This window comes from Diabrotica virgifera, chromosome 3 (assembly GCF_917563875.1).
Source record: "Diabrotica virgifera virgifera chromosome 3, PGI_DIABVI_V3a".
Lineage (NCBI taxonomy): Eukaryota > Metazoa > Arthropoda > Insecta > Coleoptera > Chrysomelidae > Diabrotica > Diabrotica virgifera.
The window spans coordinates 59,035,241-59,107,329 of NC_065445.1; the positions used below are offsets into that span (position 1 = coordinate 59,035,241).

Here is a 72,089-nt window from a genome sequence, read left to right on the forward strand (position 1 = left end):
GTCATTAACAACTAAAAAACAATGTTTTAAAATGAAGCCCAAATTATTTATAGAAGACTGATAAAATAATCGATAAAATCCTTTATAAAAGGTATATTTGTTAAAATCCCTATATAGGGCTACATCAAAGACAGAACTAGTTTTCGATCGGTTGACCGATCATCATCAGTGCAATCCTAAAATGTGTACAACCAGATAAAATGATGCAAAGTATTTAAAATGTTGACTAAGGTTATAAAAAGTTATAGGTTATACTCACCTAGAATCTACATGCTAACCACCAAAGTAAAAATATATGGGTAAAAACCCTTTACAATTGATCCGTCATCGGAACATATGACAAAGATGTGAATTATAACATGGATGAATAAAATATCCAATGTTTTTCGCCCGAGGTACCAATGAGCTCTATCTGACAAGTTCACATCATGACTGTACGGAAGCAAGTGATTTTGATAACGGAAATTCTGAATGGTGACATGACAGGAATGACAGTTCCACAGGAAGTTATAATTTCCCTGTTGTTTTGTGGTATTTATTGTAAAATTTGTTAAATTAATAACAATAAAAACAGTCGTTCCCACTGTGGTAAATAGTCTGTAAAAATGGAAATAGACTTGATGTAAATGTTAAAATATTTTAATGGAGGAAGTAGGCAAACCACATTACACATATTACAGAAAACTTAATAAACATTATCAAACCCTTTATATGTGATATCTAGGGCTTAGAAAAGCAGTTGTGTGTTTATTTAAATTTATCAATTATATTAGAATAATTGGAAATTGTTATAGTATGTGGAAGTACCGTAAAAAATCACTGTGTGGGTGACAAAGGTGTAGAACTGTTTTCTGATCTGGGAGGGATATATAATACAAGCTAAGATACATGCCACCATTGTGGCAACAGGGAAATTATAACTTCCTGTGGTACTGTCGTTCCTGTCATGTCACCATTCAGAATTTCCGTTATCAAAATCACTTGCTTCCGTACAGTCATGATGTGAACTTGTCAGATAGAGCTCATTGGTACCTCGGGCGAAAAACATTGGATATTTTATTCATCCATGTTATAATTCACATCTTTGTCATATGTTCCGATGACGGATCAATTGTAAAGGGTTTTTACTCATATATTTTTACTTTGGTGGTTAGCATGTACCTAGATTCTAAGTGAGTATAACTTATAACTTTTTATAAACTTAGTCAACATTTTAAATACTTTGCATCATTTTATCTGGTTGTACACATTTTAGGATTGCACTGATGATGATCGGTCAACCGATCGAAAACTAGTTCTGTCTTTGATGTAGCTCTGTATAGGGATTTTAACAAATATACCTTTTATAATGGATTTTATGTTTTTGTAATGGTATACAGCCAACTACAGGAAATTTTTCCTCGTGGATTTGATAAAATAATGTTTGAGCTTGAAATTAGATACTTCTTAAATTCAAAATTAATATCTTGTGTTTTTATTAATGTCTTGTGTAATAATACTTCTGTTTTTGAGCCTTGAAAATCGTCGATTTTCGTTTTTTTAGTTTTAAATTATTTATATATAACTCAAAAACGATCAAACAAAGAGAAAAATTAATGAAAACCATTTTTGTTCCCAATTATCCAAAGAATCTAAAATAGTATCTGCCCGAACCGAAATTTTTTTTTTAGAATTTGCTTTATATTTCTTCATAAAGAAATGTAATAATAACTCCGAAATTACGGCATTTAGGTATAGAAAATATTACATGAAAAATAATTAGCATATGTCTTATGGAGTTCAAAACCCAAAAATATACAGGGTGCCCCATTTGAAAGAAGAAAGTTCATTGGATTTCAAGAAAAACGGAAGATCTGACAATAATGTGAATATCACTGTCATATCGGCCGCGTTATAAGACCCACAATCTAATACTCAATATACCACAATATACTCACCACAATCGAAAAAAATCGTGCAAGGCGTTTCCGAGATAATTGAGGCGTTCCATACATAAAACTCACTCTGTACTCTGTATACTATCAATAATATATATAAAATAAAATAAAATAAATTGGATCGAATAGATTGAATCGAATTGAAGCGAACCGAATATAATAGAATATCTAGGAATTATTCACTTATGTCGGCACGCTCTTTTTTCCTTCTAAATTATTATGAACATCTTGAGAGTGTAAAACGTAAATGTTTATTAAAAAATTTAATTAGAATTAAAAAAACTAAATGTTTATTAAATTGAAGACAAATTGAAAAGTCTCAGATGCAGAATCCTCCAATTTAATAAAAATTAAAATAGTCCAAGTAATGAAGCTTAAAATAAGACAAAACCTCGCAATTTTTACAGAATGGATCGATTTGCTTGAAAAATTGAGAATAAGTAGTGGATAGTCCAAGGATTAAAATCTATATCATGCCGAAAGGCGCTTTTACCAGGGGTGGAAATTTTTTATTATATTTTAATCATAAAAGTTGGTAAAAACGTTCATTCTTAGCAAAAAACTTTCTATACATTTTTTTTAATAAAATTGATACTTTTCGATTATTCGCTATCGAAAGTGTTGGTTTTATATCGAAAAAATCAATGTTTTTAATAACTTTTCTGCTAATAACTCCAAAAGTATTCGTTTTATCAAAACAACTTTACTTAACAAAACTGTACCTTTTGAAAAAATAAACAAAAATATGTTTTTATATTTTCTTTTTAAGACCAATAGTAATCGAGCTATACTTTATTATATGTTGGCTCTTCTTCGTCAAATGCTAAATTTTGTAGTTTCAAAGTCAAAGACGAGAAAATAATGCATTTTTCGACGACAACTTGTTCAAACTAATTTAAAGTATTAAAAATATCTATCTCCAGAAATAAAAAAATCTCTAGCTCAAAAATTAAGTAACTTATAATGAAAAGAATGTCAGTCCCTATTTGTTTCAGCAAAAAAGTGATTCGAAGCAACCCCCTAATCACCACCCTAATTAAAATTAGTCATTGACCTTATTTAGTCTTTTTTTATTTATGTATTATTAATAGGTTCTAGGAGTTTCACCGGCTTAGAATGAATAGTTTTTAAAAAAATTGAGTTAAAAGCAAATAACGAAAAAATGTTTAAATACGAAATTGCAGCAGATTTAATTTCCAAAAAACTGGTTTGTAAAAATTTTTCCTACGGCAAAAATTGAGTGAGCTATCGACAATTAAAACTTGTAATAACATGCAAAAACCACCTTTACCAACCCCTTCAAAGTCACCTCTTTCTGCGACTGAGGATTTTGACAAGAACTAATGTTAATAACCTTATAGACCTTATAAAAACCTACAAAATTATTTTTTACCAAACTCCTAGGATCAAAATTAAAAATGTTAGGGTTAAAAAATCAATTTATTTTTTTGAAACAAAAAGGAGAAATCCAATTGGAAGCATGATAATGTAAGTTAGGGGTGTTTTTAGTCATTGGCCTTATTCATTCTTATTTATTTATGTATTATTAATAGATTCTAGATGCTTGACTGGCTTAGAATGATTAGTTTTTGAAAACAGGAGTTAAAAGCGAATAACGAATTTTTGTAGCTTGGTAGAAATGCCATTTTCTTCAGAATATAAAGATTAGCATCAGAGATACGAAAAAATGTTTTAATATAAAATTGTAGGTTATTCAATTCTCAAGAACTTGGTTTAAAAAATTTTTTCTACGGCAAAAATTGAGTGAATCGTAAATGAGTATACCTATCAAAACATTGATTTTTTCGATATAAAACTAACATTTTCGATGGCAAATAAATCGAAAACTGTTAATTTTATCAAAAAAATATATAGAACATTTTTTGCTTAGAATTAATGTTTTTATCAATGTTTGCAGTCAAAATATAATAAAAAATTTCCACCCCGGAGATGGGGTGACAACCACCCCCAAGGTAAAAGCGCCTTTCCGCATCATATAGATTTTGATCCTTGGTCTATCTACTACTTAGTTTCAAATTTTTAAGCAAATCTATCCATTCTGTAAAAATTGCGAGGTGAAAAGCTTCGGTTCCTGGCCTAAAATGGTAAATAGTAATTTAAAACTGAGACTTTCCTATTACTATTTACCATTTTAATTTTTATTAAATTGGTGGATTCTGCATCTGAGACTCTCCAATTTGTTAAAAGATGTCACTGTATCGCGTCCTAATGGGGAATTTGAATTATCTTTCAGATTCCCTTTAAATTGATGGTCCAGCTATTTTTCGATTCAGAGGAGTTCACGCTAACGAACGCTGCTGAGGACGCCTGAAATAGTACAAACAGCCTGTCCAGCTGGTGTGCAACCCTCTGAATCGAAAACAAGCAAAACCATCATTTATTATTTTTCTATCTTTACTCGGATTTGAGTACTGAAAGTTCCTCTTCTGTCCTTTTTTCCTAGACGAATGAGAACGGAATGTGATGGTTTCCTTTTCGTTTTCTATATTCGTCGTCTGCCGTCTTATTAATTGAAAAAGTCGCAGATTAAGGATGTACCAGAAATAACTTTCAACACGAAAAGTCTCAGTTTTAAATTACTATTTACCATTTTAATTTTTATTAAATTGGTCGATTCTGCATCTGAGACTCTTCAATTTGTTATGAGATGTCGCTGTATCGCGTCCTAATTTGGAATTTGAATTATCTTTCAGATTCCCTTTAAATTGATGGTCCAGCTATTTGTCGATTCAGAGGAGTGCACGCTAACGAACGCCAAAAGGGGGTATCTCAAAATTTTTCGATTTCTATATTATGGTTCTTAAGGACCTCAAATACAATGTTTAACCTATTTCCTAAGCGAAAAAGATGCATTGCAACTCCGTAGTGCCTAAAAATTGGTAATAAAATGAGCCGCATCTATACGAGTGCTTGTAATAAAAAACCGATAACATAAATCACAATAACTCAACAACTTAAAATATTGAGATGTGTCTTTTTGGCTTAGGACGGCAGTATAATATTATATAAAATCAAATTGAAATTGATAATAAACCCCAAAAAATTTGGCTCAAATAAACATTTTTTCAGTAAAGAATATAAAAGTATATTCTCCGTAAGTCTAGTCTAAAGTCATATCTTTCAAATGAAGTTTGCACAGGGCAACATTTCTGCCAAACATTTCCACAGGGAACTGTGACACGACAAACTATTCTGCAAAACATGTGCAGTTGACAAGTGATAGATGCTGTCAACAAGTGATAGGTGCTGTTGCAGCACAATAGCACATAACTGTCTCGTTATGTGCTATTTTCTGAAACCGCTTGATTTGTTGGGAACTTGGGATGCACGTATTTCCAGTGAGAATGGTACATACTATGGTAGTAAAAGATTGAGGACATCGAAATTATTAGATAAGACAACCAAAATGATTATCTATACAGAACATCGATTATACCCGTAGAGATCAATGTTTGTGCAACATGGGTAATGACGAAAAAAGATGAAACCCAACTCATACCATTCGAGACAAAGATACTGTGAAAATTATATGGCCCGGTGAAAGAGAAAGACGGCACATGGAGAATCAGGAGACACGACGAGGTTAACAAATAATTACATGAAGGGTAGGATATTCTAAGATTTGTGAAAGTCAAAGATTGTCATGACTGGGACATATCCAGTCCAGAGACAAGCAGATGAAAAAACAACAAAGAAAATATTACAATGGAAGCCGACAGGAAGGCAAAAAAGGAAAGAACAGAACAAGGTGGTTGGATGACTCGGAGGACGACCTGAAAACCATGAATATAAGGCAATGAAGGACACAAGGCCACAAGAGAAATCTGCATGTAAGGACACAGTCAGACAGGGAAAGACCCATCCAGGGTTGTTATGATGCTAAAAGAAGAAGAAAATATTAGTTGTTATTATTAGTAACAATAAAAACCACAAATAAAGAACATGGTCATAAATAGTTCTCAAATAATTTTTCTTCTAAATTATTACGAATATTCTGACAGTGTAGAACGTATTTAAAACTAAATTTTTATTTTTTAAAATGTGTTTGAGCCAAATTTATCAAATTTATAATATAATATCAAATTGAAATTGATAATAAACCCCAAAAAATTGGCCTCAAATAAACATTTTTCAAGTAAAGAATATAAAACTATAATCTCCATAAAGTTTACTCTAATGTCATATCTTTCAAATGGAGTTTGCACAGGGCAACATTCCTGCCAAACATTTCCACAGTGAACTGTGACACGACAAAACTTTTCTGCAAAACATTTGCAGTTGACAAGTGATAGATTCTACCTGTCTCGTTATGTGCGGTTTTCTGAAATCGCTTGATTTGTTGGCAAGTTGCGACGCATCATTAATGTAAATTATAAGATGAATAGGAATGAATAGCATGCCATTTGATGGTATATGGCGTACAGGACTGCGCCTTTCATGAAAAATCACAGTCGTATATCAGTTGATCTGAAATCAATGCCATAAATTTTGCTTTATGCCCCTTTGGAAAGCACAGCCAACTGCAGAAAATAGTTTATTATAGATTATTCCTGGTTTAAAATCAATTTTGTAAGTAGTGCAGTATTTTAAATCACTCAGACAATATAATTCATTTTTGAGCATATGTGCAATTTATAAAATGTTTAAGAATGAATAAAAGCAAACTTTGGAAATGACTTAGTTATATAAACAATGTAAAAATTATAGTTCTGATTTATTCAATATACTATTAGAAACAACTTTAATTAGCTTAGTAAAAAACTTGATTAATAGTAGTTATTTAATGCTTTTTCTTCTATTTAGACTCCTTTTCCAGTGCTAAAAGTTGGCGGAATTTTCGGTAAATTTCCCTCTTATCTCTGCTATCCCTAATATTGATTAAATGTTCATACAGTAGTGATGTTGAAAAAGTAACTATTCGTTAAAAAGTACTTGTTACATCGTTACTTTGATTACTCTGATTACTTCGTTACTTCGTACCAATCGTATTAGAGCTAGTAACGACTATTGTATCTACTTTGATTACTTTGATTACTCTAATTACTTCGTTACTTTATACCAATCGTATTAGAGCGAGTAACGACTATTGTATCTACTTTAATTACTTTTATTACTCTGGTTACTTCGTACCAATCGTATCAGAGCTAGTAACGACTATGGTATCTACTTTGATTACTTTGATTACTCTAATTACTTCGTTACTTTATACCAATCGTATTAGAGGAAGTAACGACTATTGTATCTACTTTAATTACTTTTATTACTCTGGTTACTTCGTACCAATCGTATCAGAGCGAGTAACGGATATTATATCTACTTTGATTACTTTGATTACTCCAATTACTTCGTACCAATCGCAACAAAGCCAGTAACGACTATTGTATCTACTTTGATTACTTTGATTACTCTGACTACTTCATACCAATCGGAACAGAGCGAGTAACGACTATTGTATCTACTCTGATTACTTTGATTACTCTGATTACTTCGTACTTCGTGAAGGTCGTTTTTATACCGGAATACCTATACAAAATATCTATCTACTGAGAAATACGATTCTCGATATGATTACCGGTACTCAAATGCAAAAGTAACAAAAGTAATCATAGTAATCAAATCATTTTTATCCCTTAAAGAGATTGGTGAAAGTCGTTGTTATATAGAAATACCTATACAAACCTACCTATTGAGAAATACGGTTCTCGATAAGATTACCGGTACTCAAATACAAAAGTAACAAAAGTAATCATAGTAATCAAAGTAACAAATACTGTAACTGATTACTTTATACAAAATACCTACCTACTGAGAAATACACCCGTGTTGAGCTGGCCCCCCCCCCCACTTGCAAAAATTAAAAAACCAATAGCCCTGATTTATGAGCTATTTATGAGCTCTCATATTCCGCAAACTAAAAATTTTGAGCTCGTTCCACTGAGCAGGAATTTAATACCCTAGTGGGGGGGGCTGAGTCAGCCCCCCCACTACTTAAAAATAGGAATATTGAATCAGTTTTTGCGGCAGAATTACGAGCTATTTATGAGCTCTTGAAATTATATAGCTTCGATTTTTGAGCTCATCCCCTTCACCCCCAAACAACCCTTTAATTGATTTAACTTAAGAGAAAGATGCTGAGAAAACTTAAAATATATCGTATTGCGGATATAATTCCTATAGCTTATATACTCTAAGAATAAACTATTAAATCAAGGGCATTTCGATTATTGAGCTACAACCCCTTCGCAAGAAAACCACCCTATCTTCCCGGCTTAAGAGAAAGTTGTACTTAAAATGCGTTAAACTAATTATTTGGCGACTACATATCATTTAATAATTTATAAGCTTCCAAATTACGGGCATTTAGATCAGTAAATTGCAATTTATTTTGTATAGTGCAGTCATTGAAGGTAAAAATCAACGATTACCTTCAAGTTCGGTGAACCTTCATCGATTTTCACGAAAATTGGTCAGTGGTTAGAGGATACGTCAAGAAACAAAGGTGACATGGTACCACCTTGCGCCTTTACCCTGAGGGTGGATACCGCCCCTTCTCGGGGGTGAAAATTATTTTATAAAAAATAAATGCACAAATCAATAAAAGAACAAATTAAAAGCAAAAATTATTATATAAAGTTAATAAAATAAGTCAATACTTTTTAAGTTATTAAAGATTAAATATTTTAATTATTTGTGAAAAAAATGCATGTTTTGAAGAGGTTTTTTGTAAATCACTGAAAAACTGTAAGTTTTTACAAAAAAGTTAATAGTAGTTTAATTCGTATAGCTTATATTCTAAGAATAAACTCTTAAATCACGCACCTTTCGATTATATAGCTACAACCCCTTCGCAAGAAAACGACCCCATTTTCCCGGCTTAAGAGAGAGTTGTTCTTAAAATAATTTAAATTGATTATTTGGCGACTACATATCGTTTAATAATTTATTAGCTTGCAAAATATACGCATCTCAATTATTGAATTGCCATTTTCTTTCTATAGTGCAGTCACTGAAGGTAAAAATCAACTATTACCTTCGATTTCGGTAAATCTCCATTTATTTTCACGAATTGACAATAACAACTTGGGGTTTTAGCCTGGGGTATATGTCACCCCTTCTCGGGAGTGAAAATTACTTTATTAAAAATAACCCCACAAATCGAGAGAGGGCAAATTGTAAGCAAAATTTGTTATATAATGTGATTAAAATAAATCAATACTTTTTGAGTTATTAAAGATCAAATATTTTAATTTTTGGAAAGAAAATGCATGCTTTAGAGCGATTTTTCATAAATGACTCAAAAACTTTAAGTTTTTACAAAAAAGTTTTCATCACTAAAATTGAAGCTAATAAAAAATATAATAAATTGCTTACTTGAAAAACCTTTAATGTTAATTTAAAGTAAGTTATTGGTAATTAAATGTATATTTTTTTCCGCGACTGTTCAAATCTAAGGGTTCAAGCTTAAATAACGGGGAAAAGATGCATTTTATAACACTTAGGTACTAAATACTTGTCAAAGTACTTAGAAATACCCATCAAAAATAAGATCCAGAAAAAGTTGATAGTATCAAAATCCGCTCACCAATTTTCGTGAAAATGAATGGAGATTTACCGAAATAGAAGGTCATAGTTGATTTTTACCTTCAGTGACTGCACTATAGAAAGAAAATGGCAATTCAATAATTGAGATGCGTATATTTTGGGAGCTCATAAATTATTAAACAATATATAGTCGACAAATAATTAATTTAAATTATTTTAAGTACAACCCTCTCTTAAGCCGGGAATATGGGATGGTTTTCTTGCGAAGGGGTTGTAGTTCAATAATCGAAAGGCGCGTGATTTTAGAGTTTATTCTTAGAATATAAGCTATACGAATTAAACTACTATTAACTTTTTTGTAAAAACTTACAGTTTTTCAGTGATTTACAAAAAACCTCTTCAAAACATGCATTTTTTTCACAAATAATTAAAATCTTTGATTTTTAATAACTTAAAAAGTATTGACTTATTTTATTAACTTTATATAATAAATTTTGCTTTTAATTTGTTCTTTTATTGATTTGTGCAGTTATTTTTTATAAAATAATTTTCACTCCCGAGAAGGGGCGGTATCCACCCTCAGGATAAAGGCGCAAGGTGGTACCATGTCACCTTTGTTTCTTGACGTATCCTCTAACCACTGACCAATTTTCGTGAAAATCGATGAAGGTTCACCGAAATTGAAGGTAATCGTTGATTTTTACCTTTAGTGACTGCACTATACAAAATAAATTGCAATTTACTGATCTAAATGCGCGTAATTTGGAAGCTTATAAATTATTAAATGATATGTAGTCGCCAAACAATTAGTTTAACGCATTTTAAGTACAACTTTCTCTTAAGCTGGGAAGATAGGGTGGTTTTCTTGCGAAGGGGTTGCAGCTCAATAATCGAAATGCCCTTGATTTAATAGTTTATTCTTAGAGTATATAAGCTATAGGAATTATATCCGCAATACGATATATCTTAAGTTTTCTCAGCATCTTTCTCTTAAGTTAAATCAATTAAAGGGTTGTTTGGGGGTGAAGGGGATGAGCTCAAAAATCGAAACTATATAATTTCAAGAGCTCATAAATAGCTCGTAATTCTGCCGCAAAAACCGATTCAATATTCCTATTTTTAAGTAGTATACTTAAGTAGTATATAATAGTAGTAGTATAGAAACTAGGGTATTAAATTCCTGCTCAGTGGAACGAGCTCAAAATTTTTAGTTTGCGGAATATGAGAGCTCATAAATAGCTCATAAATCAGGGCTATTTGTTTTTTAATTTTTGCAAGTGGGGGGGGCCAGCTCAACACGGGTGAGAAATACGATTCTCGATATTATTACTGGTACTCAAATACAAAAGTAATCATAGTAATCAAAGTAACGAATACTGTAAATGATTACTTTAACAAAAGTAACGATTTTTAACGAATACTCGAAAGTAACTATAATCAATATCACTATCATACAGTTGGCTTTTGTAGTCTACACTATGTTAAATTAGATAGTAAGTGGTTTAAAAGGCGCTAGGATACGATGGGGTTTATATTTTTTAGCAAATGACGAATATGAGGAAAAAAGGATTTCCAATGCATGGAGAGAGAATGTGTGATGGTATCATTGTATAAAGATAAAGAGGAGATTCAAGACTGTCAGAACTATAAAGCGATAAGCTTAATGGGCACACAATGAAAATTTGGGAGATAACTGTACGGCGAAGTTATGAAGACCGTCATCTATAGGAGAAGAATAATTAGGGTTTATGCCAGAAAGGAGGAAAACAGATGCCATGTTTGCTTTAAGATCGTTGACAGACAAATACGGCGAGAAGAAACGATAGCTACATGTGGCTACATTTTGTATTTACAGATCTTAAGAAGGAATATGACATCTTATCTTGGACACATATTTAGGTATAACTTCCTTCAGCTTATTATAGAAGGGAAAATAGAAGGCAGACGCGGCCCTGGTAGACGACAAATGAACTGTCAAATGCCCCAAATAGAAAAGACTTTAGAGAAGTCATCGCCAACCTTCGCTAAGAAGAAGGCACCTAAAGAAGAAGATCAATTTTAAATTCAGATGACTTTTTTAAGACATGTTGTTCTGAAGCTATTTTCTTGTGGCATTTTTACAATTTTAACTATTTATAATGGGAAATAAGCCACAATATAATTAAAAAATGATTTTTATTAACGTTTCGACGCCCAAATCGAGTGCCGTTGTCAAAATACAAAATACTATTAACATAAACAAAAATGTTGTTGCTTAGTAGAAAAATTCTTCTAATAATTTATTTAATTTGACTCATTTATATCGGCAATTCAGTTACATAATATGATACATTTTAAAGTAGAAGACTTTAAAATGATATTGCCAATATTTATGAGTTGCGTTCCTGGGATGATTTTACTGAAAGATAGTTCATTTGATTACATGAAATCAACCCCAACTCAAGAATATCCGTCACAAAATATATGAGATCTCTAACGCGAGAGTTTTAATGTCACCGTTGCATGTGGTTGTCTTTTTAACCCTCCGTTAGTCGCTATTGGTGTCACACACCGACGACAGAATTATTCATTCGGGATTTACAAAATAACTGGTTTTTTCTATCGCCACTTTCTGTACCTCTTCCTATCAACTAACCTCGTGTTAGTATACATTCTTACCTACTTGGGTACAGTTGTGCGAGTTTTATAGCTATTTTCGGAGCAAGACTCCGTAGCGACTAACCAACGGTGTGGTTATTACTTTATTGGCATAACTTGCAGTTCATGTAAAGATTTAGCATCTTATTATTGCATTTTATCGGTAAAGTTTAGGTCAAATTTTATTTATAGATGTCCTTTGAAGCCGAACAAAAACGTTTTGTTGGAATTATGGGAAATGGTTCCTAGCGAGTATTTTTACATTATGAATAACAATATGTAAATTGTTATACTATATATCTGTTGTTTTTCAATAAAACATTTTCAAAAATATTTTTCAGTCATTCCTATACACAATATAAAATATTTGTATGAATTCTATAGGAATTACTATTTTTTTTTAAATTGTCGATCTCTGACACCGTAGCGACTCTTGATGCTCCGTTTATCCTAGCGACTAACGGAGGGTTAAAGACAGATCACATGCTATGATTTTTTGTGACGGGTATTCTTGAGTTGTGGTTGATTTCATGTAATCGAATGAACTATCTTTCAGTAAAGTCGTCCCAGGAATGCAACTCATAAATATTGGCAATATCATTTTAAAGTCTTCTACTTTAAAATGTATCATATTATGTATCTGAATTGCCGATATAAATGAGTCAAATTAAATAAATTATTAGAAGAATTTTTTTACTAAGCAACAACATTTTTGTTTATGTTAATAGTATTTTGTATTTTGACAACGGCACCCGATTTGGGCTTCGAAACGTTAATAAAAATCATTTTGTAATAATATTGTGGCTTATCTCCCATTATAAATAGTTAAAATTTTTTAACACAGATTTTAAATAAAATACCTGTACTTTTATTTTTTTAAATCGCCAATATTTTTAATATCTGCACTTTGTGACATAATATAATTATTAGTTATAATATAATAAGTACAATAGATTTGCAGTTGCTATGAAAATATTAATTTTTATATTGAGTTACTCCTAGGATAGGTAGAATTTTAATTTCTGTGATAAAATTCTTTGCATAGATAAGATATAGTTTTGCTTTTTTACTACCTGCTATAGCCGAATACTCTCTTGATCAGATTTGACAAAGTGAGTACTAAGGTAAGTTATAGATAATTTTTGTTTTTCTCTCATGAAAAACATTTTTTGTTCTTTTTATTATTTCTAATTTACGGAAAATCAATATTTGAAGATAAACTTAGTAATCATCATAATAGCGGTCATGTAGTAATACCTATGTTATAAAACCTTTAACAAATTTATTTTATATGTCGCATTATTATTTGGTATACCTATCTCTCATTATTCAGTTATTCCCAACAAAATGAGAACATAAACATTTTCTCACACATTAAAATTTTTACCTTTCACCACTTTTATAGAACTATTTACCATTTATACAATGTGTTTCATTAAGAATTGTCCATATCGTAAGTGGAGAAACCTTAGCAAAAAATACGAGGATTTAACCTAAAACACTTAAATAAAATATTCCTCGTTACTGAGATACAGAGTGTTTTATTACAAATATTCTAAAATGATTTTAGCCCATTGTTTTAAGACCTTCCAATATTTTTTTGATCAAACTTGACAAACTGTTTACACATGTTAGGATACTGAAACAAGCAGGGGATCAACAAAGCATCCAGAACAGAAACTATAAACAGGGGATCAGCAAGGCATCCACAGCAGAAACCACAACCAGAGGAGAGATACAACGTCCAGAAATGGAAACAAACCAAAGTCCAAAAACCAAAAACAAGTTTTTGAACAAATTGCATTTTCTCCAACATTTAACGTATTGCAAATTGAATAATAAAATCAAAGTATAAAAAGTCCACTCTATACAATCGTCTATATTTAAATCTAAATTATGTTACGTATACATAAATTACCGAACTATTAATAATAAAAGGTATTTCACTCTGAAAACATTTAATCATTCAACATTGCAATCTAAACTTATCATTATAGGTATTTTTATTTAAAAAAAGTGGTTAATAAATACGTACGTTTTCATAATTTTACTTAAACATTGTTACTAAGAATTTTAATTTATATTTAACGTAGCTATATACATTTACCAAACATTTTAAATAATTAGACTGAATTTAATTTAAATAGCCGCTTGAATTAAAATCAAAATCCTTATATAAGTAACTGAAAAACAGTGCAAAATTATTTAAATACCTACATGTAAAATAAAAATAGTTTCTGTTGCAATAATATTTCACATAATTAAGTTAATGTCACAAAACATAACCCGTTAGCAGGAGTTGCATTACATCAGCTACTAACAGCAGACAATATTACAACGAGGTCAGTGTCATAGGTTATAAATACAAAAATTGCAATTTCGTCATCGTCGAGAATTTGTTTAATTAAATAATAAAAAAATTAGAAATGTGCGAAATGCAATAACTTTATAAACAGGAAGTATTATAACGAAAACAGAGGCGCTAGTACTACCAAAGAATGTAGTTACATATTGATGGATTGTATCGACCATTAAGTAACGGCTTACTCATTCAAAACACAAAACTGGGATGGATAGTGTCAGGAACGACACAAAGAAAGGAATTCAGCCCTCAACAAACAGATCATAATACCTACTATGACTATTGTACAATACAGTACAATTCAGCTCCTTATCAAGGGCAATTACATGGGCAAAGGGTGACGAAACACTCGTCCAAACACAAAACAAAAGACTCCCGCAGATACCGAATTACAGTAGGTATAAAAGAGCAGAAGAGGTGTACCAAATGGACACAAATACATTACAAAACAAAAGACACCCGCGGATACCGAATGACAGTAGGTATAAAGGAACAGAAGAGGTGTACCAAACGAACACAAATACATTACAAAACAAAACACTCCCGCAGATACCGAATGACAGTGGGTATAAAGGAGCAGAAGAGGTGTACCAAACGGACACAAATATATTACAAAACAAAACACTCCCGCAGATACCGAATGACAGTGGGTATAAAGGAGCAGAAGAGGTGTACCAAATGGACACAAATACATTACAAAACAAAAGGCACCCGCAGATACCGAATAACAGTAGGTATAAAAGAGCAGAAGAGGTGTACCAAACGGACACAAATACATTACAAAACAAAACACTCCCGCAGATACCGAATGACAGTGGGTATAAAGGAGCAGAAGAGGTGTACCAAACGGACACAAATATATTACAAAACAAAGACTCCAGCAGATGCCGAAGGACAGTAGGTATAAAGGAGCAGAAGAGGTGTACCAAACGGACACAAATGCATTACAAAACAAAAGTCTCCAGCAAATGCCGAAGGACAGTAGGTATAAAGGAGCAGAAGAGGTGTACCAAGCGGACACAAATACAATACAGTAAAAAACCGTCGATCGACGGAACAAAGGTAAACATAGAATACCTGAGGATTACAAAAATAACTCTGAAGGAAGAGGGAAATACAGAAACAGAAACTGCAACAGTACTAACGCCAAAGAAAAACGTGACACGAAGATGTACCGGGATAAAAGGTACAGAAATGCAAAAGAAAATAGAAGACGTGACACGAGGACGTATCGTGATCACATAAATTCAAAGCAATACGGACCACAGGAGTCGAAGATGTACCGTGACAAAACCTAGAGAAATACAAAAGAAAATAGACGTCATGAGACGAAGATGTATCGAGATTAAACTTACTGGAAAACAAACGAAAACAAAAAAAATATTACAAAAATACTAATAAATACGAAAGAGGCAATTATACGAGGAGCAATCATTATATAAACTATACAAATACGAATAAACATGAAACATATGAAAGAAGAACTTATCGGAATAAAATTAGAATACAAAATAATAGAGGAGCATGGCAGGCTCAACAAAGAAGAAATACTAACAGTGGGAGAAACAGGCAATGGACTCGGGTGACTTACAACCACCGTGAGCAACAGAAGAATTCGGTGCCTGATGCAAGTTTTTTCAGCAATGTATGCAAACTAGATAGGGATTGACCTTAAGGGTTGAAAACTAAGTCGTGTGGGAGGATGCTAAGAGGAATGCCTAGGGTGGTAGTTCGGATCCCACTCGGTTGAGTTCTGCAGATCTAGCACGACAATGGATTGTTTACATGATGGATAAAATAAGCAAAAGGAACTTGGAATTATGGAGTTAGGATATATTTTTTTGAAAGCAGCTATAACGCTGCAAATGGAGGGATTTTTTTTGCCCCGTCCCAAGGAATCTACTAACTATAGTAGATTTTATTTACACTTTATTTTACACTTTTCAACAAAACTTATACAACTCTTGTTCACAACTACAGGGTTGATAACCTAATACTTCAATTATGGTCAGCAAAAAAGACAATACAAAGGTGACCTCAATAGTTAATACATAATAATACAACCGTCTAATAATAAAAATAATTAATAACCTTTATGTATTTCGAGACTGGTTTGAATTAATAAATTAAATGCATCAGCGCTTAGGAGACATTACTTTACAAAAACATAAATATCGAGATTCTGCAAGAACAACAAACACTAGCCGAGTTGTTTGGATAAAATAAAATACAATTAAATATTACGTATATAATTATAGAACGAGAGCTCGTCGTAAAATTCGTTAATATTATTAATAAAATAACTAATACTACAATTCAATACTACGATTATAATAATAAGAGAATACAATAATAATATAATACTTAACACACATTGAAACATATATCCCATTCAATACCTTTTAATTTACCTTTACCTAATCGGAACTTTGACTTGAATGTTGTTGATTTAAATTCTGATTCAGATTTAATTTTGATATTATTATCTAAGGTATTGCAGTTGGAGTATTGATAATTTGTTCAAAGACTGGTGTCTTTACATTACACATTACATTAATCTATTATGTTATAAATAATTTATCATTATCATTGTAAGCGTTGTTGTATGACGTCTCGTTATGATTTATTTCGCCCGGGCAGTATGTCAAATATCAAACGTTCATTATTCATATCCGATATTTAACAGTATAATTGTATCACCCCGTATATCACATGAACCAATTTGTTATTGTATAATTACATGTGCGGGTCTCTAATTTAGTTCACGAATTGCAATTTGTAAACAATAATTCGGGTAACTGCATATTTAATTTGATGATCGAATATATTTCTTTGTTCTCAATATTTTTTGTAAACATACTCAGCGCGTGGCCTGACACCAATAGTGGTGCCACTGCTGAGAAAGAATATACATTTTAGAATCATTCATTAGAATCAACTCAACCAGGCCAGATGTGCCTCTAAATTCATTCATTACATTCAACATGTAGCTTCATTATAGAGTCTTCAACTAATTCGTGTACAAGCCACATATCAGTACCACAACGTTCTCTCAGGGTAACTACCCTGGTATCTACCGCTAACAATAAACTATCTAAGTGCTATTGGTGTTTCAATAAATGAAGATCATCCTCCACTGAGCCCGAAGAATTATACAGAAGGTGTTAAAATAATGAGCTAAAATAATTTTAGAATATTTGTAATAAAACACTCTGCATCTCGGTAAGGAAGAATATTTTATTTAAGTGTTTTGGGTTAAATCTTCATATTTTGTGCTAAGGTTTCTCCAGTTATGATATGGACAATCATTAATGAAACACTTTGTATAATATGTTAATACCTCGATTTCTGTATATTACGCATCAAATATTGCGTACGTGCGTTAAAAATAATGTTAAAAATATTATACAATTTCTCATCAACTTTCTTTTCCATACAAACAGAAATACCTGCAGACAGACGCTAAGGAATGTAAACTAAATAGGGTTGTGGCACAGTATAAATAGGGGAGTGCAATTAGAACGAAAAGATACAATGTTTCGGAAAAAATCAAACAAGGTTATATTTTTCTAAAACTTTTTTTGTTAGTTTATAAATATGTTAAAGTAAAAAGTTCTACTCACAAATTTCGCCGCTAATTGTTTATTAATTTTTTTAAACAATAACAATTTTTTTGTATAAATTATGTTAAGAATATGGGTGAATTCAACATTTTATTTTGATAAAAAATGTTTTTATTTTAGTTTTGATTATGCTGAACCCGAATCTGACATTACAATTAGCAAATTCAAAATGGCGGATTCAAAATGGCGGATTTTTTCCTAAAATTCCTTAAAAAGCAGTTGTAAAATCCGAATTTTTTTTATAAAACGTGTTTGTTTACATATATGTGGATATTTTTGGGAGGTTGCTGAACCTGAATCAAATTTTGATAATTTCAATTATAAAATGGCAGATCCAAAATGGCGGATAACTTAAAAAATAGAATTAGAAATAAAAAATTTCTTTACAAAATGTATTTATTTCTACATATATTTATTTTTGAGAGCTTTGATAAACCTAACTTAAATGTTAACATTATAAACTACAAAATGGCGGATCCAAAATGCGGATTTTCTAAAAAGAACATAAAAAAAAACATTTTTCTAAAACATTTATTGTCTTTATTTTAAACAGGTTGTTGAATATGAATGAAAGATTAAAAATTTAAATTTCAAAATGGCGGATCCAAAATGGCGGATATTTAAATGAAAGACAAGTAGAATCCAATCAAACAAATATGGAATTTCATTCTTAAAAAAAAGATAAACAAATAATTTTCACAATAATATTAAAAATTAAAATGTATTAGAAAGAAAGAACAAATTATTCAAAATCTATCTCTTCAATATTCAAAAAATTGTTGCAATGGGATCATAAATAAAACGTTATTCTTAGTAAAAAGCTCTGCATATTCTAAAACTTTAAATGCAATCATAAAATATCAATTTTTATGAATTTTGTACAAGATATGTCAATAAATAAAAATTTCAGTTAGGAGTAAAATACCTATATAGTCTAAGAGCTGGGAGCGGATTTTGTGCGTGATAAGTAATATGGAAAAACTATACGGGGATATATTGAATTAGTTGTGTACATGACTTTCACCAACGGCCGGAAACCAGAGTTGGGGCCGAGGGTAGTTATAAGGGGTCAAAGTCGCGGAATTTATTATTTTTTTTATGACGCTCATGATCGAGATAGTGCACCAACATTTGGGAATAAGTAGGTCATGACGTACCTAAGTAAAATCTCTAGGGGCTCAACGCTGCGTGGCCGACAAAGTGGTGGGGGTAGGGGTGAATATAAAAAATATAAGGGGTTTTTTGCGTCGTTCATGATTGAGATAGTGCACCAAAATTTGGGTATAAGTAGACCATGACATACATAATTAAAATCCCAAGAGCCGGAAACCAGAGTGGCGAAGGAAGGTAGATATAAGGGGTCAAAATTCCGTTTTTTATTATATTTTTTGTAACTCTCATGATAGAGAAAGCGCGCCAAAATTTGGAAATAAGTATGTCATGACGTAACTAAGTAAAATCTCCAGGAGTGGAACGCTGCGTGGCCGACAAAGGGGTGGGGCAGGGGTGAATATAAAAAAAATTAAGGAGTTTTTTGCGACGTTCGTGATTGAGATAGTGCACCAAAATTTGGGAATAAGTAGACCATGACATGACCAAGTAATATCCTCAGAGGCGGAAACCAGAGTAGCGGACGAGGGTAGTTATAAGGGGTAAAATTCGCGCTTTTTATTATTTTTTTGTGGCGTTCATGATGGAGATAGTGCACCTAAATTTGGGAGTAAGTAGGTTATGACGTAACTAAGTAAAATCTTCAGGGGCGGAACGCTGCTTGTGGTACAAAGGGGTGGTAGGCAGGGGTGAGTATAAAAATATATCGGGGTTTTTTTGCCGTTCGTGATCGAGATAGTGCACCAAAATTTGGGAATGGGAATAAGTAGATCATGATATTACTAAGTAAAATCTCTAGGGGCGGAACGCTGCGTGGGGGACAAATGTTGTGCCGGGTCACAAAAAAATAATATACACTGCTACTTTGACCCCTTAAAACTACCCTCATCCCCAACTCTGGTTTCCGGCTCTGGGGATTTTACTTAGCTAAGTCATGGTCTACTTATTCCCAAATTTTGGGGCACTATCTCAATCTAGCACGTCGCAAAAAACCCCTTATATTTTTTATATATATTTACACCTACCCCCACCCCTTTATCGGCCACGCAGCGTTCCACCCCTGGAGATTGTACTTAGCTACCTCATGACCTATTTATTCCCAAATTTTGGTGCAATATCTCGATCATGAGCGTCACAAAAAAATAATAAAAACGGTGATTTTGACCACTTATAACTACCCTCATGCCCAACTCTGGTTTCCGGCTCTGAGGATTTTACTTAGTTATATCATGGTCTACTTATTCCCAAATCTTGGTGCACTCTCTCAATCACGAACGTCGCAAAAAAACCCCTTATATATTTTGTATTCACCCCTGCCCCACCCCTTTGTCGGCCACGCAGCGTACCACCCCTGGAGATTTTACTTAGTTACGTCATGACCTACTTATTCCCAAATTTTGGTGCACTCTCTCGATCATGAGCGTCACAAAAGAAAATAATAAAAACAGCGATTTTGACCCCTTATAACTACCCTCATCTCCAACTCTGGTTTCCGGCTCTGGGGATTTTACTTAGTAATGTCATGATCTACTTATTCCCAAATTTTGGTCCGCTATCTCAATCACAAACGTCGCAAAAAAACCTTTATCTTTTTTATATTCACCCCTACCCCCACCCCTTTGTCAACCACGCAGCGTTCCGCCCCTAGAGATTTTACTTAGTTACGTCATGACCTACTTATTCCCAAATTTTGGTGCACTATCTCGATCATGAGCGTCATAAAAAAAATAATAAAATCCGCGAATTTGACCCCTTATAATTACCCTCGGCCCCAACTCTGGTTTCCGGTCGTTGGTGAAAGTCATGTACACAACTAATTCAACATATCCCAGTATAGTTTTTCCATATTACTTATCACTAAAGACCGGATTATATGTTTTTTGCATATCGATAACCATCAAAGATACAATCAAACGCTTCAGGATGTGGACGAATTATGATAATTAAAGGCGTTTGACACTAATTTAATTTTACATATTTAGAATATTTTCGTTTTTTTAACATATTTTGATGGTTTGAACATATCTTCGACCGTTTGACATATTTTGGCATATTTTGACATATTTTTGGCTGTAAACAGCTTAACACAGTTAACCATGTAACAATGGTTAGGTTTATAAAGGATGCTTTCATGAACATTTTCCTTCCCGACATTGTTCCAACTAACAAAATCTTGCTTATGGTTTCCCATGCTGCGTCATACGTGGCCAAAGCTGGCCAACAACTAAAAGTTTTATATCCCAATTTAATTCATGTGACGTGTTTGGCGCATGGTCTAAACAGAGGGGCGGAAGAAATTCGAAATTCATTGCCTACAGTTAATAGTTTAATTAGCAAGGTAAAGAAAATATTTTTAAAATCGCCTTTAAGGATTCAGATATATAAAGAAAAATTACCAAATACTCCTTTGCCACCGGAGCCTATAATCACAAGTTGGGGAACATATTTAAAAGCTGCCTGTTTTTATGCGGAACATTTTCTCCCTATAAAAGAACTAATTTTATGTTTTGAAGAAACAAATATTGGTGCGATTTCAAAATGCAAATCAATTTTAGAAAACAGATCACTGCACAATGAACTTTGTTTTATTAAAACAAATTATAAATTTGTTTATAAAACCATCTTCAATCTTAATACTGAATCGTTTCCACTACAAGAGTCTCTTAATTTAATTTAGAAATTTAAGGAAAACGCTGAAGAAGTTTCTGGAAAAATTGGACAATCAATAAATAAAAAATGTATTGAAACTTTACAAAAAAATAGTGATTTGAAATTATTATTACAGGAAGCAAACTAAATTATTTGTGGCGATTTTGATGTTAATACCAATTTAAATGCGGGGATTGTTAATGTTTTAAAATTTGCACCAATCAAATCAGTTGATGTTGAACAAAGCTTTTCAACATACAATGACTACTAACGGATAGGCGACATAATTGTACCATTGAACATATTGAAAAACATTTGATTGTGAATTGTTTTTATAAGAAGGAATAAAATGTAGAAACGTAAATAATAGTAATAGGTACGAGATAGGTATACATTGGTATATTTAGGTTAATTTTGTCAATATATGTACTTACCGTTATTTAATAAAACGTTTATACATTTTTTAATGCATATTTTTTTGTTACTTTAAAATGTTTTTCACATATTCCACATATTTGTAACATATTTTAAACTTTTAGGGAATATTTTCAACATATTTTACTCATATTTCAGACATATATATGCACATATTTCAGTCAAAACAGGAACATATAATCCGGTCTTTACTTATCACGCACAAAATCCGCTTCTATCTCTCCGACTAATATTTTTCATAATACTGAAAATTGTTATTATGGAAAGTTGTTCAGAATTAAAAACGATGTGTCAATTTGCAATTACACTTTTATGCAATTTTTTTACATAATACCTCGTATAATATTGATAAAATATAATATTCTATATTTGCATATTAAGTGATAAACCATGCACAGCTATTTATGACGAATAACTTTCTTCATAAAATTAATAATACATCAGTTATCATAAATAATAAGTAAAAATTTAATGATGTTTGGTATAATTAATTTGAAACAATATTTAAAAAAAAAACAAATTTTCGATTAGAAGGATATAATTACATATTGGAACATAGTTTTTAATTCCAAACAACTTTTCTTTATAAAAATTTGCCATATTGTGAAATATAAAGGTACTTTACTCTTGAGTGAAATTCATATTTTTTGACATACCTCGTACAAAATTAATAAAATTTGATATTTGATGGTTGCATCTTATGTTATATATGATGCAGATTATTTTATAAGGAATAACTTTTTTTCGTAAAACTAATATTAAAAAAGTTATCAATAGGTTCCAAGTTACGCAGACATACTGTATAAGAGCTAAAAAAAATTTTTTTGTTGAACGTTTATTATTGTTCAAGCTTATTATTAAATTAATTTTAGGTAAGTTTTACAGAAAAACGTTTTGATCACTCTGTATATACATTTTTTCAGCTGGTAATTTTCGGTTTTTGTATTACATTTTTGTTATCTTTCTTAGTTTTCTCAAAAAGAAATTGTTTATTTCATTTTTAAACTAAAATAGTTCAGTTTTTTTTAAATATTAGATCCTAGGCTTTAAAAAAATATCAAAAAAATTGTATTAGATTTATTCAAACTTGAGTAATACCGTCTTAAATTGGTGGGAATTCTGTAAAACTACGAAGTTTTCAAAAATTACATTTTTTGAGACAGCGTATTATTTGAATTAAATTTTTGAAATTTTTTTTTGAATGAAACATCGTTTAGTAAGATGATTGAGAGGTAAGTTGTGCAAATTAGAGAGCTTTATAAGTAAAATTGTATTAGTTACACATTTTTAAATCATTTTTAAACAAAATTCATGTAAGTCTCACTTTCCGCCCACACCGTACTTATGTCCATATATTTTATTTCTTTTTATTACAACCATAAGATAGCTTATTTCGTCTTCTTTCATGTCCAATTTGTAAAATTTCTTTTGATCCATTAGTTAAAGAATTACATTAAAAAAACTCAACCGTGCACTTCTTCCAACGCTAGTTTGCAGTGCGCCAATGTGTGTGAGAAGGGTGACTTTAGCTTTATAAATAAAAAATTACAGAAGCTAGAGATTTAATTTTAGAAAAATCTTTATATAAGTTTTTTTTTGTAAAATTTTCTGAATTTTACAATGGTCAAGTCAGTTTTTTGCTAAAATTTATATTTTCGGAGTTATTTAAAAAAACATCAAATTTCGTAGTTCATTTGTTTAATAAAAAATGAAGCACCCACTTCTCGAGTAGAACTTTTTGATACGTTGTTTATTAAACATTTCTTAATGAAATTACAAAAAGTTTCATCTTGTTTGATTTTTTCCGAAGTAAAAATCTAAATGCACTCCCCCAAAAGAGGGACAGTAGAACCACACTCCGAAAAATTGGAATTAAAATCTTTAGTCGCGCATAGCGACCGCACAATATTCCCAGTCGCTTTTGCCCCACTCAGGTACGTACGGGTTTTAACAGGGAAAACCCGCATCCACCACTGGTGAATTACCAATTGCGTACTGCCGGTATTACTTCTTAAGATCAAAGTGCCGACATGGAAGAGGTTTTACTGTCCCTCTTTATATTGTGGTTGTGTTGTCACTGATGATATCTAAAGCAAGCTCAGCGTATCTATGTAGTTAAAAAAAACTCAAAGCTCTGATAATAACGGGACGGAAAAAGATTTTAGGATACCTAAAGAAAAGTTACCGTTAAATTTCAATAGTTTGGTTAATTATTTTTGTCTTACAGAGACACCAGAATGAAATCAATAATATTAGTCACGTTGTTGATTGTTATGCAGAGTCTTGCTAATGAAAGGCAATGGCAGCAGTTTAAAGTAAGTTGATTTTATATAATAAGTTTATAAACAATAGTTATACTTTAACTCGACAGTAGTCAAACCAGTAGTTGTTCTGCTACCCTGAAAACAAGTGTCTGTAGACTTTTCAGACTGTCTGCAAAAATGCCAGTCTCATCATCGTATCTTTTGTTGTTTAGTCGTTCATTTACCAGTATTCCCAAGTCTATATCAGGTAGCGCTAGGTTCATAATCTTTTCTGAATATTTATATTTGATAATATTGGAGACACACTATACACCTCTATCGCATACCTCTTTTTTGTTTATGCCGTCTGTTAAGTAATTCTTAACTATAACAGTTGCAGTTTGTTCATAATAGATATTGTTGATTGTACGGCGGTCCTGGCTGTCTAGACCAAGTGAGTTTAATCCATTAGTTCTTCATGTTTTATTCTATCAAACACTTTCTGATAATATGCCACATGTTGCAGACGGTAAACAACAAAACACAATGTATCTATACACTATAAACTATAAACAATAGAATTCTTAATTATTAGTCCAAATTACATTAATTTTTCATCCAGAATTTCTAACAACTATAGCTGCTTTTATTTTAGCATATAGCGAACAAGTAGTATATTATGAATGAATTTTAAATCTATATTAAGTTAAATCGCGGATAAAAGAAAGCGAGTTTTACTAACAAAATTGTTTAATATTTTTTGAAGACGTAAAATCTTTTTGTATTGGTAATATCCCTCCATATTATTATTTAAGGAAATATACAAGAAAAATTACGATATCACAAATGAAAAATACCGATTTAACATATTCATTAATAATCTGAAAAGAATTGAGAAACATAAAAATCGCTACCAGAATGGTGAAGTAGAATATTACATAGGCGTCAATCAATTCGCTGATCTTACTTCAGAAGAGTTTATTTCCAGAGTTACGAGCCCAATTTCAGATTCGTTTCCTGCAAATATAAATAATGTTGTAGAGGTCACAGATGACGTTCCAGATGAAATAGATTGGCGCGAAAAAGGAGCAGTACTAGGAGTTAAAAACCAACTGGCAGGTTGCAAAGCGAGCTGGGCTTTTACTGCGGTAAGACTCTATTAGATTAATATTATTTTTTATAAAAAAATCCACGAGAAGCATGAATTCTTGTATATTTTATTTAAAATTTGTTAAGGGGCACCATCACAAAGGTTTCGAATTAAAAATTTCATCATCATTGCTTTTTACCTGAAATAAATATAACCATTTTAATGAAGACAAACCTTAGGTTTTTGACTAAGGTTAAAAAAATTACACGGTGCTTATACTTACAGGTTTTTGACATGCGTGAGCCACCAAGACAAGTGGGCGAGAACCCTTTTTTTTCACATTTTTGGCTAGAGTAACACTACTTACGCATACATACTTCCTAGGGCATTGACGGTTTAGTTCTGACATCCTTCAAAATACCATTAAATTTAGTTACTGGCCGTAATGTCAGGATATTATAACCTCCGAACAAAGCAACCCACGTATCTTGGGGAGTCCTGTGGTGAGTGATGTTATATCCAGGAATATTTTAAACATCACTCTTAAACACTATAATTACATGCTTACTGCGTAATATGGCTACTTTGCAACCAAAAATATACCTTAAAAGATCAAAAGGAACCTTAAAAGGAACAAAAAATTTTTTCCTGTAGTTGGCTGTATACCATGCAATACAAAAAACAATAAAATCCTTTATAAAAGGTATATATTTAAAATCCCTAAAAAGGGCTACATCACAGAACTAGTTTTCGATTGGTTGACCAATCATCATCAGTGCTTACCTAAAATGAATATAACCTGCTAAAATATTGCAAAGATTTTGAAATTTTGATTACGATTAAGAAAAGTTGTAGGTTACACTCACGTGAAATTTACATGCCACCCACGAAGATATAGTTTTACAAAAATATGTGGGTCGAAGCCCTTTACAAGTAATTCGTCAAGGAAACGTCGGTTAAATTGCTAACTTAAGCATGGATGTTAGAAATATTTCATTAATACGCCCCATGTAACTTATGAGTTATGGTTTGACTTGTTGACATAGTGACAGTAAGGCAGCAAGTGACAATGAAATAAATGGAGACTCCTGAACGATGACATGACAGAAGTGACAGTTCCACAGGAAGTTGAAAAATTAACCTGTCATATTTAAAGACTATGGTGTACAGCTAGTTAAAATAAGAAATGATGTAACAACACTCACTCCATTGTGAAAAATAATCATTTAAAATACAGTATTCTAGATGTTGTAGTTAACAATGTATTCACGTATATTGTCAGTGGAGGTGGTTAGGCAAACCATATTATACAAATGTTTATATTCGACAACTAAAGTCAGTAAACAAATATTGTTGTCAAAGACCCAACATTTAAAAAAGCAATTTTGTGTTGATTTAAAGTTATCGAATTTATTTAACTTATTGGTGGCTGTTGGAATTTGTGTAAGTTTAAAAAGAGGTCAAAATGGGGGTGACTGAGTTGTAAAAAAGTTTTAAATAATCTAGGGGGATGTATCATTAAGAAAGCACAAGCTCAAACTTAGGCGACTAATTCCTAAAGCCCCCGCAGGCTGCCCGGATCCCTAAGGGTTTAAAAACCAAACCGTCGAGGGGTGGGTATGAAACGTCTATGAGGAAATTAATGAGAATGGAACATGAACGGGACCCAGAAAGAAAATTAGACATTTGATTTGGTTTTACTATAGATGAGTGTTATGTTGGTAATGACAGATTGAATAGATAGGGTGAGAATAGTCATATGTAGAATGGTGGTGGGTTGTATATAGATGAAAATTTATATAACGTGGATGTGTGTGGATGATGATATCAGTAATTTATATGTATGTTATGGATGTTGTTTCATCTTCACCCATCAAACCACTTTCATCTATCCATAACATACATATAAATTACTGATATCGTCATTCACACAACTCCACAATTTATAAATTTTCATCTATATACAACCCACCACCATATGTTTATAAGTAAATCACACAGTTGTAAAAATATAACACACCCAATAAATTTAACATATATATTTTCACAAATTAATAATACAGAATTAAGGCTATGGGTACATAATTCGCAAATATTTTACGTGTATCCCTACTTTTTCTGTCTTTACACGGCAAATTACGTGTAGTAAAATTCACACTGGTGTGGATATGTAAACATTACTAGAATGTCATTCTACTTGAAAATGTCATAATTAATTTAAAGAGATGGCTTTTGAATGTTCTTGGATAACTGTTATTTTTATAATTGCAAATTATTAATTCAGTTAATAAATGTGTTATTTTATCACTAACTATGTTTTCAGTGATTGTAATAATTTATTTGTACAACAAAAACTAATAATCAATCGAGAAAAGAGGAAAAGTGTTAAAGTGATTTTTTAATAATATGTTGTTATTTTGGAACGCTTACAATTTTGAACATCTCTAACAACAAACTACTTGAATCACAGGATATATCTGATGTATTCTCTGCTTGGATCTTCCACAAATAATACACAATAAATAACTTTTTATTAAGTTCACGTCTTAAATCAATTATTTATCAAATACACTATATATCAATAATATTTAATCAATTTCTCAAAATATTCCCGATGCAATGTCAAATATTTAAAATTGTCACTGATTGTCAGTGTCTGACTGACAATATATGCTGACAATATTATATTCGGTTGAGTGCGTTGTAAGACAAAGACAGATTTGGAAAATATTACCACGGCATTGTGTTCATTTTTTTCAAATCCTGAAAAAACCAATAAATATTTTTGAAAAATTTAAACGCAGAATGAAAGACTAAATTATTACCGAGGGCCGAAAGTCCCTTAGAATAAATAAAAAGTTTATTTTGAATGAGATATTTGAAATTAAAAATCACACTAAATTTTCTCTTAGTTTTTTCACCCCTGTAACTTATTAAAATAAACATTACAGAAGTTCTCAGGGACTTTCGGCCCTCGCTAATAACGTAATCTTTCATTCTGCGTTTAAATTTTTTAAAAATACTTATTAGTTTTCTCAGGATTCGAAAAAAATGAATCCCCATTTGAATAGCATTGCAGCCGAAAATACGTACCGATCCTCTTAATGCAATTATTTATGGAACATATTGAAAATATAAAAATTAAATTATAAACTAACTAACGTAAAGACCGAAATTAAAATCTATGATAATATATAAGTAAACCTGTGTTTGTGCCTGATGTGATATTCCCACTGACCAGTGGTCATTCCTTATAAAGTATGTAGAATAAGTAGGATAGGAAATGTTAAGTAGATAGGTATAGGAAAATATATTGTAAAATAAATGAGCAAAATTAGTGAGTCGGCGAATGAGCCTTGAAGGGCCCGTAGTCATACAACTCCAAAGAAAAAAAAGAATCCACCACCATTCTACATATGACCTTTCTATTCAATCTATCATTACCAACATAACACTCATCTATACTAAAACCAAATCAAAAGTCTAATTTTCTTTCTGGGTCCCGTTCATGTTCCATTCTCATTAATTTCCTCATAGACATTGCATACCAATCCCCTCCTCCCCCTACTGTCACCTTCATCTTATGACGGTTTGGTTAGGGATCCGGGCAGCCTGCGGGGGCTTTAGGAATTAGTCGCCTAAGTTTGAGCTTGTGCTTTCTTAATGATATATCCCCCTAGATTATTTAAGACTTTTTTACACCTCAGTCGCCCCCATTGTGACCTCTTTTTAAACTTACAGAAATTCCAACAGCCACCAATAAGTTAAATAAATTCGATAACTTTAAATCAACACAAAATTGCTTTTTAAAATCTTAGGTCTGTTGACAACAATATTTGTTTACTGACTTTAGTTTTCGAATACAAACATTTGTGTAATGTGGTTTACCTAACCACCTCCACTGACAATATACGTGAATACATTTTTAACTACAACATCCAGTTTATTGCATTTTAAATGATTATTTTTCACAATGGAGTGAGTGTTGTTACAACATTTCTTATTTTAACTAGCTGTACATCATAGTCTTTAAATATGACAGGTTAATTTTTCAACTTCCTGTGGAACTGTCACTTCTGTCATGTCATCGTTCAGGAGTCTCCATCTATTTCATTGTCATTTGCTGCCATAATGTCACTATGTGAACAAGTCAAACCATAGGTCAGATGTTACCTGGGGCGTATTAATGAAATATTTCCAACATCCATGCTTAAGTTAGCCTTTTTAACCGATGTTTCTTTGACGGATTACTTGTAAAGGGCTTTGACCCACATATTTTTGTAAAACTGTATCTTGGTGGTTAGTATGTAAATTTCACGTGAGTATAACCTACAGCTTTTCTTAATCGTAGTCAAAATTTCCAAATCTTTGCATTATTTTACCAGGTTATATTCATTTTAGGTAAGGACTGATGATGATTGGTCAACCAATCGAAAAACTAGTTCTGTGATGTAGCCCTTTTTAGGGATTTTAAATATATACCTTTTATAAAGGATTTTATTGTCTTTTATATCATAAAATAATCACAGTCTTAAAATAGAATATCACAGGTAAAAGTCTTAAGCCCAACACAATTAGGCTGCTACAACTCTTCATTTATGTTTTATTTGCATTCACTTTTTTTTCTTTAATATTATCATGTATACACATTATATTATGTGTATTGATATTGACTTTTGAATTAATTCAGACTGGGGTTATTGAAGGGCAATTAGCCATTCAGAAGAAACAAAACATTTCTCTAAGTGAGCAGCACCTAATAGACTGTTCTACCGAATACCATTATAACCGTGGATGTAGAGACGGAAATTCAGATTATGCTCTCTTGTTTATTCATGACCATGGAATATGTTCTGAGGGTGACTATCCATATACCGCTAAGGAAGGTCCGTGCCAAAACTGTTCTCTAGTACTGGAATCAGTAGCATACCCTACACGTGTGCTGGTAAACGAAATTTCACTGAAGCAGATTGTAGGTATGTAGTCATAAAATATATTAAAATATGTATTTTAAAAATCCTGTTTATAAATAGGTATGTATACAGGGTGTTTCATTAAGAATTGTCCATATCGTAACTGGAAAAACCTTAGCCCAAAATACATTTAAACCAAATAAAATATTCTTCCTTACTGAGATATAGACTGTTTTATTACAAATATTCTAAAATTATTTTATTCCATTGCTTTAACACTTTCCAATATTTTTTATTCAATAGTGATGACACACAGTTTGACTTGACAAACAGTTTACACATGTTAGGATGCTCTAACTAGTTTAAATGATAGTTATCCGCTGTTACCAGAGACGTGTTGTAGGGATATATACTTCATTTTTGCCCCTTTTCCCCCCTCACAATCTACGCTACTGTCGTAATAATCATTTCAGCATGTTTTTTGATTCCTTATTATCTTTACAAAAATCAATATCACCCTTTTGTCTCATAGCGATAGAGTAAGTAGTTTTCAAGTTATTTGCGTTTAAAAATAATGGATTCCATAAAACTATGTATTTTAAATTACACTCAATAAAATTATGTGTTTAATACACTAAGCATCAAAATTAACGCACCATCTTAAAAATGGGACATTTTTGATATCTCGTATTTCCTAAACCTGTTGTCCGATTTGAGTGATTTTTTTGTATGTTAGAGCATTATTCTTCAAGAATATCGATGTAATAACATTATTGCTAAAGAGATAAGTTTCATTGTATACCGGGAGTAACAATGATAGAGTGTTTTTTTTTTCTCAAAGTTTGGAACAACCTCTGGAATATTCTAGCGTATATAAATTATTGAAATTAAAACCCAACTGTAGCCTTAGGCTTTCTTAACATTTTGCGTTTTAATTAATTTGCTCATGTTGGATAATAAAAAGTTAGGTACTTTAACAACTAGATATGTTATTTATCAATACACGGTGTTTCTAAATAAGTGCGACAAATGAATTTTTTCTTGCAAACTAACGATTCATTTATTGCACTAAAACTGGTTGAGATATGCAAAGGAAATTTGGGAGGTTTCAAGAGGTAGTTATTGCGCATTTTTAAACGCTTTTATCTAGTTCAATAGATTGCGTCAAATCTTTGGATGTTAATTTGACTACCTTTTCTTCCATGCAAATGAATGAAAATTTGCAGACATATGCATTCGCGGTGACAATATACGAATAGACAACAAAAAATTTTTGTTTATGTTTATGAATTGTTTAAATAAAAAAAAAAGATTTTAATGAAAAAAGGCCTAAATTCTCTTGTTTTTTACAATTTAGAAACTTGAAACTTTTACGGATGGTAGCTAATGATATAACCTATACATAATTTCACTTTTTACGTTAATTGTTTACGTTATGCGTCATAAATAAACAATAAAATTTTAAATTTTGAACACTCATATATTTATTTATACAGTACGATGCAAGTGAAAGTAATAAATTCGTTATTTCGTAAAAAGGCGACTTGAACCCTGGAATGCTACCTGGGGTACACTTGTACCCCAACCTTGTTTGTAAGTTACACCAATTTGCAGTAGTGGGTGTAGAAAATATGAAAATAAACTTGTGAATAATAATATAATAAAGTATTTTTGTATACAAAATAAATTCTTAGCATGTTATCTTAAGATTGTTTTTGTCATAAGTTCTTAAAACATACATATATAAATATTTTAGGTCGATTTTATTTGGGGTACCACTGTACCTCGGTGTAGCAGATTGAGTTTAGAAAATAAGTGTAGCAATCCAGGGTTAAGGAAAAATACCGAAAGAGGTCGATTTTATTTTTAAATTACGATATTTTGGCATGTATGTCATACTAGTGACGTCATCCTTCTGGGCGCGATGACGTAATCGATGATTTTTTTAAATGAGAATAGGGGACATGCGATAGCTCATTTGAAAGGTCATTCAATTCTTTATTCAGTAATATAAAAATTTATATAATTATTTGTACAGGGTGTCCAAAAACAATTTTTTAATTAAATTATTTGACAAAAAAGAAGAATGTATGTAATTCCTTTAACTCAGAATATATTTTACAGTTGCCCGTAAACAGAAAAAAATGTGTATTTCAGAAATAAACATTGCTTTTCGATTAAATTAAATATTCAATCCAGCTTCCGCCAGCCACCTTCCTCTTGGAAATTTTAACATGTAATTTACGCGAAAAGCAATGATTATTTGTGATATAAACATTTTTGTCTGGTTTCTGACAGCAGTAAAATGTATTTTAATTTAAATTTAATAAGTTACACGCATTCTTCTTTTTTTTTGCCAAATTTAATTTAAAAGAATATTTCTGACACCCTGTATAAATAAGTATGTAAATGTTTATATTACTGAATAGTACAATGTATCAAATGTTGAAATAAATGCAAAAAATGTGTCTATCTTATACATCCTTTTTTTAAACATGACGATATATTCTAATGTTTGAAAAATGTGAGACTAAAAAGTAAAAAATAAAAAATATGAAAAAAAAATTTTTAGGAAACGCTTTTCTTTAGTTACTAGTGACTAAAATTAAAAATGTAAAAAAATCAACTAAAAAGCAAAAAAATAAAAAAAAATCAAACTCGAAGGGTTATTTGAAACAAACTGTTAGACAGATTAAATATACAAAAATCTCACACATTCGTTAAAAAATTGAAAAACTCTAACACATTCGTTAAAGAAAAGCGTGGGGCGCGAAAAGTGAAAAAGTATCTATCCTCAAACCGTTTATTCGATGAAGACCAATAGACCAGTTGAAACTCAACCAGCAATAAGTAATAAGTAGCAATAAGTAAATCGTCAGTTTGTAAGAAAATAATTCAACATCCAGTATCTCGGAAACGAAGCATTTGTGGGCATATGTTTATAAAACAAACGGTTATTATTTCTTCATCCAAAATTACCCCTTAAAATTTGTCGCACTTATTTAGAAGCACCATGTACTGATGATTAACATGACTAGTTGTTAAAGTACCTAACTTTTTTATTATCCCACATAAGCGAATACACCAAAAGGCAAAATGTTAAAAAAGCCTAAGGCAACAGTCGAGTTTTAATTTCAATTTTCTTTATACACTAGAATATTCCACAGGATGTTACAAACATTGAGGAAAAAACACACTATCATTGTTACACCAGGTATACAATGACACTTACCTGCTTAGCAACAATATTACTACACCGACATTCTTGAAGAATAAAGCTATAACACACTAACAAATCACTGAAATTGGACAACAGGTTTAGGAAATACGAGACATCAAAAATGTCCCATTTTTAAGGTGGTGCGTTAATTTTGATGCTTAGTGTACATAATATTATTGAATCCATTACATTAACCCTTAAACGCCCAACCTTTTTTAGGTTTCATGTACGCCCAAGGGTGGCTAAAAAATGTCCACCTCGAAAATAGCTAATATATTTATTGAGAGTTGTTGGAAATGGATTAAACTTATGGATCTTATGCTTAATAAACACAGCATCTTGAAAAATAATAATATAAACAATTAACAAACCTACAACAAAATTACAATGTACATCAAAATTATCATACCAGTAAAAGCCAGTAATTCAAATTTGTCGATTTTCTCCACATTCTTCCTTTCAGCCTCCTCATTGGCGGATAATTATGTCGATTATGTAATTATAAGTCGATAATTATACGGATTATGTTCCTACCAACGAGAAATTATATAGAAACCTTTAGTAACAAGTTTTACCAAGGGTGTACTTTTTATGCCCACCCATATTTAACTCAAGCTATTAATTTTATTTTCAAAAATATCGGTAGAAACAATTTAACATTCGATAAAAGGCTGTTTTTTTAACAATAAATAACTTTTGGAAAATTTTTAAACACGTAATAAATATGTTACAAGGGAATACGCATTAGGTGGACAGTTTTTACCCACCCTTGGGCATTTAAGGGTAAAACGCACATAACTTGAAAACTAGTTACTCTATCGTATTGAGACAAAAGGATGATATTTATGTAAAAATTAACGAAGAATCAAAAAAACATGCTGAAATGATTATTACGACAGTACAGTAGACTGTAAGGTGGTAAAAGGAACGAAAATGAAGTATATATCCCTACAGCACGCCTCTAGTTACAGCGAAAAACTATTTTTTAACATTAGTTAAAGTAACCCAACATGTGCAAAGTGTGTGTCAAGTTTGAACAAAATGTATTAATAAATGCTTTAACAATGGGCTAAAATCATTTTAGAACATTTGTAATAAAACACTCTGTATCTCGGTAAGGAAGAATATTTTATTTAAGTGTTTTGGGATAGATCTTCGTACTTTGTGCTAAGGTTTCTCCAGTTACGATATGGACAATTCTTAATGAAATACCCTGCATAAATATATTTTATTGAATTTTGAGACGATCCTCGACATCTGTATTGTACTATTTCTTTCAGTTCTTTATTAATTATTATATATTTCATATGTAAAGAGGATCCTCTTCGAAGTAAGCATTAAAAACAATTGGCGACAATATGCATCCCTGCCTCACTCCACGTCTAATTTTAATTTCCTCTGGCAGCTCTTTGTTGACATGTATTTTTACTCGCTGCTTATATTCGATATGATCCTGAGGTCATGGTAGTCAATATTTTTCTTTTTTATTTCAGGACATTTATTAATTGTTCATGTCGTACTATAATCTAATGTCTCATTAAAATCAATAAGAGACGCGTGTATATCTTGATTGACGTCAAGGCACCTTTTCATTAATATTTTAAATGAAAAATAGCTTCACGCGATCCTAGGATTTTGACAAATATCTGAATACAACCCAAACCCAACGACCAACAAACGTTTCCTGAATGTTTCCCACTTAAGGGGTAAGCGTACAACGGTGCCATCTACTTCCATGGCTATCAACGAAAACAATTTACTAATTTATCGTTGTCTGTCTATTGTACTACCCGAAATGTGTACATATTTACATCTTCTAGAAAAACTTTCTATTGCTTTTATGTATTTATGACAGTATATGTCATAGATGTCTTAGCAGCACGACTTGTCAGCTAGATACAGTCGAACCCGCTTACGGGAATAGCATTCGTGTCAAGCAAAAGTATTCAAATAACCGGAATATTCCTATAACCGACCATTGGTGGCTAGTAGAAACGTTTCGGGACCTCAAATGTCTACTTCTTAAACCGGTATATTCCTATAACCCGTATTATAATAAGCGGGTTTGACCTTAGAAAGACTTTTTTGGGTGCACTACAGGGTGATTGATTAGTGGGGTAAAGCTCAATAGATCCGCTATAGTAATCGATAGCAATAAAAGTTAATAAGAAAAATTGTAGCCAACTTTAAGCTTCACATTACAAAATTAGCTAGAATGTTACAGGGTGTTCGATAACACAGTGGCAGACCAAACTTATGTTTTTTTAAATGGAACACCCTATATTTTATTTTATATTCGAAATCCTGTTCGCACACAAAATATTTATCACCGTATATCACAAAAATATAATGGTTTGTTATGCTAAACAGGGTATTTACATGAAAATCGTAACAAGTTCAACTCCCTGTATAAATAAAAATAAGCACAACAGCAATGGTTTATTAATGCAATATTTTTTATTTATTGTCAAAATTTTCAAGAATTATTGACATTGCTAACTTTCTTTATATCAAATACAGGGTGAGTCAAAACGCAAGTACATTATTTTCTCAATAATGTTAAATAGAACACCCTGCCTTTTATATCATTATTGAAAAGTAACATTACCGTACTTTGATTTTTATATAACATTCCCTATGTCCAAATTTATTAGTTTCCGAGATATTTTCATTTTTCAGAGCAAATTATTTAAGGTGTCTAAATTTATCTGAATTTTAAGTAGGCCATGAGTGAATTGAAAATTGACGATTACTGATTATCAACCTGGAAATCAATGTAACAATGTAGTAAATAAAGCAATAAAAATAGTTTATTAGTAATACATTTAAAAAAAATAACACAACCACAACATGCAACATTTTTGAAGCAATTAATAACTACTTTTTTTATGTAAATGTAACAAATAAAGAAAGAAAATTAGTAATAAATTTTACAAGAGAAAACACACAAACACAAAATACAACATTTTGTGAAGACAATTAAACACTACTTTTGTATGTAAATGTAACAATGTAACAAATAAAGAACGAAAAATCAGTAATACATTTTGCAAAAAACATATTTGAAAAAATTAGAAGCTACTTTTAATGAAATATTTTTAATAATTAATTACATAAGGTGTTCAAAATTACCTCCTAACATATTTATGCACGCCTAAAAACGATCATTGAATGAGCTACTTACTCTGCGAAGCATTTGTACATTAACATATCGAAATACACTTTTGTATTCTATTTTTCATCTCATCCCTTGTTGGAGGTATTTTATAAACTTCATTATTAACGTAACCCCAAAAAAATCAACCGGGATTTGAGTAGCCACGCTACTGGTCCATTGAAAAATGAAAACATCTCGAAAACTAATATATTTAGACATAGGGAATGTTATCTAAAAATTAAAGTACGGTAATGGTACTTTATAATGGTGATATAAAATACAAAGTATTCCATTTAAAATTACTGAGAAAATAATGTACTTGCGTTTTGACTCACCCTGTATTTGATATAAAGAAAATTAGCAATATCAATCATTCTTGAAAATTTTGACAATACGTAAAAAATGTGGCATTAATAAACCATTGTTGTTTTGCTTATTTTTATTTATACAGGGAGTTGAACTTGTTACGATTTTCATATAAAATTGGTTATCACTTTGTAAATACCCTGTTTAACATAACAAACCTTTATATTTTTTTGATGGAGAAGTTAGCAGGATTTTGAATTTAAAATAAAATATAGGGTGTTCCATTAAAAAAAAACATAAGTTTGGTCTGCCACTGTGTTATCGAACACCCTGTAACATTCTAACTAATTTTGTAATGTGAAGCTCAAAGGTGGCTAAAAATTTTGTTATTAACTTTTATTGCTATCTATTACTATATCGGATCTATTGAGCTTTACCCCACTAATCCATCACCCTGTATATCAGTTCCTCTTTTTTTTTAGTTAAATACCCTTCCAAAATTCTATTACAGTGGAACCCCGATAAGTCGGCCCCCGATAACCCGGAAGTCCGGCTAACCCGGACCGATTTTCATCAGATAAACATTTTGATTTTCAATATTTTGTATTTTTCAATTTAATTGTGGCTTATTTCCAATCAAAATAGTTAATTATCAGACAATCCTTTCAACAATAAAAGTGTATGTAATATAATATTTGAGAGATAATGTGTCTAGACTCTCTGTGTCGTGTACTTATGTGTGTAATTTGAACACGAGATTAAAAATTACTCATAGTACACGCCGCAGAAACAACAGCCAGCTGTCTGCAGTATCTATTCCTTTTTATTTCAAACTGTCAGCATTGTTTAGGAAAGACTATTTAAAAAATTCTTTTGTAAACAATGGTCTTTAGTATTGTGTGTCTTGTATTGTTTGGGTTTGGTTTTTTTTTTAGAATTGTAATGAGTAGGTAATATGTACTGTGCATATTTATAAAAATATGTCATGTTATTTCAATTCTAACGGAGTTTATCTGTAAGTATACCGTATTTTATTAATTTTTACCATATTCTCCGGCTATCTCGGATTTTCGATAACCCGGATCGGTCGTGGTCCCGATTAATCCGAGTTATCGAGGTTCCACTGTACTTAGTTAACTGAAAAAAGTCAACTTAAGAGCACACAGTAGCGATTAACAGGTAGCAACAAACGCGGTCCAAGTTTGCAAAAGTTCTGCGAACTTTCAAAAGTGAGGCAACAGTGCGTCGGTAATTCGACACTGACAGTTGTAGGCCGGGCCGAAAAAATTTTTTGTTAATTTTTCTACACGGCTAGTTGCCAAAAGTTGGGACTAGTATTTATATAATACTATACCAAATTTGGGCCGGTTTAAAAAATATTTAACCGGGCCCCCTGGCCCTTAAAAATTTTTTCTTTTGGTCGAAATTTTTTTTTAATTCTTGTACAAGGTTAGTTGCTAAAAGTTGTAACTAGTATTTATATAATCCTATACCAAATTTGGGACGATTTAGAAAGTAATTAACCGGGCCCCCGGCCTTTAAAGAATTTTTATATTGTTAAAAAAATGTTTGGGGCTATTAAAAAAGCTTCTGTTATCATATTCTATTATTAAGCAAAAGAAAGATAATACAGTAGACAGGAAAAATACTTAAGGTTTTAAATGCCGTTTTAGAAGATCTAAACTAAATCTTCAAAGATAATACAGTGCTGATCATCGACAAAAATAAAATTCGGAGAGGAGTAAAAGGAAACAGAGGGCAACCCCAGCATGGGAATAAAAATTTAAACAAGTCAATATTTAAGTGCTACACTTTGATGAAAGGAAATATCAAACCATGGTATTCGGAAAAGCGAGACGAATTATGAAAACTAAAGACCATATAGCTTTAACTGAAGGACCCGGTAGTTTATATTTTGGGTACTTGGATCTTAGCCAGTCTCGTGTCATAGATATTGTCGAAGGAATATTAGACCACTTACCAAGCCATAATACAGATCTAAGCAAATTAGGTATTATGGGATGTGATGGTCCAAATGTAAATACGGGCTGAAAGGTGGAATCATACGAATTATAGAAAGGCGAGTAAATAAACCATTACAGTGGAGTGTATGCCCGCTGCACGCTAATGAACTTCCCTTGCGATATTTGCTGCAAAAACTAGATGACCACACAAAAGGTCTCTATTAATTTTCTGAGCGGATTTGATCCCCTCTTTCCAATTACGAAAAAATGCCTGTTATTAAATTTAACACCATAGAAGCTGTCCTGTCTCTTGTAAATGAAAATGATCCAAGTTCAGATCAATAGTATTTGTCCAAACTATCCTAAGCAATAATTGGAGATGGAATATGTTCTCAAATTTTGGCAGAGAAAAGTCCAGGAAAGATGGCACAAACAATTTGGTTCACGACAGCTAACCGCATTCTTAGAGTTTATGTAGCTACAACTTATCCTTGAAAAAGCTTAAAGATTTTAGATGAGTTTGTAACACAAGTATATTCACATAAGAGGTATGAGATAAAAACACAGCCAAAATTGGAATATGGTGCCAGGCATCTATGGAAATCAATGCAGCCCTCGAGAGATTTTCCGAATAATGTCTCATCAATTTATCAATAAAGTTATTTAAGACAATGCTTAATTTGCGCACCCGGAAATCATTCAAATTTGTATGTTAACAGATTAATGTCAACGTATTAGAGAGGATGCTCTCAGAAGGATTTTAAAATGTAGGAAGGCCGGTATAAAAATTGTGCTTTCATAGTATCCCAAATCCCTAAATCAATTTCGATGCAGAAGATAATATAGGTCTCACAGACTGGATGAGTAGTACTGTAACAGATCCTCCTCTAATACAGCATTTAGCAGACGAAGAATAATTATGGGACACGGTGAAACAAGTTCCAAAGTTTGACAATTTTCCTTGCCATACTCAAGCGGTGGAGAGGTGTGTGAAGATAATTACTGATGCATCAATAAAAGTGTGTGGTGAAGAATCTAGAGATGGTTATATTCGAGATTAACTTGATGCCAGAAAGAATTAGCCAATATTTGAAAGTAAATCTCGACACTATGCTTCAAGGAATGAGCAATGAACAAAAATGTCGAGCAAAGGAAGGTGGGCGAGTGGAACTCAAAGTGCAGCAACCTCATCGTGGTGAGTTCTGGGTTAAATTAATATACGAAATAATGTTAAACATGTGCATAATGTAGATGGTTGTAACCGTATATAAATAAATAAATAATAGTTCAATATAAAAACCTTTTGTGCCGAATATTGATTCAAGCAAAAAGCTGCACCCCTCTCAAGTTACCCCTCTTTTTTATTTTTAGTCCTGGGGGCCGGTTAAATCTTTTTAGATCATGATGAAAAATTTTTAACAAGATAGTAGCATTGATATTAATATCTTGGACACTAGCCCGCCCCAAAAATAAAGCAAAAACTAATAATTTTTTAGGCCCCCGGAGGCCCGGTCAAAAATAATTTAATTCGGCCTATGTTTGGTACACAGTATTAGGACTACCATACACAACTTTTTTTTACTAGCCCGTTTAAAATTTCCCAACAAAATTTTTTTTGCCCTTTTTCGGCCCGGCCTAACTGACAGTGACGTTCATACTATCAAAAACAATAATTTTTATACACATAGGCGCGAAATGTTGCCAAGTCAGTGACGTTCGATTTCTTGTTACAAAAAATCGTTTTTTAGTAGTTCCAATTTGACACAAAATCTAGGTACAGGATAAAAAAGTTTATTTGAAGAAAGTGCATTTTTTGTCTTTCTTAATGGCGGTACAGGCTCCTTTTTTCAATATTTTATTTAGTTATAGAGTAATTTCCACATACTAACATATTTCTGGAATTGGGCTCTGTACCGCCATTGTTTATTATATTACGAAAATGTGTGCGAAATATCTCGACAAAATATTCAAAATTAGAGCCGCAATCTTGGAACGTGTTTGTTGCTACCTGTTGATCGCTACTGTTTGCTCTTAAATATTTACTTACAATATTTTCGACAATTATTTATAAATTATCATATTGTTACACAATTTTTTTTCAGGAACCGTAGGTCCAGTTGCTGTTGCTCTTTCTGTCAACGAAAATTGGCAATTATACAAAGGTGGTATTTTTGACGATTCCACTTGTACCGGATACTCTATCAACTACTGGGCTTTGGCTGTCGGTTACAGTGCTGAAAATGGAACGGATTATTGGATAGTCCGAAACTCACTAGGCGAATCTTGGGGAGAAGATGGATATATCAGAATGATTCGTGGAAAACAAGTTTGTAATATTAATCAACAGCCATGGTATGCATTATTGTAAAAATTAATATTAAATCATTCATATCGTTTGTTGGTTTATATTAAAACCAGAGTAAAAGTTTATTATAATTATATTATTTAAGTACATAGATATATACTAAAATCACAATAAAGATGCACTAGAAATAAACAAACCAAGTCACTTGAATTATACGAAGAGCAATCTCAAAACATTGCTTTACAATTTATATACATTGTAAATCCCAAATCATGATTTACAAAGTTTATAAATCATTGTAAACCATGACTCAGGAGTGCTCGTCGTAATACTCAACGTGTCTTGGTTTGTTTATTTCTAGTTCTAGTGCATCTTTCTTGCGATTTTAGTGTAGATATCTTAGTGAGAAAGAAAACCCCGAAATATTCAATATTACTAGACAAATAGTGACAAAGATCCAATAATAAAATGCTCGTTTTTAATTTGTCTCCAAATCTGTTCATCTTTAAAACAAACATTTGGATACATATGTTAGCCCCCTTCAAGCCGCTATCAAGAAAACTAAAACTTTGTTTAACTTGAAGTTTCCTAGATATGTTTAAGTTTCAACAAACACAAAAAAATAAGAAATCTTAGACAATTAAGTAAACATGTCTGTCTAAAAGGCCTAACAAATCATTGTAAACTTCACAATACACATCCAGTGCATTATTACAAAACCATAGTATAATAAATACAAGATATATGATGATGATAAAATAAAATAATTAAGTATCAAAACCATATTCAACCACCGAAATGAATATATGACAAAATAGAAGAGTCAAGACAATTATATATAACAAAACGACCTGTGACTCATTTGCATGTTTCACGTGCAAGCAGAGGCGTACCTACCGCCGTATCAGCCATATCAATTATATGGGGCCAACGACATTCATGGGCCCCGGCGCGACACGTCGAAACAAAAGTTCCATTTAAAAAAATTTAGCAAAATTTACTACAATTTCACTATTAAAACGCTTTGAAACAGTGTTTCATTGTTTGTATATCAACATTTTCGTGTAATGGACTTTTTATCTATCTTATTATATGTAAGTTGTTCGTAGGTACAGGTACCTTTGTATATCTATTTGCCGCCGCTCGCCGTTATTCCAAAATTACAGAGCTTTTTTGTTTTCAAGATTCTTTTCTTTGTTCGTTCACCGTTGGCTGTGTGTGAGACACTGTATAACGTATAATGCCAAATTACAATTTTTGTAATCGCTATACCTTTGAATATTTAAAACAGTGTGTATTGTTTGAGTATATTTTCCTGTAATCTATTCTTTATCTATAATTATACCAAAGGGTTCAGTATTGGGTCCTTTAATTTTTCTTACCTTTATAAATGACACCTTTTCTTACCTATTGTGGTAGGTCCACAATAGCGCTTATAACTACTCATTTTTTTTTTCGACAAGTTTTATTTCCAAATTATTTGTGAACTAACTGTAAAACAATATATTGTTACACTTTTTGAATGTATGTATGCCATTTTATAATTCATGATAGAAAGTAATGTGAGATTATTCTACTCGAAACATATATGAGACGTAATAAGAATATAACAATGATGGAATTTCCGTATTTATTATATTTCCGTGAGTTTCTAGCGAAGTATGATACAATATGCTTTGTAATATCATAAGTGCTTTTAAGCAAGTATTTGAGATAGTCCTATTTTAGCGACAGAATATATGAACTATAAACTGGAAACTATATTTCCATGTGTGTGTTTATACTACGATTTTATTTTATATTTTGCAAATATTATTTGTTAATAAAACTGTATTTCTACTTTAAATTTTATAGTAACGTATGTCCCTAAAGTTTTAGGAAAATTTGTTTGTTAAAAGTATTATTAGTAGGAAGCATTGGATGAAGTTACCATTAGAAACCAAAGTTAGTAAACAATTTAAACGGTATAAACAATATCAGTTTGGACAAATACGCTTAGTTAAGATGTCGTTCAAACTTAATATTCGTCAGAGTATGTATCGTTACGACACCACAATAGAAGCGGTTAATGATTATATATATTTGGGACAAATGATAAAAATAAATAAGGAAAACCAAAACAGCGGAGGTAAAAAGAAGGGTTTGGCCTGGGCAGGATTTGGAAAATCAAAATGGGTCCTAAAGGATAAAAAAATACAACAATACTTAAAAACAAGAGTGTTTGACCACTGCATACTCCCAATTCTCACATACGCATGCCAAACATGGACCTTGACCAAGGCAAACATGGATAAAATAATGAAGACACAAAGAGCCATGGAGAGAGCAATGCTAGGAGTAAAATTGAAAGACAAAAAGCAAAACAACTGGGTCAGAAATAGAACAAAAGTCAAAGACGCAGGCCAACATATAGCCAGGCTAAAATGGAGCTTCGCAGGTGATAACGCTAGACAAGCGGACAATAGGTGCACGATACAACAATGGAGACCACGGATAGGAAAGAGAGCAAGAGGACGACCCCAGATGAGATGGGGAGACGACATTAAAAAGATAGGAGGAACGCACTGGAAACAGAAAGCACTAAACAGAAGCGAATGGAGGAAACTGGGGGAAGCCTATATTCAAAATTGGACGAATTAAAGGGCAAAAGAAGAAAGAAGAAGATGTATCGTTTAGTTGGACATGTACCAAAAGGCGATATTGTAATAATTTTTACTGCTCAAAATATTTCTGTGTCAACGATTTACCAGACAATTAAAGATTGCGAAAATGATATACCATGGTTACATTGCCCAAAAATGGAGACCAAGAGTTTGAACTCCTGCTCGGGAACAGAGATTAATTCAGAGCATGAAGAACCAATGAGGAAAGCCTTTGCGAAATGTTGGCTGAAGATATAATGTTTCGCGAATGACTGACTGTAAGTATAACAATTTCTAGAAATAATTTAAAACGATATAAAAGAAAATAAAGTTCGTAAGTACACACCAGCACAGAAAACATGTTAGGAAAACATCGTAGATGTTGCCGTGGATTGTGACGTATTTATTTTCCTGGTAAAATTCTCATTATGGATGATAAACAGTATGTTACTTCATCCAACTCCGAAATGAATGACAAGGACGGCTTTTATACACACAATGTACAAGATGCACCGGACGAAGTTAGGTTTAACCCGAGAGCAGTCGCGTTCACTTCTGTCACGTAAGTAGTCGCGCGTAGAGAAAAAATCTTACAATACGAATTTAAATACGAATTTAGAACAAAGGACATCGCACACATCTTATGGAAAATATAATATCACTCAAATTCAATAAAATTTATACGAATAGATTCTTATCAGGGCGCCAACTTTTAATTCTGATTAATTACGGCGCAAATTGGAATTAAAAGTTTATCGAAATCACATTTTTGGAGTTCATAAACGTGTCAGTTATAATCACTATCGCTCTGGGTGCTATTCAAAACAGCTTAAACCCCGCTGGGCCTAAACGAATTAGTGAAACTATTATAATAATATGCTTAATAACCCGAAAAGATTTATGAAGTTAGCGATAATCTGGGTATTTTAAAATATTTTTTCTCTCTCTAACTTATGTACCTACCCATTTGATTTCAGATTGATTTATATCAATTTCTGCTCTTATTATTGAAAATTAAGAGTTGGCGCAATGATAAGAATTGACCGTTAATTTGAAACGAATCTATTCATATAAATTTTATTGAATTTGAATGACATTATATTTTCCATAAGATGTGTGCGATGTCCTTTCTATATTATATTTTTATGTACTTACTATGTTAAAAATATCTATTTCTAACAATTTTAAAGCTAATTGGTCCTCACCAAAGCCATAAATTCCACAAAAAAAAAATAAAAAATGAAACAAAAATTAAAAAAATCCCACGCATCACTACCATCCTCCTCGAGGCACTTACGAGTGGAAAGTGATATTGCAAGAAATTTTCATCAAGTTATCATGAAAAAGGATAAAATGTGAGATTTTTTTCTAACGGCGCGACTGCTCCCGGGTTAACCTTTAACTACCCGCGCATCAAGTTATAACATAACTATACGCGTGGCGTACTTTATACGCCACAAGAAAATACACTTAAAAACAGCAGATTTGTTTATTTTTTCTTTATAATAAACTGTTTTATAATATTTATGTTTATGTCTATAACAAACTACTTTCCAGAATAACTGGATTCCATGAATATTAAAATTACTATTAAAAACATTTTTTAAATGTGATTTTTTACAGGAGAAGAAGTATTGTTTATAAAGAAAAATATATTTTGTGCCATAATGACTAAAAAACAATTGAAATATGTACTTATATTAAGACTTATATTAATATAATCGTGGCGTATATTGTCCACTACCGGAAACAACAAATAATAAACTGTAAATTACGATCTTCCCAGAACGCTGATTATAACGAAACTAAAACCAAATCCTAAAGCACATTCCAGTGATAGGTTAGAGAGATAAACAAGGTCAAAAACTAAATTTTTAAATATATTTGCAGTAGAATTCCTATATCTGGCGTACAAAATACGCCAGAGCGTGTAGTTAAGGGTTAAGGGAAAAGTGAAATTTGGCGATAAAATTTTGGTATGGTGTGCAATTTCAGAAGCTTGCGTTTTACAGCCGTTTGTTGGACCTGTTCGCGGTGAAGCTCTGAATGCTGACATTTACGTTGACAGGGGTCTTACAAAACTTGTTCAATTTATAAATAATCATCACCCCAGTGATGAAATCATATTTGGGCCCGACCTAGCGTCATGCCATTAAGCCAGTAGAACGACAGATTGGTTATCTGCTCAAAATATAAATTTTGTTCCCAAGCACCACAACACCGTCTAAAGGCGCCTCAGACGAGGCCTATAGAGGAGTTTTGGGCTGTTTTGAGTCGAATGTATGGAGACCTACACAGAGGAGAGGAATCGAGATAGGACGACCTTGAAATTTTTGTACACGATTTTGCCTGTTTGCTTGGTTTCTCGCTAGGGCGGCGGTGGCGTAGAGATAGATGCTACTTTTGCATTGGGGTGAATGTGAAAATTTCGAAAATAATTAATTATTCGTAGTTAATATAAGATTATTGGTTTTGGTGGTTAATATTATTTAAATATGAGTGCCAAGAAAGCTTACACTAAAAGAACTTGCTTCGTACCGGGATTTATATCGAGTTATCGTTCCGATAAAAAATTCAAAAGGGAACTTAATGAAGTTAATAAAGACTTTTTATAAATATTTGTCTTTATGTTATTTTTAACGTTCATGGATTATACCTATTCGTTTGTATGTTATTTCCTTCGGTGTAAATAAAATTTGTGCCTATTATTGGTTTTTATTTTAACCTGAAAATTATAGTGATAATAGTAGGAGGATCTTGGAAAGTTTTTCTGTCGAAACAATGCATTTTTTGAGACAAAATATTTCACAAAAATTAACATTAATTTTATAAAAGTCAGACTATCGTCTGCGTAGTTTATAGACATATATTTTTATTAACTAAATTTAAACATCTGATAGGTACGCTTTCAGAATATAGATAAATGATAGTATTCAAAAGAAAAAGCAGTTTAAATTTTGATAAAAAGAATAATTAAAAAAAAATTGATCAATAAACTTCAAATTATTTAAATAACTTTTTAAACTTTTTAAAAATAATTACGTACAGTTAAGTCAATTTTTTCAACTAACAAACTTTTTGATATCAGTTACAAAGATATTAAAAAATTAATTTGCAGTTGAAATACCATTGGTATATAAATGTGGCAGTTAGATAATGTGACAAAATATTTCCGCTTCAAAATAAGCTGTCCTACATATTAAAGTAATGACAAATTTAAATTTGATGTCACATCTCCATCTACAATGGTATAAAAAGAATACACTTTTTACCACACTTCGATATGTTATAAGGTTAAAATAATTTATTTTTGGCTTAAAACATATTCAGCTACAATTCACCAATACATTAATGTCTAATTACGCTAAAAACAAAAATAAAATGAGTTAAATATTAAATAAGTCCATAAGAGCTAATGTATTTGTAGCACCTATTCGAACACTTGCGCCTCTAGCGGCGATTGCTGAAAGTTGAATTAGAGGTTGAAAAGTTAGCCCACAAACGATGCATTGCGTTTCCACTCCTTCTTACAGGTCTCCATAGTCGAATGGTATATAAAAATTGCTGGGAAGTCCAAAATGAAGATCAGCCAAAGTAATGAATTTTGCAAAAATTTCGTGAGATCGATTTAGAAACAGTCCAAAGGCTTATTTCACATGCAAGACCAAATTTACGTGCCATCGAAGATCACGGACCCCTGTTTTATAAAAATACATTATAAACCTTAAATATGTAGAATAAATTTACTGCATTTAATTAATAAAATTAACTTAATTTACAACCAGAAAACACTTATTTATTTTTTTTTTTCGAAAACTAGGGCCATACGTTATGAATAAAATATTGTACAACCACTTTAATTTTTTCACTAAGTAGGAGATAATAGCGAAATGTTTCAATCGGGAGAAAAGGAAAAAGAAAAAAAATCGTAATGGTAAATTATATTGTACCTATCGATCTAGATATATGTTACCGGCCAAACCCGGTAGATTTTGACCAAGATTTTATCCAGGAAAAGTCAAAGAACATGATACTCGAAAACACAGAGCAAAAAGAAGAGGGACAGTTTAGTTTCATCTATAATGAAGCAAGGGAACATAATTTCGAAAGAGTGGTCCATTTTGCGTATCTGGGGGTTATTATGGACGAGAAAGGTCAGGAAGAAGGGGAATTGAATGCCAGATTGGCAAGGGGCAATAAAAAAAGGCAAGCCTATGACAACTGATGAAATCCAAATATGTATCGAGAAAACAAAGCAAAGGATATTATAAACGGTAATAAAGGCCACAGTGACGTATGTTAGCGAAGTATGACCAATGAGAAAAGGAAACACGCAGAAATTGTAAAGGTGGAAAAGAAAAATGCTCGGAGCAATAAATGGAGGCAAAAACACGGTTTAACAAACAGGGAGCTAGAGGGAGCTAGAGTTAGAGAAGTAGCTGGTCTTTATTATAAGAAAACTCCACATACTATAACCGACTCGTCGGGAAAAATGATAATAAACGAACACGAAATTCGAACTACCTGGTATAATTATATAAATGAACTGTATAATGATGATAGACCCGAAGAACTGGACACTTTAGATGAAGGTGAAGGACCAGAAATACTAAAATCAGAAATACAACATGCTATAAAATTGGCAAAAAACAAGAAAGCCGTTGGTCCCGACAACATACCTACAGAAATGTTAAAGCTCATAAATGAGGAAAACATTGGAATACTAGTCAAACTTTTCAATGATGTTTATTCGACTGGTGATATCCCTGAAGATTGGTTAAAGTCCGAATTCATAACCCTACCAAAAAAACAACGTCCGAAAAACTGTAGCGACTATAGAATGATAAGCTTTATGAGCCACACCTTGAAAATCTTTCTACGTATCATCCACAGTAGAATCAGAGATAAATGTGAAGAAGACCAGGATGAAACACAATTTGGCTTCAGAAATGGACTGGGAACCCGGGACGCAATCTTTGCACTAAATGTGTTATTGCAGAAATGCCGAGATCAAAGGAAAGACGTCTTTGCTGTATTTATTGACTATGAGAAGGCCTTTGATTGAGTACAACATCACAAATTAATTAAAATACTAAAGGATAAAGGAGTTGATAGTCAAGATGTACGAATCAGAGAAAAATTATACTGGCGACAAACAGCGACAGCTTGCATAAATGGAAAATCAACAGAAATATGCAAAATACAAAGAGGCGTCAGACAGGGTTGTATACTGTCCCCACTGTTGTTCAATTTGTATTCAGATAGAATATTTAAGGAAGCGCTGCATAATTTGGAATGGGGTGTGAAGGTTAATGAAATTGTGATAAATACAATCAGATATGCAGACGATACAGTTATTTTAAGTGATGATATGAATGGATTACAACACCTTTTAAATGCCATTGACAGAGTGGGAAGAGAGTTTGGCCTAAATGTAAACTGTTCAAAAACAAAATACATGGTATTTAGCCGTTTGGCCCATCAATATTCACGGTTATATGTTGATGGTCATATAATTCAAAGAGTACCCAGTTTTAAATATCTTGGTTGCCATATTACTGAACAACTAGATCCAGATAAAGAGATAAAATGTAGAATCGAGATAGCCCGCACGACATTTTTAAAAATGAGGTCATTCTTCTGTAATGATACCTTGCAACTTCAACTTCGAAAGCGCATGATTAAATGCTACATTTGGTCAGTCCTCTTGTATGGTGTCGAAGCATGAACATTAAAAATATCCACCATTAACCGTTTGGAGGCCTTAAAGCTAACTAAAAGACATGACATAAATATTATAATGGGCGATTTGAACTCTAAAGTCGGTCAAGGAGAAGTGGAGAATTGTGTGGAGCGATATGGACTCGGGGAAAGAAATGAACGTGGCGATAGGCTTTTTGATTTCTGTATCAATGAGGAACTCATAATTGCAAATACCTTGTTCAAACTTCCTAAACGTAGACTATATGCATGGAAGTCACCAGCTGACAATAACAACAAAATAGTCAGAAATCAAATAGATTATATTATCGTCAACAGAAGATATAGAAATTCTATAATATCATCTAAAACTTATCCAAGAGCGGACATATCCTCCGATCACAACCCGGTTGTTTTGTCTATGAGAGGGAAACTAAAGAAGGTAAAGAGCCCTAGCTCCAATAAAATCATGGATACAAGGCGGCTCAAACAAGACAAGACCTATGAGGAAACGAAATTTAAAATAAACAAGAATTTAAGAAAAGTCAAAGAACATAGTGCGGAAACTTTGACTGTTGACCAAAAATGGGGAAAAATTCAACATGCCTTAGTATCAGTTGGAAAAGAAACCCTCAAACCACTTGGAGAAAAAGGCAAAATCTTGGATGACAGTAGCAATTCTTGAACTTATGGAAGAACGAAGAAAACATAAAACAAAAGACCCGAATAAATACAAAGAAATTCAGAGAAACATCAGGAAGAAATTTCGAGGGGCAAAAGAGAGGTGGCTCTCCGACAGATGTAAAGAAAGAGAAGACCTGGATAAAAAGTATGACAGCTTTAATTTACACAAAAAAATCAAAGAAATGACAGGTTCTAGAAAAAGCACAAGAACGAATACCCTTAAAAATGATAAAGGGGATATTACTACTGACGTGAAGGAGAGATTATGTCAATGGACCAATTACATCCAACAACTCTCTAATGATGAAAGACGAGAACTGTCATTAGAAATCACAGAGGATACCGGACCACCAATATTAAGAGACGAAGTCATCTATGTCATTAAAAACACGAAAGAGGGTAAATCTACTGGACCAGATGATGCGCCCATCGAATTATTGAAACTTATTGATGAAGATGGTATTGATGTAACGGTTAAACTCTTTAATCTAATATATCAGACTACCACAATCCCCAGACAATGGCTGCAATCGAGCTTTGTAGCAATTCCCAAAAAGTCAAGTGCAACAACCTGCTCGGATCACAGAACAATATCTTTAATGAGTCACACACTTAAAATATTTTTGAAAATAATACACAGTAGAATTGTTAAAACTCTCTAATATGAAATCAGTGACACACAATTTGGCTTTAGAAATGGTATGAGCACACGAGATGCTTTATTCGGCTTAAATGTGCTGGCCCAGAGATGCATGGCTATGAATCAGGATATATACTTATGATTTGTAGACTTTGAAAAGGCATTTGATAAATTTCAACATAAAAAGCTTGTAGATATATTAAAAAGCACAAATATTGACAGTCGTGACATGAAAATTATATCTAATATATATTGGAATCAAACTGCCAAGGTAAGAGTTGACAACCAGGACACCCAATATATCAAAATACAGAGAGGAGTCCGTCAGGGTTGCGTGCTGTCTCCAGTACTTTTCAATATCTACAGTGAAGCGGTAGGTATTTCAAGAAGCGCTCTCAGATTCAATAGAAGGTATATCTATCAATGGAGAAGTTTTGAACAACTTACGTTTTGCAGACGATACAGTAATAATAACATAACAGATAACAACAATGATTTACAGAACTTAATGCAACGCCTTAATAAACGCTGTCATGAGTACGGACTGAAGATGAATTTAAAAAAAAACTAAATGCATGATCATAACTAAATCAGCACACGTAAACATCCAATTAACTATTGAAGATACTGTGATTGAGAGTGTGCATAACTACAAATACTTATGAACATCGATAACATCAAATGTAGACCGAACCAAAGAAACTAAGACACGTATTGAAATAGCACGTGCATCATTCATTAAAGTTAAAAAGCTTCTTTGTTGTCGGGATATAAGGTTAGAACTACGCCTAAGGATGCTTCGATGTTACGTGTTCTCTACTCTTCTTTATGGCTTGGAAGCGTGGACGTTGAAACAAGTCCATTTGAATAAGTTGGTCGCCTTTGAATTTTGGTGTTACAGAAGAATCCTATGAATATCATGGATTCAAAGAATGTCGATTGTGGAAGTAACTAGAAGGATAGGAAATCAACCGGAAATAATACTAACTATCAAAAGAGGAAAACTTGAGTACTTGGGACATTTGTGATGAGAGGGCAGAAATACTCATTATTACAACTTATTATGCAAGGCAAAATCCGAGGAAAGCGAAATGTGGGAAGACGAAGAACATCCTGGCTTAAGAACTTACGTGAATGTTTCGAATGCAGTAGTGCGGAGGTATTTAGAGCGCCAGTCAACAGGGACGCATTGCCATGATGATTTCCAAACTTCGATAGAAGACGGAACTTCCGTCTTTTAGAAAAAGTATATTAGTATATTTTTAGCCCTAGGTTTTCAAGACCTGTTGAGCTTCGTAAATAAAACGTAAATACCCAATATCGGATAGAAACAGGAAACTAACTTTTTTAAATTTGCAAATTAAACTTCTAAATCACGTACTGCGACAAACAAACTAAGCCTGGTAATAATGCAAAATCCGTGATTCGATCTTGCAATTAAAAATGAAATTTGTTTAATGCATTTATAAAAAATGCATGGGAAAGGTTACAGGAAGCTCTATGTGCATCTAGATTATTGTAGCTACTGTCCATTTTTGCAGCGCTTGTGACCGAAATAAAAAAAAAAACATTATTTCAAACTGGTCGCTGTATAAACTTTTCAAATTAAAACTTTTATATGATTACTACCAATAACAGTCGCTTTGGGGATTTGTATTTAGTTGCGGATAATGAAGTTTCTAATGGAGTTTTATTTTAAACTTCTGATTCATATTCTTCGATTTAATCTAAATTTTTTTGAATATTTTATTCAAGAATTTGGTTATTTCCTTCTTCATAATGTTAACTTATAAAACTTTTTAATTTTGTACTTTTTTTGAAAAAGGAAAAAGGTACAGATTTTTCGGACAATGTCATGGAGAGAATATTTTATCAAAAATGAATAACCATTTTCCATTTCGTTGCAAAACGAAAATACAGCCGCATCATATTTTAGTCCAATCAGAGAGTGCAGCAAGCACCTCTACGGGTTTCGAAACTTATTAGTCTCTCATCAGGAGGCACATGTATGCTGCTCTCTCTGATCCAACCAAAACAAACCCCAGTGTGCAGTCACGGATTGCAACGAACGAAATAGCATAGATGCCCTAGCGGCAACTTCTAGCAAAAGACTAAGTTTTCAATCCAATGGCATATAAAACAACATAATGTTATTCTACATCCCATCAGACTGAAAATAATAAGAACCTTCTCTAGTTACACCTCCGAGGCTTCTACAATTTGCAAGCCATAATGGATGCTGAGACTAAGGAGCAGTCTGGTGGGATGTACATAGAATAACATTATGTTGTTTTATATGCCATTGGATTGAAAACTTAGTCTTTTGCTAGCAGTTGCCGCTAGGGCATCTATGCTATTTCGTTCGTTGCAATCCGTGACTGCACGCCGGGGTTTGTTTTGGTTGAATCAGAGAGAGCAGCGTATGTGCCTCCTGATGAGAGACTAATAAGTTTCGAAACCGGTAGAGGTGCTTGCTGCACTCTCTGATTGGACTAGAATATGATGCGGCTGTATTTTCGTTTTGCAACGAAATTGAAAATGGTTATTCATTTTGATTTACATGTTTACTCTGATTGGAGTACGAAAGGAACCATTCTCGTTGGAACTTTACCGCGCTGAGGAGATGGGATGTGAATTTTGAATTGTAAAATTCCCTCATCTTCCTTAGTCTCAGCATCCGTTACAGCTTGCAAATTCTAGAAGCCTCGGAGGTGTAACCAGAGAAGTTTCACATTATTTTCAGTCTGGTGGGATGTAGAATAACATTATGTTGTCTTATGTGCCATTGGATTGAAAACTTTTTTGAATATTTTTTTAGAATATTTTATATTCAATACAGATCTTTTATACAATATAAAATAATCAAATATAAATTAATTACTTCTTCTTCTGATTCCGTGCGCTATGCACCGTGAAGGCGTTTAAAATTTTAGGCTGTGTGTAAGATTTAAAAAAAAATTAAATTTGTCGGCTCTTAAAATATGGTCTAGATATAAGACCTTTTGCTATTGAAAAATGTTTAGAAGCTCTCTTTTGGTAATAGTTGTTTTTTGCGATTAATATAATCACGTAATAAATTGAAACTATTTTTAAATTAACTTAAAAATAATTCTTTATAACACATAATAAACCTTTAATTGTAATTATTGTAATTTACTTTATTTATATTTATATTTATAATTTAAAAACCTAACGAATAGTTAATTGACGATGAAAGAGCAAAAACTGGCAGTAGTAGAGATGGACTATATCTAAGGAGAGCATGTCGGATGTCCAGACTTGATCACATCCTAAATGAAGAAATAAGATGAAGAACAGGAAGGATTTACAATATTTTTGAGACAATATAATCCCAACAGGTTTTATGGTACGGATATGTAATGCGAATGAAAGACAAACAATAGCCAAAACAAGGCTTAAATTATTATCCATCGAATAGAAGAAGAAGAAAAAGACCAGAGTTAGAATGAGGAGAAGGACTAAGAGGGGTAATGAGAGATAAAGCCTAAATGAGGACGAAAAGACCGACCGATAAAGGTGGAGATCGAAATAAGGGATGAGGCACAGGCTGTAGGACTTCCGTAGATATAGATAGATAACGAATAGTTTACGTAACATTTAACAGTAATTCCCGATTGATTTAAAAGCTTCTTTTTCAATGCAATCGTCATACTAATCTAACTTATCAATAATCTGCTCTAATGAGTTATTTTGAGTTGCATTCGTACTATATTCTTATCTACTCTCAGCTCAGAATAAACGATCCACCTCCAACCTCTGACGCAACTTAAACACATTCAGACAAAAAACCTTAAGAAAACAATACAATTTGTACAATAATAGACATTCAATGAACAGAACAGGATGCTTCCGCAACGCAAATTCAAATAACACAACATGAAACCGAAACAAAGTTCAACCTACACTATCCGTACAGACGGACATACCACACACACAAATCATCTCCGCAAGACCACAAAACCAAAACAAATACCGCGCAGAAAATATCCCGTCCAGCATTTGCCATCAAAGCCTACTATTCTTTAAAATCTATCAAACTTTTCCCCAAAACAAATATCGCTTCCACAAAAGTCTACCCGTGAGGCAAAACCTCCAATATTAAAACATATTAGCCCCTACATGTTAACGAATTGCAAACAAAAATTTCGAAACATCATCGGAGATATTATAGTTACAATCATCCCCAGATATTCTAACAAAATCATACTAAATTCTAGCTGCACACCCAACAAAATTCAAACAAATCTTTATCTCGTTACATGATAGGCATAAAAGAAGACCTTTCGCAAAAAGATATCAAAGACAGCTTTTCTGAAGGTAATTTCCCACTTACCAAAGGAGTCAGAATAATAATTTCCCGTCCTTATAATATCGAAAGCCATTTCGTTATGGTCTTTACAGACTCTTCCCAGAGACAAAACCAAAACTTGCTGAGATACTCAGGTGGTATTAGACTTAACGGGAAGATTATGAATTGTGAAATACCTAAATCAAACAATATCATCCCTAGATGCTGCTAAAGTGGAAATAACATCATATAATGTCCACTAAAAGGCACTATTTGTCGTGGAAAGATCCTACACTACAGCCGAACTCGAGCTGCAGGAGAAATAAACATACCAAAGCATGAAACACGTCAGAATCATAAGCGCGCGGTTTTGCTTTCCTATTAAATTATTAAAAGAATATATTACAAAATAGCAGATTTGTTTACTTTGAATAACGAAGATCAAATATGCAATGTTTGTTAGTATTGTTTTCAAGGAAATTCAAATCAGTAGATGCTATTTGATCAGTTATATTAAAAATAAGCTTTTTAACTGTAAAAAGAAAACAGAAACGTGTGGTTTGACAAAAATTATAAAGCGGTAATTGTAAAGTTGTTGTGACACTGTAACGATTAATTTCAAAATATTACGCAGCAGTATACAGGGTGAGGCAGATAACTGGCCTATTAGAAATATCTCGAGAACTAAAGGCAACAGAATCATGAAATTTGGAATACAGAGGTTTTGAAGGATGATCTATTAAATGAGAATATTTTCATCTCTTTGCAACTTCCGGTTATACCGGAAGTTGCTTATAACTTCGTTTTTTTAAATGGGACACCCTGTATATTTTTACATTTTTGGATTCTCTTCGATGTCTTCTTTCTTAAAATATGAGGTTTTGTAATGTTATACAGGATATTTTAAAAGGTAATTACGTTTTTTTATTAATTTCGTAGCAATATTCACACCCTATAGAATTGTAGTAGTTTGACAACTAAAACTCTACTTACGTTCAAATGATTTTTATTATAATCTACTATTGTTAAGAATCATTAACATAGCTATATTTTTAATTTTAATATACAGGGTTGGTCGAAACTCGGAATGAGTATTTTCTGAGTTTTCTTAAATGGAACACCCTGTATTTTAGTATTGTAATGAAATAATATTTTATGGTACTTTTTTATTTCTTAAGCATTCCCTATACCTAACTGCTTTAATTTGTGCTTAATTGTTAATCGCACCAACAATTTTAACTACGTAGGTATTTTGATAGCTAAACCATTATTGGTAATTTTAAGAAGCAGTCTGGATTAATATGTATTTATTTCTGAAAAATTATTTATAATTGGATATTTTCACGGCCAACCTAATAAAATTTTACGTATTTTTTGTTGCAATTAATGTTTAGCTTGAATCACCAATAACTCACAAATTAAAGCAGTTAGTTATAGGGAATACTTATAAAATAAAAAAGTACTATGAAATATCATTTCACTACAATACTAAAATACAGGGTGTTCTATTTAAGAAAACTCAGAAAATATTCATTCCGAGTTTTGACCAACCCTGTATACTAAAATTTCAAAATTAGCTATACTAATGATTCTTAACAATAATACACTATGTTGAAAATCACTTAAACGTAAGAAGAGTTTTTAGTGTCAAACTATTACAATTCTACAGGGCGTGAATATTGCTACGAAATTAATAAAAAAAACGTAAATATCTTTTAAAATACCCTGTATAATATTACAAAATCTCATATTTTAAGAAAGAAGATATTGAGGAGAATCCAAAAATGTAAAAATATACAGGGTGTCCCATTAAAAAAAACGAAGTTATACGCAACTTCCGGTATAACCGGAAGTTGCAAAGATATGAAAATATTTTCATTTAATAGATCATCCTTCAAAACCCCTTTATTTCAATTTTCATGATTCTGTTGCCTTTAGTTCTCGAGATATTTCTAATAGGCCAGTTATCTGCCTCACCCTATATATTATTATGTTTTCCGAATTTTATTTTGAAAAAACATAAAACTCGCATGATCCACATAGCAAATGTCACCAGAAATTGTTTCATGTAGATATCAGCTATTACGGGAGAGAGGGGATCCCGTTGGGGCATCTTTAATTTGACGATAGACTTGGTTTTGGAATGAAAAGTATGTATTAAAAATGCAGTGTTTTATAAGAGATGGGTAATAGGGTGGAGCGAAAAAATCAACTTTTAAAATTTAAAATGCCTGTATGCGGAAAAGTGGTCTGCATATTTGTTGTAATACCCTGCAAAATTTCAAATCGATCGGACTTCGTTTAGCGGTGCCCCCACTACTTCGAAATTTGAGGCTATTGGCCTCCCACTAAAGTAATGCGCCGATGCGCCCGCCTTCGTTAATACTTACTTGGTTAATTTTGGTAGTAGTTCGATTCGAGAGCAAACTGCGTTTCTTGTATTAGTATCAATTTAGATGCAATACAGTGAACCGTTGTTTTATTCTGTGTTGTTAAACTGTGTCCGTGAGATCCGTAAAAAAAGAAAACATGCCTAAAACACGAACAGACGTCGCTTGTTGTGTTTTTGGAGCACCAAGGAAGTTTAAAGACAATATGTTACCGACCTGTGCTGATGTTATCAGAAACTTTTTGTGTATTCGCCAGTTTATGAAAGAAGCTGCAGCAAATAATGCTGAACCAACTGTTAGTGACATTAATGAAATTCTTCTTGTTGAATTAAAATTGCTGTGGGTTAAAGCATCCATTCCGATAATATCCGATCAACAAATTAAATCTAAATTAAAGGAATTACATCAAAAATACAGAAATATTAAAAAACCTATGAAAAGTAGAAACTCAGCCAATATGCAAAGAAAGGTTAAAGATTTTAGAGATTTATTGGAAAAGAAATTGTTTGATATTGCATCATGCAAATGTTCTGACTATTTATTATGCAAATGCAAAAATAAAATACCGGCTCGAGAGCATGACTTCATTAAAGATCAGAGGCATGATAGAAAAATGGTAATTGGTTCGGTGGATAAAGTAATTACCAAAAAACTAGAACGCTCTATTTACCGGAAAATTGTGGAAACACAATCTCCAATAGCTACATCTTCTTCATCAAGATCCGAAACACATCTTCCAGTAGAACAAATTATAAGTGAGTCTTCAGATGAAAGTGCCACAAGTGTCTACGAGAAAAATACAAAAACCGGAACAAAAGACGATTTACCGAATACAAAAAAAACAAAACAAATGCGAATTAGTTTGCCAAACTTAGCTCAAGCATGCGATCGTACAGGAGTATCTGATAGAGTAGCATCCATAATAACAAACTCGGTGTTGCAAGATCTAAGTTTCATCTCGGTAGAAAGTCATGACAAAATCATAGATCGGAGTAAAATTAGGCGGGAGAGAAAAAAAAGGCGCAACCAGATTAAAATTGATGATACAAAAATTTTTAAATTTCTTCATGGAATCTATTTTGATGGTAGAAAAGATAGAACTCTACAAAATGAAATGAAGGATAATAAATACTACAAAACTACCATATCTGAAGAACATATTGTCTTAGTCTCTGAGCCCAAGTCAAAATATATAGGACATATTAGTGTATCGTCGGGTAGTGCAGAAGAAATCAGCAAGACAATGTTGGACTTTCTAAATAAAAATGTAGACCTTGATAATTTGGTAGCTGTTGGATGCGACGGAACTGCTGTCAATACAGGTATTCACAATGGTGTTATCCGTAAAGTAGAACTTGCAATTGGTCGATCAATGCAATGGTTTATTTGCATATTACATACCAATGAACTACCTCTGCGCCATCTAATAAAGCACTTGGATGGAGAAACTACCGGACCACGTGAGTTTTCAGGACAAATTGGAAAAGGACTACAAAACTGCGAGCATCTTCCTGTAGTTAAATTTGAGCAAATTCGATCAGTTTTACCCAAATATGATGCAAAGGAAATCGAGAAGCTTAGCACGGATCAGAAATATTTATTTGAAATTAGTAATTCAGTATCTAACGGTAAAATCTCGAGTGACTTAGCAAGAAGACAACCGGGAAAAATTTCACATGCTAGATGGCTAACAACTGCAAGCAGAATTCTTCGTCTTTACGTAGCAACAGATCCTCCTTCGGAAAACCTAAAATCTTTGGTATGCTATATACAAAACGTATATGCCCCACTGTGGTTCGAGATTAAAGCAAGACCATTTTGTTTTGATGGACCAGTACATTTATTTAATTTAGTAAAAAGGACGAGGTATTTGTCACCTGAACTGCAAAAAATAGTGGACAGGATAATACAAATTAATGGTTATTTTGCACATCCTGAAAATGTGTTGATAGCAATGCTTTGTGATGAACGGCAGCATATCAGAGAGTTAGGTTTGCGGCGAATCTTAAAATCCAGAAACTCCCATGAAATAAGAAAATTTAAAGTCCCAGAAATTAACTTTAACGCAAATGACTACATTGAAATGATTGACTGGCAACAATTAGTGATAAGCGAACCTCCAATGACAAAAAAAATTTCAACAGAAGATCTAAAACAGATGATTAAAGATGTTCCTGAAGAAATGGAGATACTACGTTTTCCCTGTCACTCCCAAGCTATAGAACGCTGCGTTAAGTTGGTAACAGAGGCATCCTTAAAAGTATGTGGGCCTGAAGCAAGAGATGGCTTCATAAGGTCCCAAATAGTTTCCCGACAAGCATTACCTAAATTTAACACAAAAGTTGAGTTTTTAGCTAATCTCAAGCATTAAATCATAAACGTTTTAAAGGTGGGTGGGTGGGTGGAACTCGAATTGCAGCCACCTCCTCGTGGTGAGTTCTGGGTTGTTTTCACGGAAAACAAGCGAAGAGCTGCAAAAAAAATCACTTTATTTTAATTTTTAGGTGGCTCGGGGCACCGGAAAAAATTATCGCATCAAATTCATTTTTTGCAAGCTACTTACACTACACGTGAGACCACTTTTCCACATACAGGCGAAAAAATTTGAGAAAAAAAAATTTTTGTTTTATTTTCACGTTATCTTAATTTTTAGGTGGCTTGGGGCACCGGAAAAAATTATCCCATCAAATTCATTTTTTGCAAGCTACTTACACTACACGTGAGACCACTTTTCCGCATACAGGCGAAAAAATTTGAGAAAAAAAAAAATTTTGTTTTATTTTCACTCCACCCTAATGGGTAATGTGTCTTGGAGAATTTGATGTTTAGAGTCAAAGATGGAGACGGTTTCATCAATAGGAATGTTGGTGAATAAAGAAACAATGTCAAAATTAACTAGTATACCTGAGGGTGAAATAGAAATATTTTTCAGAAGATCAATGAAATGGAAAAGTATATTCTACATAAAATATAGATTCGTATTCATATATTCTGCATGAAATGGTATATTCTTGAAATCCGGGACGATTTTTCTCTGGGTCTAAGAGATTTTTTGATATCTGGAAATAGAGTGGACTTATTTATAATAGATTTGGTCGTTTTTCTATATATGTAGTGGGATCGTTTGGAACGCGTTTGTATTCTGTGAAATTGAGAAGTTTGGATATTTTGTCGAAATAATAGCAGAGTTTGTAATGAAATATAATATATATATACAGAGTGGGCCAAAGAAAAGAGTCCACCTCGATACTTGGCAGTATTTATTAGATTTTAAGGAAATGAAGAAACAGGTCGATTTTTGATCTAAGGGGGACACATTTTTACGGTACATAAATCTGTCATTTGTCAACCCCCTCCCTTCCATTTTCCCCAGCTCTTATTTTTAAATAGGGAATATGGGTCGTGTGCTACATCAATCGAAAGTTTATTCAATTCTCTATTCAGTAATGTTAACATTGATATAATTATTTAAACAGGGTGTCCAAGAAAAATTATTTTGAATTAAATTAATTGACACAAAAAGAAGAATGTATGCAATTTATTTAACTCAAAATACATTCTACTACTGACAGAAAATAGAGAAAAATGTTTATTTGACAAATAAATATTGTTTTTCGCTTAAATTAAATATTCAACCGACCAAGAGGCAGATAGGTGGCAGCTTGAACATTGAAATTAAGCGAAAAGCAATGTTTATTTATCAAAAAACATTTTTGAAGTTATTCTTCTTTAGGCGCGATTGAGAGTAAAATTTTTCATAAATCTGCGCGCATGCGCACACAGACAGTATGTAGTTCGTTTCTAATCTTTCAAGATAGTATCTGTATCAGCGTAAATAAGTCATTAAAAGGACATATTAGTGTTTTTTGAATTTCTCTTCTTCTGTAGTAAGATAATAAAATATGTAGGTATAACATTTTTATCACGATACCACTCAATCTATTTGTCACCGTGTTGTGTAATTATATCCTAAACTTACGCGTCAATTACAGGAGACTCGGTGGTCTAGTTGTTGAGCGTTTGGTCAGAGATTGAAAGGACCCGGGTTCCAATCCTAGACGATTCATTTTTATTTTATTTTTGGTTGTTTTAATAGAAATTTTTTGTAAGTGGTAGATAAGAAAGTTAGTTTAATATTTAAATCGAATACAAATAACCTGTTAAGTATATTCACTTCGTTAAAATTATATAATAGAAGAATAACTTCCTACGAGCGTAAAAAGTACACACACTTCTTTTTTGCTGTTTTGTGACAGCAGTAGAAATTAAACAAATAAAAGCATTTTGAATTATATAAATTACATAACATTCCTGTTTTTGTGTCAATTAATTTAACTAAAATATTTTTTCTTGGACACCCTGTATAAATAATTATTTTAATGTTTATATTACCGAATGGAGAAATGAATAAGCTTTAAATGAGCTAGCACACGACCCCTATTCCCTATTTAAAAATAAGCGGTGGGGAAGTGGACGGGAGGGGGTTGACAAATGACAAATGTATCTACCGTTAAAATGTGTCCCCCTTATATCAAAAATTGACCCGTTTCGTCATTTCTTTAAAATCTAATAAATCCTGCCAAATATCGAGGTGGAGTTCTTTGGCCCACTCTGTATATATTATATAATTATTTTTTTATTTTTTTTATATCTTATCGACCATTTAATAAGTAAAAAAGGTGTTAAATATCAGGTTTTGCGGTCAAAGAATAAAACAATTCTATTTTCTCGAAAACTCTATATTTCGCCAATGGTTATTGGCTTCTTCAGGAGTACACTAAAATTTTAAATAAAAACATTTAATATTTAAAAAGTACAGTGAACCCTCGGTAAGTCGGATTAATCTGGACCGCGGCCGATCCGGGTTATAGAAAATCCAGGTTAGCCTGAGAATATGGTAAAAATTAATAAAACACTGTATGTACTTACAGATATACTCCATTATAATTGCAAAAACATGAAATGCAGATATGCATACATAATATGTATATGCATATTACGTATTGTTTATTTTTTGGTAAAAAACTAAGTCAAGGTGAAAAAGTTTACAACCAATGTATACTGGCAGTAATAACATATAGGGTTCCGAAACCATAACTTTGACTAAATATTCTGCAAAGAAATTGAGAATAACTTAACTGAAAAGAGCAATGTTGGGAATAACAAGAAAAGATATGGTACCACATAGGATAGTGAGAGAGAGAGAGAAAGAGAGAGAGAGAGAGAGAGAGAGAGAGAGAGAGAGAGAGAGAAAAGACTAAAGTGACATATAGACAAAATTGCACAAGCCAAATGGAGATGGACTGGACATGTTGCACCTTTAAATGGTAATAGTTGGACCAAAAGACTATAGAATGAAGACCTGAAGAAGACAAAATACACCGAGGTGGACCACCAAATAGACTTGAGAAAAGCAGTGGGAAACTATATACAGAAGTTGTTAAGGAGTGATGATGATTTACATTTTATCTTCGTTATTCATAGTGAACAAATTTGTTATTGTACATATTGCTTTAATAATTTAATAGATAAGGAAAACCGTATGCCTATGGCTTCTTACGTGACTTAGCGTTAGTTTGTTTATTTCCAGTGCGTCTTTATTTTGAATACACTGTATTTTCATCCATATGTAACTATAAGTTCATTAATAATGAATATGAGTAGTTCCATTTTATTGGTCGCCTTGTTTGTTTTTTCTATCTTGATATATTCGTTATATCCTACCCTTTCATTTGCTTTGTCACATGTTAGGATTCAGTGAGTTGTTTATTTGGTACTAGGTCAAAGACTTTCGTCAAGTTAATAAATCAAAATCTGTCTTATGGTAAATCTATTTTCATCCATAGTGACATCTGATATATCGTATGTAACTAAACATTCATTAATAACGAAGATGCTACGTAGGGCCCTTTTAGTAGTCACCTTGTTTGTTTTTTCTATCTTAATATAGCCGTTACTCCTCTCCTTTCATTTAATGCATCACACTCTCCAACCAGATCAATATCAACGGAGCTATGATATAGCGTCACGATTGTAGCCGTGTCGGTCACAACAATCTGACGCGAAGTCAAAGCTTTTTCCTCATCCAAAAAGTGCACAACGTCGCTAAAAGTTTTCACCTTAAAAATTATACTAAAAAAGTTAACGCTGTTGTAAATTGTGACAACGTCAATTATCATGTTTTCCCCGCGATCGTCAATTACATGAAAATAGTTTCTGTCCTTGTGGGATTGATACTCACCGGAGGGACCGCAGACATTCGGATACAATTATCGTCTCTTTGTAAAAAAAATGAAGTCGACTTTATTAAGTAACAAGGCATTTACTCAGCACACATACTAGACATTACACTATCTGGTTACATGCAATCACTGTACCATGCCAATGGCCATTAGTTGTCGAGGTATTAGGCTAAATAAAAAAATAAAAGTATACTACTCATAATTAATAGAAATATCGGAAAAGAAATGAAATGCAAAATTTATAGTCATTAGACACAATAATGAGATAAGCGGCAGAAAAATGACATGACACAGAGAGGGCATAAAGATTGCTTGAAACAGCGGAGATGAAAACCTGAAGAATCGATGAGAAGACACCACGGGACAGAGCTAGAAGTACAGATAAACGACGGAGATGCAAGGTGGACAACATTAATAGCTGGATACGAAACAGAAGAGTAGAATGGAATGACCACATAAGCCGAATGACAACAAAGAGGGTAGTAAGGAATATTTTAGAAACGAGATTCCTACTGTGGACAAAGTTAATGAGGATAAACTAAAAAGGGGTAGTTCCCTGTCCTAGACTTAGTAGTCATCGTTGACCGAAGATGGTTGATTGGGTCCTCGGGTAGAGTTTCATCATGTTCCCAGAGGTTTAATCCTTTAACATCGGCGTTTAGCCATTTTAAATTTATTTCAACATAATGTAGATTTATTTATAATCACAACCATTGTTTGGTTCTGGGGCTATTTTGCAAGTATTCAAATCACTGATGATGGACCGATAGGTTTGAAAACGTTCTGATGAACTCATTTTATTGAATCCATTGCGATTCTAAAAATTTTTAGTAAATATACCTTTTACATAGAAGTGGTTTTTACTTCATGTTCCAGTTTGTTTAATGAGGATAATGTTCTGCCTAATTTTAAAAGAACAACATTTTTATAAACTTCTTAATATATCAAAAACGAGAAAGACATGTTTACACATTTTACATAATTCTCTTAAATCAATGCAATAAAATAACGTATTCGCATTATTAGAAAACCTCATCCTAACGTATTAACTGCACAAATAAAATAAGTAAAAATGAATTTATTTTATTATTCATGTGTTTACCCCTCAGCGGCGCTCTACTCGCACCTATCATCTACCTATCGCCAATATGAACATTAGTCCAAATAAGTTGTTTAAATTCCTTCGCTTTTATTTTCTATTAAACGATTCGGTCTGCTGGCACCGTATACAAAGTATGTTTTATATTTTATGAGCCCAAGATTATAATATACGTTTATACATTGTAAATCATGATTTGGAAGTGCTCCTCGTAACGTTCAAGGTCGTCTGCAGTGTTGTTTTCTCCTGCATCTTCAAGACGGACAGAGTGTACATATCTTGACAAATTTCCCCTCACAATGCGCATCCCAACTTCATACATAATGACACAATCCGTCACTACCGACCACCTCTGCAACAAGATCTCTCCAAAATATGTACGAACAAACAATTTGAAAGTATAACCACTCCATAAATCAAAGATTTATACCAACAATATTCTACCTAGTAATAGTTACATACTCTCTAACTATCTTAAGCCTTAAGAGGGTACTAACTCGCCAACCCCACATCAAAATCCAGACATCAAAAATGAATGACCATTTTCAATCTTAGTCTTTTAAAATCCAGACAATCCAACCGAGACTCTTTAGTGGAAATCAAGCGCCCTCGAGTAACTCCTTGAGAGACGATTCTTTTACTCAAAAAGCAGGGGGAGATTGGTTTTTGTGATATCTTATTCCACAACGATACTTTTATCCTAGGTGAGGACCTAGCCGCAGCTAATTCCACGAGATTTACTAAAGATAAGTACAAAGATTTTTGAAAAAACTCGTTTATTTTCGTATGCGAATTTGTGTTATTAACGAATAAACCGCCTCGAAGAAATCCATATTGAAGACATGCCCCGATAGTAACCAAAATTCAACCAATAGAAACCATCGACCAATCTCGGCTTCCATCCTACGTCACCTACGAAAGATCAGCACTCACTCACTTTTTATATATTATGATGTTACAGTTCAGGTTGATTCTCAGTTTGAGCTGACTATTCCTAGTTCGAGTCAACTCTAGCTACAAGGAGTAAACAGTAAAACGAGTAAAACAGTAAAAGTTGATTTGAAAAATTATATTTAACTTTTACTTGTTGAAGTAGACACTTCCCTATTTTTTGTTTAAATAAATACTTCATTTAAACTATTATTAATTTAACCAGACTTGAGTCCAGGGTTCTTTACCCGTGCGGCATCATTTAAAGCATACGAAATAAGTCCGTTTACTGAACGAAAAAGCAAGTGACAGAAAGTTGCTACTGCTCCGATCACGGATTATTTATATCACGGGAATTAAAGCTACATTTGAAGTAGCTTAATAAATTATTTTAATATCATTAGTGATTAAAAAATAAATAAACAATTTATAAAAAAAATCACTAACATATTTTCTTTTTGTCATTTCATTCACTTTGGCGGAAACTTAACTAAACCTTATATTCTTATTGCTTAACTGTCACTTAACAAAACTTCCTTAACAAATGTACACTTACCATAATATTTCAAACACCAATATAAAATTAGTTAAAATAAAAATGTATACCATTTTTATTCAGTTGCAATGCGAAGCCAAAACCGTCTTAATTTTTATTTAGATTAGAGAGTGCAGCCAGCACTCTTATCGACGATTTCACCTCTTGTTAGAGGCTCTTCAAAGAATGCATAGGCTGCTTTCTCTAGTTCAGGTAAAAATTTTTCGACATATTAGACCCCCATTGCAACTGACGTGAAGGTAGTAGATGCGTAGCGGCATCTGCTAAATGAAAGACTTAGTTTTTCAACCTAATAAAAATATTTGTAAAATAAAATATTTTTAAAATATTTTTAACTGAAAAACTTATTGGCCCATTTTCCTAGTGACACCATTTTCCTGGCTTCTACAATATGCAAGCCAGATGGATGCTGCAGTGAAGACAAAACGGAAGGAATTCTACACTATTCAATTCACAACCCCCATCTGCAGCTTGGTAAAGTTCCAACCGAAATTGGACCTAGTTACTCTATAGGAGTAATACTAATATAAAATAAAAATGTATACCATTTTTATTCAGTTGGAACTTTACCAAGCTGCAGACGGGGGTTGTGAATTGCATAGTGTAGAACTCCTTCCCTTTTGTCTTCACTGTCGATGACTGACTTCCTAATATGTCGAAAAAATTTTACCTGTACTAGAGAAAGCAGCCTATGCATTGTCTGAAGAGCCTCTAACAAGAGGTGAAATCGTCGATAAGAGTGCTGGCTGCATTCTCTAATCTAAATAAAAATTAAGATGGTTTTGGCTTCGCATTGCAACTGAATAAAAATGGTATACATTTTTATTTTATATTAGTATTACTCCTATAGAGTAACTAGGTCCATTTTCCGTTGGAACTTTACCAAGCTGCAGATGGGGGTTGTGAATTGCATAGCGTAGAATTCCTTCCCTTTTGTCTTCACTGCAGCATCCATCTGGCTTGCATATTGTAGAAGCCTTGGAGTTGTCACCAGGAAAATGGGCCAATAAGTTTTTCAATTAAAAATCTTTTAAAAATATTTTATTTTACAAATATTTTTATTAGGTTGAAAAACTTAGTCTTCCATAAAATTAGTTGTAAAAAAACTATGATTAGTTGTTTGTGTAATATAAAAAATTTCAAAATGAAAAAATTCCACAAAATAATAGCAAAAAATTCAACAGATTGACAGCCACAAAAGTAAACAAACCAGAAACGTCACAATGTATCCTTTTCAACATACTGAGACTGCAGCGTACATAAAAATAACATGTGTTTTTACTTAATAACAGGCGGTAGCTGGTTTGTCTTTAGTTTCATGCGTGGAAGAGATAAAGTATGTCTTTACATGGGTAAAGAACCCTGGACTCAAGTGTATTATATTTAACTATTGTTCATTCCCACAGATAAATTAGCTGGACTCGAACCAGAAAAAGAGAGCGTGAGTTGGGTTTACAATTTAGACGCATTTTTTTTATTCTAGTTGTTGAGAGTGTACTTTGACTAGTAAATGTTGATCTAATGTTGATCAGCTCCTACTAAATGGCGTTGAAAAGAGTATACTTTTTCTGGTTGGAGTCTACTTTTACTAGGAAATGTTGAATACAAATCTTCATTTTATATTATTTAAAATCAACTTTTACTAAAACCAGCCGTTTGAGTTGTCTCGAACTAGGAATAGTCAACTCCAACTGGACACTCAACTTGGACTGTAACATAATATGTTACAAATGTATATAAAGCATTAATAAAAATAAAAAGAATTTTCTTCCTTTCATTTTAATTAATGCTTCATATACATTTTTTATGTTTTAATTCTGTTGGGAGAAAATCAATGCTCAGCATGGAAAACATAGTTGATCATATTTGTGGTAAATATGTACCTATACAAACTGTTTTGAAAGCAGCTGTCATTTTATCAAAAAAATAAATACACTACAGCCTATCATAAAAACAACATTCTGAAATTTTTAACAACGCAATTTCCTTACTTGCTATTATACATTGCATTGTAGCCAGCGCATAAGTGGCATTTTCTTTGTTGTGATCATGAAAAATTCATTTGCCAGCTCGTTCTATGTCAGTTCTTTGAAAATTCACCCTGTGTCAGTAAACCATATTAAAATCGGAATACTGTACACGGAAGAGAACAATACAAAATGTTTCGATATTATTTTGAATTAATATATAAAATGTTCAGTATTGTGTAATGAATGAAAACGTTGAAGGGTCCATCAGTTTACACAATAGACAGCAGCAACCACGATTTTTCTCTCGTCTCTAACATTATGGTTAATAATGATGTTTTCCTCCTACAGGGTAATTTCATCGAACTACGCAAAATATTTTTAAATTTCACATAGACGAGCAAATGTCATTTTGTTTGATTTCGGTTTTGATATCGACGCTGTCAAGCCAAAACGGCATACACGACATTAACTTGATTTTTCAGTAAACACAAAAAACTGATTATTTTTATTTTTACCAATTATGCTTATCTGCATAGTGACTCAAAAAAATTGATGATTTTTTTTTTTCAAATTTTAATATTTTTCGAACATGAATGTAGCTGAAAGTACTGTCTGAAATAAATTAAAAACTAGAAAATGGCGCTTATGTCCAATCAAGATGTAACATTGGTGAATATGCCAAACTTACCTCTGGCGTTTGTGTCGATCGCATCGTTGTAAAGTTAGCCAATATTGCGCTTAAAAGGGATATATGCCATTAATGAAAAAAAAAAACGAAAATTAAAAATTGTCGTTTATGCCAACCAGAAAAATTATGAAATTAGGAAGATTTTTGATAGGCTTTATTTTTTTAAACCAAAAATACATTATAAGTTAAAAACAATACCCTAAATTCTTTAAACATGTTTTTGATGCTAGGATGAAATACTTAAAAGTAAATAATTTGCAAATAGGAGCGGATATCTAATAATAGCGGATTCTAATTCATAATCACAGTCAATATTTGGTTCAACATCATTATTGATTTGATTGCTTGTATTTCCCTTATTTTGATCACTACTTATAACGGCACCCAAACCATTATTTGCTGCTAAGTTGAAACATGATGTGAGATCGTGACTAAATATTTCTTCTTCTACTGCAATGTCTGGTGGTTCCTCAAAGATGATAATGTCGTTGCTAAAAGCTTCTGCAATGTTGGCATTATAAATATCATAAACCTCTAAGAGGAATATAGGGGAATTATTGTCAGTCTGTATATCATTTTTACTGCTTCGGTATATGTTTTATTGTCATTTATTAAGGCCATTATTTTTTTACTTCTGCTATTCATCTGCAACAAAAAAATGGCACAAACGCCAAAAATCGATCGCCTTTTTTAGCTATATAAAATTGATTTGGACTATATGCTGTAATACAAAATGAATTGTTCATCACACTAGTACAAAGTTACAATAGAAAATTTTAAAATAAACTTTTTATTTGCGCAATTTTTAAATAAGAAACCTCCATAAGAATACCATTGAGGAATGGCGCTTGTGTCAACCACGATGTAAATATTTGGTTTTGGCATAAACGCCTCATAGTTTTTATAGAATTTCAGTGTATTTACGCTTCAAAAATCAATACAAATTGAAAATATTGCAGAGGTAAGTAATATCATGTTACTTATCCATAAAAATTGTAAAAATACATACCTTTACTATTATTACTGGACCGAACTGTACACAATGATAATCTTACGGGCACTGACGATTATGTCAATCGGTGTTCACGTCGGTGTTCACGTGTGTGACTAGACTGGCGTTTATAAAAATTTTAAACCAATATTACCCCTATTTCACTTTGTCTGGGGATATACCGCGTTGACTGTCTGGTGCGGAAATTAAAATCCTATTTATTGGTGCAGCTAACTAAAAAGTGGTCATTTTGGCATTTATGCCGTTTTGGCTTGGCAGCGTCGATATAATTTATGAAACGTTTGACAAAACATTGACGTTTCCACAAAAATATACATATTACAAAAATCAAAGTTCTTGCTCAGGCAAGACCATCTCTATCTGTTCTGACAGCCAGGCAGCGCTAAGGGCTTTTGAAGCGCCCAAGATCAGCTCTAAGCTAAGCTAAGATCAGCTAACAGGGTTAGGTTGGTATGGGCACTGGGACACACAGGTGTGGAAGGTAACGAACGGGCTGACGCCCCGGAAAGGCGGGGCTCATCCTGTCTGTAGGTGGGACCCGAACCTGTGATTGGAGTGCCCTTCAGTACTGGTCGGGGTAGTCTCAGCGAGCTTCTTCTGCGGAGGGTCCAGGACTCCTGGGCCAGCTGTGGAGGTATGAGACAGGCCAGGCTCCACATAGTGGGGCCAACCAAAATCTTACAGCCCAACTGCTTCTTCTGGATCGTAGAAGATGTTCCCTGTTGGTCAGAATCCTCACCGGCCACTGTAGATTTCGACGCCACCTTCATCTGCTTGGACTGACGGATGGCTCACGGTGCGGTCTATGTAATGAGGAGGAGGAAACCTCCTCACATCTCCTCTGGGAGTGCCCGGCATTGACCTATCGGAGGTGGCAGATCCTGGGATCGGCATCTATGCAGCCGAGTCAGGTGATGAAGTTGTCTTTTAAGAGACTTGTGGGTTTCTGTGAGGCCATAATGTTTCTGTGGGACTGCATGGGAGCTCGGTGCAGCCTGGGCCTCATAAACGCTGAAAGACCAGGTTCTCATGAACCTGGTCCGTAAGATAGGGGTGATACAATGGACCCGCAGTAGGAGGTTTAAGTGTCTGAAGGGCTCACAAGTGGGCCGTGCCCCGATGTACCATAATCATAACAAAACCATAAAACAAGTTAATACAACAGAAAAAAGTACCGTCCACTTATAAGTCATTAGCAAAAAACAATGGAACCGACACAACAAGAACCTATCTAGCAGTTCTGTACAGGGTGTTTCAAAAAAAGAACATAATAACAAAAAAACACAAGAACAGACAATCAAAAAATATTTAGTTGACGATCTTAACTCCAATAAACTAATTGTAATCAGTAAACAACAAACCAGATGTAAATTATATATTATCTATGAAGTCAGTGTATATTGGCTTGGGGTTATTATTAAAAAGATTACTGCCCTACGCCGAAGAAATAGTTGGTGACTATCAGCCTGGAAGATCGACTTTGATCAAATATTTACAATAAGACAAATGCTTGAAAAGTATTGGGAGTGTAATCAGGACGTGCATCAGATCTTTATAGATTTCAAACAGGCTTATGATTTAATTAATCATGCAACACTATGAAAGGCAATGATCGAGCTCGGAGTACCCAAGAAACTAACTGCGGTAACACAAATGTGTATAAGTAACTCCTTTGCACCAATTAGTATAGGGGGAAGAATAACAAATGCTTTC

The 72,089-nt window shown here is 32.6% G+C and overlaps 1 protein-coding gene across 1 annotated transcript; it reads left to right on the forward strand.

Annotated features, from left to right (window-relative positions):
* The first annotated feature begins 13,219 nt into the window (after window positions 1-13,219).
* On the forward strand, window positions 13,220-41,605 carry LOC126881858 (cathepsin L-like proteinase). The gene is made up of 5 exons (XM_050646477.1): window positions 13,220-13,261; window positions 24,544-24,631; window positions 25,375-25,707; window positions 30,340-30,625; window positions 41,312-41,605. The coding sequence occupies exons 2-5, from the start codon at window positions 24,554-24,556 to the stop codon at window positions 41,575-41,577; spliced, it is 963 nt and encodes a 320-aa protein (XP_050502434.1). The 5' UTR covers window positions 13,220-13,261; window positions 24,544-24,553; the 3' UTR covers window positions 41,578-41,605.
* Window positions 41,606-72,089: the final 30,484 nt, after the last annotated feature.

What these genes read in the sequence shown, in the direction of transcription:
- LOC126881858 (XM_050646477.1), top strand. Translation starts at nt 24,554, where the DNA reads ATGAAATCAATAATATTAGTCACGTTGTTGATTGTTATGCAGAGTCTT. An exon ending in CGAGCTGGGCTTTTACTGCG is followed by an intron (nt 25,708 to 30,339) that starts GTAAGACTCTAT and finishes GAATTAATTCAG; the next exon opens with ACTGGGGTTATTGAAGGGCA. An exon ending in TTCACTGAAGCAGATTGTAG is followed by an intron (nt 30,626 to 41,311) that starts GTATGTAGTCAT and finishes ATTTTTTTTCAG; the next exon opens with GAACCGTAGGTCCAGTTGCT.